We start from the raw sequence: 72089 nt of genomic DNA, 5'->3' as shown, positions 1-72089 counted from the left end.
TTGCACAACTTTATTAGTTAAGTATTTTTATCTATGTTTATATATTAATTTTGTTTTTGAATATAGTAAAAATTACTGTTGCAGATTTGACTTGAAATATTACGTAGTGTTTTTAGCAACTACTGATGTAAAGAATAGTTAGGATTAATCAAAAAATTGAGTTACTAGTTTGCTCAGAAAAAATATTTTTTACTAATGACAAAAAATGTATTTAGGTATATTTCATATAAAATTCGACCTACTATAATTTGTCTAAATTATAAATTTTTCTAGCAAAAGAAAAGTTAAAAGTTCAAATCATTGTAGATTAAGAGCTGAACAATATTCTATACTTGTTTGGAACTTTTTTATGATTTTTTTTAAAATAGCTCAATAGACATTTACTTCCAACAAAAAAAAGATGTAACACTTCCTTTATATAATAAAAATATACAAAAAAGAAACATTAAAAAACAAACTTGGAAAGACGTCAGGTCACCAAGACTAGACTCCAAATCAGCAATGTCTCCGACTTGTAGGTTATCAGATACCAAACTATCTAAAAAACTACCTTGACCACTGGAAAATCGTCCTTGTTGGTTGCATTCTAGTTAATAAACATTTATTTTGTGTGGTTTTTTCTTATTTTCATTAAAAACGTACAATTGTAGTTTTGGTTGTAAACGGTAATTAAAAAAGCTATTTTCGTGGTTTTGTTTTGTAATTCCCGCTGCTTAGAACTAGAAACATAATAACGTAGTTCTACAGCACAAAAATCCTAACATTTTTTTTTGATTATTTTATTCACAGTAATTAGATTACTTTTGTTACCGTCAAAAATTTGTTGTTGATTGTTAGATTGATTGTAATAAGATTGCAATTGATTTGAATTTTGCATCATGTTGTGTTGCTGAACTTCTGAACTACTTTGTTGATAAGGCTTCGTAAATTGATTTGGTTGGAAGTGGCTAATTTTAAATAATATAATTACATATTTATGTTATTATCAATAGTTCATTAGTTTATATATATACTTATTTTTTATTCAAAAAACTATATTATAAAATTATAGTTCTAATTAGTAAAAATTACCTAGAAACACAACATAAAAACATTATTTCAAACTTAACAGTTTAAAATTTTAAATAGTATTTTGAAAATAATAATAAAATATTTTAAGAAAAGGTTTTTTTTCAAACTTACTAAAAAATACTTAGTAACATTAAACTTCACTTATATGTAAAAGTTTTAAAGTAAAGAATCTTTCTGATTACTTCAATAAAACTTAAGACATTTTAATAAACAACTTAGAATTTATATTAAAATAGTAAAAGTATACACTTATTTTTACTTTTACTATTAAAGAAAACCAAATGTTTAATTATATTTCAAATACCGAAATAACCTAGTAAACAAATTTTTGTTACTAACTTGATATGTAGCGTAAATGTAAACAACTCGTTTTATTTAAAAGTAACGTTTCAATACTACAAAGCCTAAAATGAAGATATAAGAAACTGCTTCAAGTCTAAAACTAAACTTATAAATTTCATTGCTAGAAAACAACAGTATACTGATATCAACAGCACATTGAAACGTGAAACAAATATATATTTAAAATTCCAAATCAGCAATCTAGAACTCTCTACAAACTTTATATGATTCTGATGGTAACTGCAGTTGCTTTGATGGTGCAAATGATACTGTTGTTGATTGTACCTGTTTCCATGGTGATTTATCATGGGCAATCCCCTGTTTGCTAAGCCAATCAATCTCCGACGAGCGGCTTCCTCATCAGCACGTCGAAGCTCCTCCAACTCCCTGTCGAACGCCTCTGAAAATAAAAATACTCTGAGTTAAGGCAACGAAATAGTTTGATTTGAAAAAAAAAAGAAAAACTAACAAAGTGTTTAACGAAAAAAAAAACAATCTGTATGCTAAATTTAGTTAAGGTAAAAGGAGTAATTAGTTTGCACTACTTTTTTTTTCAAATATAAATTAATTGTTTTTTAAATAACTGTTCTGTATTAAATCAAAAAATATTTCAGGCCTATTTTGTTTACATAAAGTAAAGTTGCATTAAGATAGTTTAAAAACAATTAAACTAAAAACGTAAAATATTTTTGAGCTAAAATAAAACTCTGATACACTTGCTTAAAATTTTTCCAGCTAAATTTTAAACTAAAATTTATTTACAAACTAATTTAATTAGAATTGCTATCTAACTACTACGATAAAAAAAAAGTAAACTTTTTACGGTAAAAAATACTTTTATATACTTTATTAAAAAGAAAAAATTATAAGCAAATGTAGGAAAGTAATTCGTTAGCTTAACGCTAAAATTTATAGGCAATAGAAATAGTTTCTAAAAACAAATACACAAGCATATATGTGTTCAATTAGTAATATAAAAAAAGTATCTACTGTATTTTTGTAGTTTTATTCAGCTTTAAAGTGTTTTAAAGTATTATTAACACAATCTGCATCTAGCAAATTTATAAAAAGTTTATCGCTGTTTTATCGTTTTTAAATTATTAAAAAATAGCTTCTAAATTTTTGATAAGACTAAAGACTAAAACACAGTTTTCAATGCAGTTTTTTATCATTCAACAAAATTTATGTGCACAGTGAATTTATTTCTGTGCAAGTTTTAAGAAACGATTGTTTATTCTAAGATAAAGTTTTGTCTTATTTATTAGTTTAAAACTAGTTTTTAGACATTTAGACTTAGTTAACACTGTTATAGACCTGGATTCGACATGCTTTTTCTTATCGATTCTGGATCTTTTCTCTTCCACTTTTGAATCTCTTCCTCCATTTTCGTTATTTTAGCTGGATTCATTGCCCAAAGACAGCCCTTTCGTTGAGAGCCATTTGGCTTTTCGACCTTAAGAGATTTTTTTAAATGATGGTTTTTATAACTTATGAAAAAGTTCTTATAGTTTGTAAAGTCTGAGAATTGATAACATTTATTTGCATGGTATTAATGTATTGTTTTAACGAACTAAATTCATTAACTTATTCGAAAAATAAAGTCGAATAATGCAATGGGAATTTTATTATTTTTTAAGTTAATTAAACACAAGTTAGTTATTTTGTTCTTTGATAACATTTCTAAGATTTACCAATTATCTATCATTTATTTTTACAGTTTATTATCAACAAAACAATGTTTCACTCCTATATTAGGATATAGGAGATCATCAGTTGTTATAAACAAATCTTATTCAAATAGAAAATGATATATATAATATCCCAATTTAGGAGTGAATCATTGTTTTGTTGATAATAAACTATAAAAATTAGTAATAGATAAAATCTCTTTAAGGCTAACTAAGCCGAGAAATTTGAACTGTTTGATTTAAAACAAATTACAATATTATATAATTATGACATACTTTACCTAAAGTATTACAATCTTTTAAATTATTATTCATGAACCATCTAGGGTGCACGACTATTGAAATTCCGACAATTCAAATCCTTTTCTTTTTCAAAGGGTCACAACTCAAAAAGTAATATATGGTTGAATAAAATTAAAAAAAAAACACGTATGTAAGTATAATTAATACTAACAGATATTTTTTTTTGAAAATTTTAAAATAATTTCTGAGATATGGCTAAAATAAGTTTTAAATTAAAGTAATTTTTTATAGTTTTAAAAATTCATATTTAACAATTTTTTTTTTCAAAATCAAAATATATGTTTGTAGATATCAGTTAGACCTACATAACCATTTATAATTTTTTACATATATATATTGTTTTTTGAGTTGTGGCCCTTTAAACATTTTTATAGGAATTTTAATTTTCAGAACTTGAATTATCATGTAACTAATCATCTATATTATGATAACTAATACTATCCATATATAAAGCAAATAAGTCTATTTAAACCTTTTCAAAGCATTTGTTTAATGATAAATTGTGACGCACAGAGTTCTTCCATCCATCGGGAGCAGTTTTGAAGTAAGGAAAATTTTCCATCATGAAACTGTATATGTCAGATACTGGTAGGGCACCTGTTTTGCTTTTTTGAAGTGACATTGCTATGAGACAACTGTAAACACAAATCGTTGGTTAATTCAACTATTTAATTTAAGTGAAAAGAGCATGTATGGTATGATTTTAAAAGTTTGAAATATTTTGTTGTGTAAATAATAAACGACGTATTGTTAATATTTAAACATTAAGTTGATTAGTTAAAGATAAAATCTTGGTGATTAAAAAATAAACTAAATGTGGTATACCAAAATTATCAATTAGAATTTTAAACAAACTCTAATTTAAGCATTAGCCTAGACTTTTATCACGGATTAAAAATACACTTTTATATAAATTACATTACATTTTTTAATCGAATAGTTTTTTACGAAATCAGCGGTTGTTTTAGATGTTAATTAGATTATGTTTTTTTATAGCTTGTTCATTTGAAAACAGTTCATTCGGTAAAATGTGTGATTGGTTGTTATAAACTTAAAAAAAAAGTTATTTAACTTTTGGAAAAGTACAAGTTTAAAATACATTTTAGTGTTTATCGAAGACTGGAAAGCGCTGTAAAATTAGTAATATAAAATGAATAAAGTTTTAAAAACTATACACATGCTTGATAATTTTTTTTCATTGTTTTGTTTAATTTAAATATGTTATTGTTTACTCAAGTATTTATGAGATTTGTAAAAAACTATACTTGATTCAGTAATGAATTTGGTTTATTAAAGGTTTACCACAAAATAACTTGTTTGTTATCTTAATCAAGTTAGTTTACCACACCAAAATCTTTACAAACTTTTATTATGATTTAAAATAAGTTTATTTTTTAACTTAGTTTGAATAAAATAAACAATACTGCATAAACTAAAGTAGACATAAGTATGTAAATATGCATATGCTTTTCAGAACTTTGATTGCTAAATTTTATTTTATTTATTAGCATTTTACTAATATTTCATCAAACAAAACTTATATTTTGTATAGATCCACTAGATCTACAAATTCGTATCCGGCCATTTTAAAAAAATCAAGATTAGATAAAAGTTTTTAGTTTTATGACTTTGAAATCAATTATCTTAGTTACAGTAAATTAAATAAAGTATACAAAGCTTAATCAAACTAGAAAATAAAAATCTTCATTTAAATTTAAATAGTACAAAAAAGAAACAAAAACAAGTTTGGGGTGGCAATAAAACATAGAATTAATGTTAATTAATCACCAAACTTTATCGATTTAATTTATAATTTAAGTCATTTATTTATTACGATAAAACATCACCTTTAAAACAACTATAATTAAAAATGAATAAATTTATCAGAACTTTACATAGTTTTTCTAAGATTTAAATTTTAAAGATTTAAGTTGCCATTATTTAAATTATCGTAGCTTAAACTTTCTGTAGTCATATATAGCAATAAAAAAAGTCATCTGGACTTTTTAATACGAATAAAATAGTTTAGACTAACATGATTATAGTACTAGTGAAACTAATAAAATATAGTTTTAAAATTGTAATATAGATGGCTTAATAGGGTTGAAGCTATGCAAGTTAATAAGCTTGAACTTAAAAATCTACCTTAAAATAAGACTATGTAAATATCAAAAATTTTCTGTTAAAAAATTTATTAAGAAAAACTACCTGTAAGAGTAGACGGGTTTCGGAAAAACTTTTTGCGAGGTTCTGCCTGCTAGATGGTTTCTTCTATCGAAACCATAGCCCCCTTGAACTTGTGGGTACGGGTGGTATTGAACTTGGTTGTACCTGTGATTGCTCACTACAGATCTCTGATGACCGTATCCAAACTGCTGTTGGTTGCCACCCCATGAATTAGACCGGTTGGCATAATAACTGCCTGATGTCGACGGCTGGTTTGATTGGTTGCCTGAAGTTGAAAGTGGCTTTTTATATACTCGAGACAGCATTTCAGATTTCAACATTAAACTTTTATTTATTTAGTTGCTGTTCTACATGTATTTGATATAGATTAAAGATAAAACTTATAAAATATCAAAACAGCTTATATAATTTGAAATAAATCTTTTAATTCTAAAGTGTGTTAACAAGGCTTTTAATTAAACTATGAAACGTTATTTAAGAAAGAATAATCAATTGCCTTCTATTTTTAAGTTGTTTAAATTTTAATTACTATTTTTTAGTTTCTGTTACAGATTACTAACTTCAAAAACAATTCTTAGTCGTAAATTATTTAAAATATAATATCAAGCTATTATATTCTTTAAAATTTGTCAATACTATCTTTGTAACTTTATGTATAACTATCTTTAAGGGAGCTAAATGTTCATCGGTAAATGTTTAAAATGTAACAAAAAAATAGTTTGTACTGATCTACTACGTACTATTTAAAATAGATTGTTCTTTAACGTATTTGAATATTTACATTAAAAGCCTGAAATATCTCAACAGACAACTAAAGATTGAAATTTATAAAAAACAACAAATTTCAAAAAATTCGCTAAATAAAAACATTTTCTTATAAAGTTAACATAAGAAAAAATTACACTTTTAGCAATAACATATCCCGTAAATAAGTAATTTTTTATATAGTAAGACAGAAAAATTTAATATACAAATTGATTTAAATAAGCATATATTGTCTAAAAGAGACTTACATTTTACTAAGATAAAAATTAACTAAAAAAATAAGTTAGTTTAAAAACGATCATGACTTTACTGATTTGTGTATAAGTATACTTAGTTAACTAGTGTTGTATTAACTAATACAACAGTGTTTTTTTTCAAACTAACTTAAAAAATACAATATTATACTGTTATACTAAGTTACAGCATTAGATGAAGCATATTTAAATACTATACATGATCGTAAATGCCCACAATTTTTAAATCTAAACAAATAAAAAATAGTTGTTTTTTAAAAATTTTAAATCACATTCTTAAAGAAAATTCTGAAAAACGACACTGGTAGTAAGTTTTAAAAACGTTTTTTAACACTTTACTTTTAACGAAATTGATTTTTAGTGCCTTTGTCTAATTCTAAAACAAAAATTAGTTAAATACATAACATATATGTTTATCGATAACGATATAAACTTTTTGTTTGCGACAAAGTTTAGTAAAATGGAACTGATTTTAACTAAGTTTAATAAAAAAACTAGTGTGTTAACTGTCAAGTGTTTACATTAATAAACAATATTTACCTTATACAGCCAGTCTCAGCTTAGTTAATAATCTCTAAACAGTGTTTATGTTAGAGGTTTAATGGAGTGTAAAAGTAAAGTCTTTATATAATTATTTACTATTTAAGTTTTTAAGTAAACAGTTTATAAAGGTAAACACTGTTACTATACATGTGTTCCTTTAAAAACTATATGGTAATCTTTTTAATCAGTTTTTAATATTTATATGAACGTTTAAAATTTTTTTTAAATGGCTTTACTAACAAATTAACGAATAAAAAATTCATTAAAAAAATTGAAAAAATAAAAATAATATTTATAACTGAAAAAAGAAATAACTAAAAATCCTTTAAACCACTTGGTTTCTATATTAACTTTTTAAATACTTATAGGAAATTTATTTAACATTCAGATTTAATTATTTAACATTCAAAAAATTCTTTGTTTTATCTGTCATACAACAAAATCTTAGCATTAATATTTTCAAGTTAAATTTATTAAAAAAGCGCGTTAGTAAATAAGATAGTCAAAAATATTATTAGTGTGTATAATTCTTTTAAAGTAATAGTTTCCTATTATAAATGTATAATTTTTCTAAAAACATTATAATTTAAACCAATTGCCAAACTTAAAATAAACTAATAACTAAAACATAAAAATGTTTAAGCACTTACTCTGATCATTTAAAATCAAACACAAGTATAGGCTGTTATTAAAGTAATTAAAAAAAAAAAAAAAAAGAAAAATTCTTTTCTACAAAAGATATTTTTAAGCGTTCTTACAATATTTTAATTGAATTTTAATTCAATGTAAGACTGAATAGTTAATACTTTTTAATATACATGTATCAACGGCTTTTTTGCTTATATATAAGCACAAATTGAAATATTTTAAAGCATAAAATTAAACCTTAAATAGGCGTATGGAGTGTTAAAATAGCTATTTAACCAAATAGCTGAATTAGGCTTAAAGTGTATTAATCGCCTAACTAAAAGTCAACCCGGTAGATTGTAATGGTAACAAAAGGTACAAAAGAAAGTAGAGTATATAGCACACACATGTGTGCTGTGTTAAGTACTTCTTTGTTTTAATCTACACTTTTGCACTGATATATACCCACTTGAAACAAAAAAACTACCAACGTATATTTCCAACTGGCGGGATAAAAATGCAGATGCCTGTCTGAATCTTTGTGTTTGTTTTTAATACTGGTAGCTTTAAATACAATATTATATGTATGCCTTGTTTTGTTCATACTAAGTGATTTATTCCTGGTATCTGGACTGTTACTTTTAAAATAGAACAATTAAAAAACATATATAACTATAAATCATAACTTAGATATATAAGAAACACAAGTTCAATTTTAAATGAGGAAACAAAACTTTGTTAAGGGTAAAATACCATTACATGTGCCTAATTGTAAATAATAAAATTACAAGTCTTTTACATGTACAAGTTGTTCTAAATAAACGTAAATGACTAATATTATTATTATACACTAATCTAAGTTTATCATTAACTTTCCTTTAACTGTTTAGTTTTTTTAAGTTGAATACAAAAAATTTTATTTCTCAATAAATATAATGGTATCCTTCATGGTACTTTTGAATACACTTAACTTAACAATATTTGTAGCTATCAAAAAAATTTAGACCGTTAATTTTTTTCGTTATACTTTTGATCATTTCAGGGTGGTGTTGTTTTTTGAAAGAACAATAATCTAATAGATTAAAAATGTGTTAAGAATGGTTTATGATATTAAGAATTAAACTGTTTTAACATTATTTAAATAAAAATATTTGTTAAGTTTAAAAACTTACTTTGAAATATTTTATATAATTTTTTAATTAAAAAAGATATTCTGGACAAGACATTAAATTGTATCTGTGAAGTATGACTTTCTAACCAAATTTTTTTTTATTCATCAGTTCTTAAGAACAAAATTTTTAGTGCTTTTTTGTCGTTCAACAAACAATTATAATTCTACAATTATTTTTTACAAAAAAATACTAATTAATGGATAACGCTCAGGTATAGAAATTTATACAACTAGATATAGTTAGTTAAAAAAAAAGTTTCAAAGTTAAAGTAAATTATATTTTAAACTTAATTGATACTAAAGTTTTCGTGCGAATAAGTTAGAATACCTCAACTAATGCAGTTTATAGCGTATTTTATGTGAAAATTAAGTATGACAACTGACCGTATACATTTGGTTGTATTGGAGTGTAACGTGACGACTGTTGTCCACTAAAACTTTTGTGTTGACCTGAATGCTTGTAAACAGTATGTTGTTGAGTTTCATGAAAATCTTGCTCTAATGTAATTGATATAGTGTTAAAGCGTTAAAAAAGTAAAATCATGATTAGGTAGAAGAAACTTAATACCGTTGAATAAATTATAGCAGGCATAAACTAACAATTCAAACTAAGATATATATATTTTTTTTTTATATACCCTTACTAAGTTAATAAATCAGCTTTCTTATTTAGAAACCTTCAAAATTACAAGTTTATAAATTTACGATTTTTTTCATCAAAATATGTATCAATATAGTCAATAAGATTATAGAGATCCTCAGTTACATCAAACTTTTGAGCATCAATTTAAAACAATAGTACAGACATTAAGGTTTAGCTTCAGTTTACAAACTATATTTAAACACTGTATAACAATAGTTGAGAACTTTGATTGTTACTATTAAAATAAACTAAAATTTAACAACTATTATATTATTTATAACTTAAATTACACAAACTTTTTATCACTAAATAAATTTTTATTTTTAGAATATCTACTTTTGCAACCAAGCCCTAAACTAAAACTTTTGCACCATCAAAGTAAGAATAAACCCTTTATTTATTTATATTTATATAAAAACAACGGTTTTAATAAGTAAGAATTATTATTCAATATTAGTATGCTTGTGCCAATATGTATATGTTAGTTTGTATTAGTAAAGGTTACTTACTGTTACTGCCTTCTTCCTTTTGATAACTTAACTTTTCTTCATTTTGCTTTTGCTGTAATTTTTTCCGTAAATAAACAATTATACGAAAAATTTAGTAAATTATAACACTTTGGTATTTATAAGACAATCATTAAAAAAAAAAACAATTAAATATGTTGTATTGTCTGGTGTAACAAAAACTTTAAAAACTTAGTTTCACAGATATATTTTTTACACACTCAAATTTAGTAACTTACAGTTTCTATTATTATATTTTACAGTGTTCTCAAAAACATTATGGCATTTACAAAAGATTAACTTGAGTGTTTCTTGAGTTTTACTTAAAAAACTTAATTGATAACCTAATTTCGAATACGTTATTTTTATTGAGGTTGTTATAACATAAAGTACAACCTGAATGTCAACAGATGATAACCAGGCTAAACTTGACAGGTCATTACTAGAAGATGTGGATTGATATGGTTGATTACAAAGATCGTTATTAGACGAGTTTGGTTGGTATTGTTGGTAGTTCTGCATTTGCTGTTTAGAGTTAGCTTCATATTCGTTAAACTTTTTATTGGTTGTCACGTTATTTTGCCTGTATATTTTTGACATAAGAATTCTTTTAAATATTGAAATACTTCAGCAATATATATCAAAAGGTTTAAGTATACCTTGTGTTACTGACTACACTGACTACGGTTTCAGCTACCATTATTTTAGCCGGAATGTTTTGTATTTTCCCGTTGTTTTCGTTTGCACTGAGGCTTATGTTTGATTGTGGTTTCATATCTGAAACTGTATAACAATGCTGATCAGTTTAAATTTAATAAACATATGCTTTTAAATAGACGTAAGCTTTTGCGTATTTTAAAATTTAGTTTAAGCAATCTAGTAGTCAACTTGGTTGAATTTATTATTGTAATAAAACTTAAAAAAAAAGATTATTTAACTGTGCTATTTAAATTTTACAACATGTAATTTATAATTAACTGTCATTATACTTCGTTATCAGTTTTATCAAAACACTTTTAAATTTAAATTAGTATGTGAATCAAAATAACAAAAAAAAAGTTACTTTGTGACTTTAAAAAGACCCTCATTCAAATCGGACAATAAAAAAAAATGGAACTGAAAAATTTAACACCATATATTTTTGAGTTGTAAGTCTTAACTTAGTTTCATTACTTATAAATTACATATAGTATTTTTCTAATTGTTTTCTAAGAACAGAAATTAGTGAGAGGAGACTTGCATACAAAAATAATTTTGAACGTTTTTAACTGTTTGAAATATTGTAGTCGGCAATATCTATGTGTTAAGGATTGAAAATTATTCATTTATACTTTAGAATTTAAAACTAAAGTGTTTATATAGATGCATTACACTTAAGTATTTGAAGGTTTTTCAAAAAGTTTTCTAATGGCTAACTTTGCTCAGTAAAGTTTTGGTTAGTCGAAGCAATTTGTCTAGTTGTATCGCTCGATTGCTGAAGTATTTTGTTCATCTCGTTGTTAAGATCACTCTGTATTAGTTCATCAATGCTTGGTTCTTCGTAATTCATCTTAACTTTGTTTTTTTAGTTTAAGTTTTAAATTTTATGTGGCATTTTCTTGTTTTTAAATGTTTTTCTTTTTCTGTAAAGTTTTAAAAAGTTCAAACAGATAAACAAACATTAAAAAAAAAGTGTGATTAACTTGATAAACAAAACACTGAAGCTTATTTTTTAGGCATTTTTTGTATTTATTTTATCATTTTTATTTTAATCATACATTATTGTATAAATTTCTAAATATTTTTTCTTTTTTATTAATTTAATAGTAAGAGAATACTTTAAATTTTATATTTTTAAAAAGTGTAACATTTGCTGAGAATGTTGGAAAGTTTTTGAGCTCCGTAAACGTATCTCAGGAAGCTTGAGATTAAAAATGTTAGTTTACATATAGGTAACAAAGTGTTTTAATGGTTCAGGTTTCTAATCTTTTTTAAATTTTAGTACAAGATTTTTGTTAGTTAAGCATTTATAAAAATCATATACCAAAAATTTTATTTCATTTATATTATTGTTAATTGAAGATTAAGACAGAAAATTAACATTAGTTAGTAAACACGAAGATTTATAGTAACTGATAAGCTTGAAAATTATTTTTGTGAATAAAAGTAAAACGCAATTTACTATTACTTAACTAAACTAATTATTACTATTAGATTTAAACTTGTACTAGTTTATGAATTCTGTTCAAAATTTAATTTATACACTTATCATTTCTTTTCTGTATGTTTATTGCAAATAAGATTATATGCTTTTATAGTTTGTTATAAAATTCAAAAAATATAAATTAAAAGACTACTTAATATATCAGATGTGTTGTAAAAATTTAAACTAAGCTCTAAAACACTGTTTAATAATTTTCTGTAAAAAAATTAAAGTATAAAATGTATTTGAAAAGTTTTCAAAAAATTTCATACATAAAACTTTATGACTTAACAATTTAACAAAGGGGTTTTAATAAAATTAAAAAAGCATAAAAAATCGGAGAGGCTAAAGGTTAGAATATTAAAACCTACACGCGACCCATGTACAATAAAAAAGAAAATAATCTTTATAGAACACCTATTTTTTCTTTATTTAAAAATTGGTTTTGAAAATATACAGTAGTTTTTATATACTTTTTAAGTAGATTTTAGTATATAGATAAGAGATCCTACAATCATAAATTAGTTAGTAGCAAATAATTTTTTTTCTAACAAATTAAAAATTAGATATTGAACTGAAACCAAATAGTATATTGGTAAAATATTTATGCTTAAAACACTGTTTTTTAAATACATTAAACACATAATTTTAAATAGATAAAAGACCCTCAGGTAAGAGTAAAATATTTATATTAAACCCTCTTTAACATAAACCTCAAATTAATCATAACATATAAAATTAATTTTTACTTTATTTAAATTTACTGAAATTTATGTGATTATACTTCATACGAGAAATTTTTTATAAATGTATAAACAAAACATCTATTTGATAAATAAAATTTCTAATTAATTTCTTACAGAACTATATAAATACAATAATGTTTTATATCTTAAAAGCATTGTTTTGTTAAACTTATTGTTTGTACATTTTATGTCTAAAACAAAGTATCTACAAAAAAGTAAAAAATTTTAGTCAAGTGTTTTTTGACCTGTATGAAAAAGCAGTAAACTTTGTTTTAAACAGGTTACTAGATTTATTAAAAATTTTACAAATAGTTTAAATAAAAATGTAAAAAATAAAACTTTTGAAAAGTTAAAAAAAAAAGTTATTATGTATTTCAATATATTTATTTAAAAATAGTTAAAATTATCATTAAAAGTTGTTTATCTTAAGTAGTTTATCCTTTTAAACAAAAAGTAAAAACTGTAATACGTAAAAGCTAAGTTTTATAAACAATGTTGTTCACACCTAAAGCTTACAATAAAGAAATAAAAGTAAAATTTAAAACATCAACAACAACTTCAAATTGCAGTTTAAAAGTAGCGTTCGAAATTTCCGGGCAACGGATCACATGACTAAAAGTTGAGCTGTTATTGGATAAATCGAATTTTTTACTACAACGAGCTAAAGTTATGCTGTTATGCTAAACGTTTAAACGCCATAATAGTAATTTAAACAAATAAGTGAGGTATGTAACTACATCACTAATATTCAATAAAAAGACCATAAATAAAGATAATGTTATATACATTTTTAGATTTTTAGTTTTAAAATTCTGTTATTTTAAGGTAAGTTAATAATTAAGATTTATTTCAAAAATAGAACGATTTTATTTCACCCTTGACTGACTAAACAATTTTTTATAAGTTTGGTAACAATACTCTTTTATGATGCATTTACTAATTTTCTTAGAATTAACGTTTTTCGTTTTTATTATGCTAAATATTAAACAAAACTGATTTTAAACAGTTTGCTAGAATGAATACCATAACAGACACCGTTTAAATTTATAATAAAGTGTTAAAACTTGAATTTCTGCTTGAGCTTAGTAAATTTCTAACTTTAGAAAATCAAACTACAACTTCATTCCCCACTTAAGTATATTGTATATAGTGCTAGATTAAAAATTAAAGAAAGTAAATGTTTCGAATATTTTTATTGTTTTTTTGAAAAATAGCACCAACTTTGTTTATTACAATTCAAAGATGCAGTGTTAATGAAAAGCAATGTTTTTTTTATAAAATAAAACGATTAAAAATAGTCAAAGAAAAAAATATACAAAGGTGTTCAAACTAAAGGTTAGCATGATAAAATATTTATAGAATAAAATAAATAACTCACTATTACAAGAATTAAATTAAATTTTAATTCTAAAAAATTATATAAATTTAAAAAGTTATTAAAAATTGTATAAAGAAATATTTAGTAACTTTATTTACCAACAAGAAACTCAAAAAAGTCAAAAAAGGTGTTTAATTTATATTATATAGTAATTTTTCACCATATTATTTTAAAGCGACAAGTTGATAACTATGAAAAAACAAAAAATCAGACCACTTTAGAACCAGATAAAAATTGTATATGAATTAAAACTACTATACAAGAGAGTTTCAGCATTTATGCACCGTAGTATATTATTGTTATTATTTATTGAACGACAAAAAGCGCACAAAATATTTTGTCCTAGGACCTAGTGCACCAACGTCTTGTCAAGGACATTATATCTCTTTATTTATAACTTAAAGGTAAAATAACCTAAAGTAAGCAAATAGCTTAAATACATAAAATAAATATTAGTATTAAAAAGGAATAAATATTGTCTATTGAAAAACAAAAAAAGACGCTCAAAATGTTTGGTCTTTGGAACTTTTTACGAAAAAACCTTTAGGTTATCGAGTCGCACACCACGGATACATTTTAACGTTTTATCCAGGACATAAGATAAAAATAATATAGATACAAAACTAATAGTTGAGGAAATTAGTTAGTAAAACGAACTTAATATGGGTGCACAGTATAATTAAAAAAAATAGTTACTTATCATAAGTACACTGCATCAATTTTTCCTAACAAAACAGATAATTGTATTTGTAATTTATTATTTTTTAATATTTTAGATTTAAGTAAAATTTTGTTTAAATTAAAATTCAGTAAGCGGACAACAACAAAAGTACTTGATAAAGTTATCCAACACAAATAGTTTTGGTTATGGTTTTGTGTAGCCATAAATGCTAGCACGATTATGGTTTAATATTTTATTGCACAAAAATTCTGATGAAGTTAGATTCTTTTAACGACAGAAAAATTGCTCAAAAAATTTGATTCAAGGAATTGATGTACAAAAAAAAATCGGTTACCGAGTCAAACACAACAGAAGTAGTTTAATTTATTGTTCAGGATGAGAAGTTAAATTATTTCTAAAGTATATGTGTAGTACAACTTTTTTGTTTTAAAACATAGTTTTGATGACTTTTAGTGAAATAAATACTTTATATAAATATACAAGTACTTAAGAAATTTATCTCTACGATTCTATCGGAAACATTTGAAAAAAGTTCACTATTACATATTTCTGTTATAGTTTAATTTTATGTAAGACATTACTATGCAGAAAAAGAAAGGAGCTTTTACTGTAACTAATACCTATGTTTCTTTCAAATGTCTTTTTGTCTTCATCGTAATTACTTAACTGCAAAAAATTTATAGTTATTGTATTTTAATGTGCAAAAGTTTTCAAAACTTTTAGAATTAGTAGTTTGTATGTTTGTTGGTATAAAAACCTTATTTTATTCTTATCAGCTATTTCCCTACTAGCGAAGTTTAGTCAATAATTAAATTTACTTAGATCTATCTGCTATTTCTAGTTAGTATCGGAAGTTTTAGCTTTATTCAGTTTAATGAAGACTACAAAGACCTATTGTCTAATAAACAACTTTTTGCATACATTTTATTAGTTTTTTAAGTATAAACATATGTTATTTCTAACTTTTATTTTCAAAGTTAATAATTAAAAAAAGTTTGTAATTATACTGTAGCAGCTAAAACAATTGAAGATGGTACTACATATTTTATGTCTATATTTAGAATCAAGAAAACCAGAATCAAACATTTCATAAAATACTTGTCGGAATAACGATGGCAGAAAACTATTTTATTACCTATATTATTTTGTTAAACATTAAAATTTCAATCAAAAATCTCTACAAAAATATTTTAAATTTGGTCAAAAAATATTTTAATAAGTTGTTATTTTTTAAATTAAGAACATCTTAATAAAAATGGTTAAGTGTTTATTAGTTGTAGTTAGAATCTGATAGCTCTTCAACTATTTTGCTTTGTAACAGAAATTAGTAAGGCCTTCAAGAAAACGTAAAGAGTTTTGTTTAACTATAAATACTTGCTTTTAATAAAAAAATGAAAATAGCTCATTTTATCATTAGAGTTCTAACATATTAAGACATAGTAGTTGTAAAACTTCAGGAACATGTTAGTTTACATATACATATTAGATTTTACTTTAGTTTAATAATAATTTTGATAAAAATTTTGATAAGTGCAAACTTTGTTTCCACTCTTTATCGCTGCAGAGCTAAAATTTAGAGGCACATTGTTTATATGTTCCATGTATTTACTCTTCTGTGCTTGTTATTTTATTTAAATCAATTCGTTGGTTTTAACACTGTTTTTAATTTTATTATTTTTTTGTATATAAGAAATATTTTTGTAGTAAAGTAAATTTTTAATTTATATTTTTTAAATGAACTAACCGTTTTATCAATTTCTAATAAAGTGTTTTGGTTGAATATATGTATTTTTTCAGTTTTTGAAACAATATTGTGTTTTAGTGTACAAGTTTATTTTAAAGTAATGAATTTTCAATGATTTTTAGATTAGCAATTTTTTTTTGTGAAATTAGTCTTTTTTCGCTTAAAAAAATGGGTTTTGAATAAGATTGTTTAAAAATATTTATCATATTAGATAGCACAGCATGAATTTATTTTTATAGGTTTCTTGTTAACAAACAAATTTTATATTGAAATTTTAAGAATTTTGTAAGGACTTATTATATAATATATCAGTTTTTTTAGAAACTAGAATAGGGTAGGGCAACATGCTGCCTGTTTATCAAGAAAATTTGTCCGGTCTGCGATTTATGATTTAGTTTTAAAACTTTTATATAAAAAAATTAGTTACAATAATAAAGTAAAAATAATTTTCAATGGCCTTTGGTATCATTTTTGCCTTATTACGTTCTAATTAAAAATAAAAAAAACAATCTTTTTTTAGTACAAGTTTATAAAAGTGCAGTAGTCCTCTAAAGGCTAGAGTATATATCGAATATATCTTGTCAGCAGTAATCATAAGGTTGCAACATGTGGTCTACTGACTAGAAAAATATAATTAGAAAGTGTTAGATTAACAATGTATATATATAAATATCCATTCATCATTTTAACCAACTTTTAGAATAAGTGAATAATAAATAGAAACAAAATTTTTAGACGTTAAGAAAACCAGACATAGTTAAACAAACAAATATAGGCATCGAACTCATAATCAAATTCTTATCTTGTTCATTTTTCAAATGTGTTTGAAATTATAAAAGATCTCAACTAAAATCTAACATTTTTTAGATGGTAATTAACCTAATTACGGAAAACTTTGAACGTAATAACTCATTTTCTTATACATTTTATACTAGCTTTATTTAGTTTTATAATAAATAAGCTCTAAAGTTTAGAAGTGTTAGTATAATCTAAATCTATTCATGAAAAATTTATGGACATGAGAACAGTTTATCAGAAAAAGGTAACAAAGTTACCCCTTTCACATGTTGCTGTTGTGAACGGATGCTATGACAGTCCTAAATCTAGAAAAACAAGTATAGAATATGGAAATGAAAGTTCGACCCTTCCAATTGAAGACAAAAAAATGACTCAACAATGCATACAAAGCAAAGATGCTCAAGAATTGAACGGTATGAGCAATAACAAATTTAAAAGTACAATTTTTAGTTCTCATCAAAGTTTGCTGGCTCAAAAAAGGGAGCAAATTTGTTTTCTCAAAACTCTAAATCAAAACACACAGGTTTATTTTTAAATGTTGAATAAGTGAAACTCTTGTGTAAAAGTAAGAGTACAACAAAAGTAAAAGTTTAACATAAGTATTGTTTCAAAATAATTTTTTTCAAAAGGTAATATATGTTAGTAAATGAATCTACTAAATTATTTACAATGTATAGTCAACAATTTTGTAATAATAGATATTTTTATTTATTTATTTTGTAATATTTTTATATACTTGACTAATATTAGACTAATAGTTTTATTTCTACAAAAAAAGAAGAATATTTAAATCTATGTAAGTTAAAATTTATTTTATTTTGTCATACGTATATAGTGTAAGCAAAAGATGTATAAAATTAATAATACTTATATAAGTTTGAATATTGATCGAACGTAATGTTGAAATAGTGGACATTAATACATTAAATTTTTGAATAAAAGCTTTTTAAGTATGAAGCTTTTCTATACTAAAACAATTATTGATCTGTTAAAAAATGTTAAGTTTAAACTTTAAACACTGCATAATGTAGCTTTAAAAGGTTTAAATAAGAGATACTGTTTACTGTGATACTAGATTCTAAAATCTAATAACAAAAAAAATATCAATTTACGATTTAACCTTAAACTTTAAAAATAAAATAAATAAGTTTTATATATGATCTGTGAAAGTGCTTCTAGTTGTGTCACAGTTATAGTTTTTTAAAACATATTAAGAATAAAATTCAAAGTGAAAGTGAATTTTGTAAAACTTATAATGGATAACGTTTAATAATTTTAGAGTTAATTATCGCTATTAAACTCTTTTAATTCCAAGACTAAGCTAAAAAATTATTTACTAATAAGTTATTGTATTTACCTTTAGAAACATAAAACTTTAGTCAGCACGTTTTAAGACAGAAGAGTGTCGTATATAATTATAGTTAATTAATTAAAACAACTGATATACGAAATACGTCTTGTAAAATCTGAGGAAAATGCTATTGATTTTTATATTACTTTGAGTTCTTTTTAATATGACGTTGTTGTTGAGGTAAATTATAAAATATTATTAGCACTTGCAAAAGTTAAAATCTTGAAATAAAATTTTTATTTTAATAATGATTCAAAAGAACTTTTCTACAGTATGTTCAACATCAGTAGTGCATTTAAGCCAAGTAAGTTTATTTCTAGAAATACTATCTAGTCAAATCATTACAGTTTACGTTAATAAATTGAATTCAAATTATCAGAGTAGGCTTTTGTTTTCTTTAAGCTCGTTTTCTAGTATTAATTTATGTTTTAGTTATATATATATATATATGTAGTTCTGTTACGATGTTAAACGTAAAACATCTTTAGAAATAATTGATTAAAAAAATTATTAACATATCTTAAAAACTAAATGTTTTCTTTATGTCTATATAAAAACTTTGAACTCAACTTATGAATTTAACTACTTTAAGTGTTCAGAACTAACTTTTTTTCGAAAAATTTTAGTTTGTTTACTATCAAAAAAAATTCAACATTTAAACAGGACCCCTTAAACGAAACGTCGTTTTCTGAACTGAACTACAAATTACTTACTGTGGTTCTTGTTGCTTTTTTGTGCATAACAGTTGCTATAGTTTTCATTTTCATTCATTTGAACCACGAGGACTGAACACTTTTTGGTGTTATGTCAACCTTTTGATGCTTTATTTTTATTTAAAAAATTAGATGTATTTTGATAGTAAGAGTAGAAGCAACATATTTAAAAATTTATTTTTAATTTCTTAAAATAAAACAGTAGAAAAACAAGTCTTTTATTTAACTCCATTATTTTTTTAATGGACCTATGATCTATATAAAACGTTTTAAAGTGTTATTTTATTTTGTTTTTTCTAAGTCCATATTTTGTTAGTTAATTTTTAAATGTATGTATACAAAACTAAACCTTTCTTCATTAAAAATTAAAAAAAAATCAAAATGGCATTGAAGTTGTTTGTTATAATTGTTCTGAACGTTTTTATACTTTATGTTACTAGTTTAAAACCGAATATTTTGTTAAGTTTAAAATACTTAAAATTGCTATTGGTAAACAAAATTGCTGGTCCTAAACTGAAATAAAAATATTATAACTATTTTGACCATTTCTAATTTTAGTTATAAACAATAGAACCTCAGTGTTCTCTAAATAAAGTACTTTAAAATATAACAAATGCTTACTTTTTTTGAATCAAAAGATATTTTAATGAAATTGTAAAGATTTGTATTTAAAAAGGTCAAACTATACTTAATGACTCAAATAATATTTCATATAAAACCAGAAAAAATCAAGAATTTAAAACTATGATTAATTCTACTTACTTTTTGAAAATCAAAGTTTTGAAAAATATTAAAAATTACTTTCTATTATCGTTAAAAGTCTAAATAACTTGAAAGCTAAAGAAACACATCAAAGTATGTTAAGTTAGTTAAATTTTAATAACTACTTTTTTGTTCAATGGACATTCTAATTAATTTTACAAAAAAAAAATTCTAGATACAATATAAAAACAAACAATTACTTAACTATCTATAATTTTTTTGTTCGGTTGAATGCTTTATTTTTATTTAATTTTAGTGACATGTAACATGAGTGTATAATAGTATTAAAAGTTTTTAGTGACTAATTGAATTTCTTACAAATTAAATTAATAATTTTAGGAAGCATGCGTATGTTTATTAGATTTTTAAATTTTAAATCAGTTATAAACGCTCATTTTACAAAGATTAGAAAAAATTACTTTTGTCGTCATGCTTTTTAAAAGCTAATTTAACTAATTTAGCAAAAACATAAAATTTTGAAGGAAATTAAAGAACTCCAGACGCTAAAACTTTTTTAACCCGATTTCATCATTTCTTTTCTTATCAGCTTTAAAACTTTGTATAATTAAATCAGAAAGTTTAAATTTGAAATCTAATGTTTAATAATTTTTATATTTCTATTAAGAACTTTGTAAATAAAATTAAAATATAATTTTAATCGTAATTGTTATTTTTATTATTTCTTGTCTGATTTAGAATTTAGATTGATCTACTTTTGTTAATTAACAATTATAACAAATATTATTGATACAGAATGAATTTTTTTAGGAACTTAAGAGGTCTCTACAATTAGGAGACTAATGATAACTATTAGATAATTTACAAATAAATTTAAGTTTTACATTGGAACAATAAATAACTTGTTAATTTAAAGTGTATATTTTCTTCGAAAACTTAAAAGCACATATTAAGCAGTAAAACATTTTTACTAAAATAAGCTAAAACATGAACTTTTTTGGTATCGTAGATATATAAAATAACTTACACAAAGCTTTAATAAATTAGAATTGAATTACACTTACTAGTGTTTTTATTTCCAAAGCATTAAAAATAAACTTACACGTGTAAATGTTAACGAAACGTAAGGTAGCGATTTATGTCTAGCAGGGGCGTCGTGTGGGGTGTTGCACTGTCGCAACTGCACCACCTTGAAGTTTTGTAAGAAAAAAAAAGGTATCTATAACGTTTTCGTTATTATATCTCTTTTTAAACTCCAATTTTGAAAACGACCATTTTGCCCACTTCACTGACGCAAACTCTCAGCTGACTGCGGCAAATGAACTCAAAAAAGCAAAATTTCTTCAAGAATTGTACAGCAAAATCAATATCTTGCGGTAAGTAAGCTAAGTTGAAAATTCCCTAAAACAGGACATGTTTAAGTATCATCTACAAGCTATTGTAAACTAAAAATAAAAACAAAGCTAAGCTACTGCAAAGGATTAAACTTAAGTTTATGTACCCTCATGATTTTTTAAATTTAAGAGATTACTTCTATTAAAACGGGACAATAAAAGAACAAAAATTTTCATAAAATACATATTTTGAAAAAAATAGATAAAAAACCTAAATCATCAAAGTCTTAAAAATTTGATTTTTTATTTTAATCTGCATAGATAAACTTAACTATAACTGATGATAGTTATCATAAAGTTAATAAAATATTTAATTAAATTATATTTAAATGTAAAATTTGAGTTCTGAAAAAAAAATGTTAAGAAGTTTATTATAAACTTCTAGTTTACTCTTACAGAAAAATAATTTAAATTTGTATTAAATAAAAACTATTATTATTGAAACAGTCACATATTTAAATAAATTAAATAGCCTTAACTTAAAATATTGGTTGACCCCAAAGAAACTTTGATTACTTAGAGTAGTTTAGCATTTTAGGAAAATTTAGTCTACTTTATACGACTTTTGGTTTAATTTGTCATAAACAAAGCAAAAATTTTAGATAAAATTGTTGAAACATGGTTGTCTTGCTTCATAATCAGGACACACATTGTCCAGTATTTTAGTTAATTTAAAAACTAAAAACTTCGTGTTTTTTAAAGTTATATTTCTAAAGATAGTAAAAATTTTCAAAAAAATGTTGGTTTATATATACACTTTCTAAATTTTGTTATAAAAAGGTTTTATTTATATGAGCTTTAAAATTTGTTTAATTTTTGTGGTTTAACAAACACTTGTTAGTCATAATGTAACTTTACAAACTTTCAAAAAACTTAAACTAATAACTTTAAACTCTTCTAACAGCTAAACAATTTTTTATCAGTTTCATAATAGTCTAGTAGTATATATTACTGTAAAATTAATGTTTAGTTTTGATTTCATTGCTTCGGCCAATAAGAACGGTTTAGATAAGCTTAAAATTATCCTTTGCTTAAATGATGTTGAAATTTTTTCCGTGAGCTTAATAAAAAACTTAAAAAAATCTAAAAATACCAAGGTATGCTAGCTAAATAAAATGTAAGGGTTGTGATGAGACAATGGTTTGAAACTAATTAAAAAAAAAATTATAAGTTTTCAAGAGACTTAAAACCCCTTAGTAAATTTTGGGCATGTTTAGTATTTTTTTGGTTGCAAACACTAGCAACGATATGTAGGGCTAAAAAGTAAATACTACTCTGTAATAAAGTAAGCTAATGAAATTAAAAAACCTTGTTCTATAGCAAATTTTTAATACCCAGTATGTTTTTAAATAAAGTTTGTTAGTTTTATGTCGGTAATAAAAATTTCACGCCGTTCCCGCGCGAATTCACATACGTCATCACCAATATACTGGGAAATTTTGACGTCAGAGGAGACGCGGTGAGTTGCGCCGAGCATTGCTAAAACGGATGTACGAACAGCAGTGCGTTGTCCGAGGTACGGTGAACATGGTAAGGGATTAAACGCCCTACAAAAACCGCAAGTTTATTGAAGAAAATGTTGGAAAGAAAACTACCATATACGAGTGCAGCAAAAGGTGCAAAAGTCCGAGTAGTTGTGGCAATATAGTCGTTCAGACAGAACAGTTCCGAGTACGATTTTTACCTCCTAGACCGAAAATAAAGAAAGGAGGATTAAAACTGTGAAAAACAATCCGAAAAGCGCGTTTGTGATTGAGTATGTCGGAGAAACTTGTTCGGACAAAGAAATTCAAGGAGACTGTAGTCAAAAGTATACGGATGGCACGACCTACCTCTACAGTATTCTAGTTCAAAATGAAGAACACCCGAAGGCGATTGATGCCACTTGTTATGAGAATGTTTCTAGTTTTATCTGTTTAGCTATTGTAAGCCCGATTTCGGACCGGCCAAAGTCCTTATTGACAGCCAGAATCTGTCTTTGCAGAACCTTGCTTTGTTTGCAATCGAACCGTTTGCATCAGGTGAAGAATTAGCATTTAATTGTAATGTCAGAATTCATGGCAAAGGCAGTCCGAAAAAGAGGACCGTTTGCATGTGTGTTGTTTGTATGGAAAAGAGAAGACAGGCAAATCAAGATTATAAAGTTTAATTTTAAAACTTATCTTTTGCTTAAATCTTGTTTGGTTTTATTAGTTGTTGATATAGTGGTAAATCAGTACAGGCTGACAATTGTAAAGCTTATTAAAACTCATCTTTTTTATATAAATTATCTAGTTGTGTTTATATAGAAAAACACAACTTAATAATATATAACAATAAATAAATTAAATTAACTGTGTTTGAAATCTTGATTTTATATTGCATTTCTGATTAGTTATTACGAATTGAATTATATGTTGTATATTTAGAACAATAAATAATGCAAACACACGGTAAAATTGAAATTATATATTATTGTTAAAATATCATATAAAATTCTACTATCTTTTAAAAGATGTCTGACAACTAACTAGATTTAAGGACTAGATGTTCAACATGCTCGAATTCTTAAAATCAGAGTTAAAAAAACAACTGTTTATTAAAAATTAATGTATACAATTCAAACTGAACGGTTTAGCCTGAATAAATTAATTATGTGTATAAAAAAGTATAGTCTGATAAATTTTCAATTGCTTAAAGTATAAACAGTTAAACAGTACTGTAAATAAATTTAAATCGCACCATTTTTCAAGTTGAAAAGTTTATAACTTTTGTATTACATTTTAAAATGAAGTTAATATTTTTAAATTTGTTTTAGACACTGTTATTCATGTTTATGATTTTTTAAATGGTGAAGTAAATTATCTGTTAAGTTAAAATAAACTGTTAACATGAGTACAACAACAAATTTTTTTTGAACACTAAGCACTTAAATCTGTTACTTTTCTTGTTCGTTAACTAAGTTTGTAAATAGATAAAACTAGTTAATACTTTTCATTAGCGTAATTAGATTAATTTTATTAATTGTTTAAAAAATGACCGACTAAAAAAATTAAAAGCTATAAATTTCGATGCATAATTTTAAAAAGTTGAGTTAAAAGTTGTGTGTTTTGATTTTTTTAAATACAGCATTAAACATATCAAATAACGAAAAAAATAGAATATCAAAGATGTTCAAAAACTACTTACGGGAATTTGAAATACATGAAAAACTTAAAATATTGTGTATTAACAATGAAGTAAAGTAATTTTTGAATTTCCTTCAGTTATACAAAAAAAAAAAGATTTTACATAAGAGTGAGACTATACTCAAACAAAAAAATCGAAATAAATGAAAATATAATTTTAAAGGTAATTACTGTACTATGAGTTAAGTATTTATAACACAAGCTAAATGTTTAAGCAAAACTTCAACAAAAAAATTAAAAAAGTTGTGGTTTTGTTGTTGATTTTAACTAACTAAACTCCGTCATAAAAAACGTTACTAAAAGTCAGATATTAAGTTCAGTGTTTATTAACTTACTACCTTACAATCATTTAACTTTTTTCTTTTTAACTGTAAAAAAATACCTTTTAAAGACTTATATAAAATAGCTTTAAATGGAAAATGTTATCTATATCATTTTCATAACTGTACTATATTATATATATTTAGCTCTGTACAATAACTTAACTAGCAATTTTATAGTATTCAAAAGTATACATTATTTTTTTCTGCATTAAATTTACTTGACTACATTTTTACCAACTTTTGCATATTAAGTCATTTTTTATATTGCAGAATCACAGTAATGAAATACTTTTAACGATGAAACTGAGTAACTATAAATTTCGTAATAAAAATAGTTTTCAATATATAAGTATTTAACTTGAATTGATTCCTGTGTTAAATTGGTTTTAACCATTTATTTTATTTTTTGATTTAGTAATGTTGTTGTTTTTTTAATTCACTTAAACTAACCTCAACTTTGTAAAAAGAAGAGTTTGATTATAACATCGCATTGTTTAGTTAAGTTATTTTGTCTTAATTTAACTTTTTATTTGTTTATTTAGCTTGTTAAATACTAAGTATATATGTGATTTTAAATGAATATAAATAGCGTTTATGTATTTTGCATCACCTTTTTAACAAAACATAATTTTTTAGTGTTTGATTTAGTTTACATATTTCGTTACTAAATATATATTACAAAAACTCAAAATGCTTAGAAGTTTTAACTTTCTAAGTTTAGTATTTATAAGAGTAAAAAAAGTTATAAACAATCATAGAAAGTTACTAGTTTTTGTCATCTTTTTCTTACAGACTTATAGAAATTAAACTTTTGAGAAAATGCCTCGATTTGGTACTTTATTGATAAGTTTAAAGCTTATGAACTATTTTTGTTTGCAAAAAAACTAAACAAGTACAAGACCATTTTTATTTATATGTGTAACCTAAAAATAAGCAAAATTGTACAAAATGGATTAGTGTAATTTTATTATTAAAGTTCACTATATACTTTTCTCATTTCATCTACATCAATATTTTAAGAGTTATCTAAGTTTAAAAGAACTTTGGTTTAATATCTGAAAACATGGGACACGTTCAAAATCCACCCGCGATCAAAATCCACCCAGTAAAAACCGAGAACCACTTACTAATCGAGGGTTAGGGGTAACAGTGATAGTGAAAAAAAATATATTTTAAAAAATGCAAAAAATATACAAAATAAATTAATAAATAAAGAAAATCATAAAAAATCGGGTGGATTTTGAACGTGGGTGGATTTTGATAGTATACCAAAAATATATATAGCTAAAGACAACTTACAGCTTAACAAAAATTTAGCAAAACGCGTATAAAATTTGTTTAAATGAAAAAAAGTAAACTTAATTAAATATTTTGTGATTACCGGACTCACTTATTCATTAAATTTCTTCCTAATAAGAAACGCCAAATATTCTGATTATCACTTAGCTTTCCTATTCATCAACTCCTACATTTAGTGTGTTTAGGTCGTGCTAGCAAAACCTTTTTTATAACGTAGTTTTATGCGACCAATGTTACTTTTGCTAATGACTAAATCACATTTTTTAATTAAGAAAAGTTAATTGCCGAAAAAATCTAAAATTATACATTCAAAAAGATTGATAAAATTTGTTTTTATAGTAAAGCACTGCTAACTATGTAACTTTTTTGATATGTTTATTTACTATTACTTTGTTTAGGTGAATGTTTTTTAATACTTCAATCATATAATTAAAATGCTGTTTTTAATTGAAAATTTGTCAATAGAAACTGTATTTAATCAAAATTTAAAATTTTTTTAATTTAATTTATTATTATTTTCATTAAAGAAAAATAACAAAAATCTTTTATTTATGTTTTTAGAAATCAATTACAGTGCAAATTTTACAGATAATTTTTTTCCAAATAATTTGACTTTAGCTTATAAGCATATGTACAACTTGTACATATTTTGCATTAACAAAGTTTGGTAAGTTAATGTTTAAACAATAAATGAAAAATAAGGTAAATAGTTATTTTTGAAACTAAAAAAAGAGTTGCTACTCTGTTCAAAAAATTCTAGTTAAGTCACAGTAGTTATTACTACTTGCTTAAGTTTAAACATAAAAATATGATCTTCGGTTACATGAAAGTTCAAGTTTTATAAAAAAAAAATTGAGGGGTAGTATCTCGCAAAAAAATCTGACTAGAATACTAAATTAGTAAATATTAGAAGAATAAATGAAAAAGTATTAGAAGCGATAATTCATATTTGCAAAAACTAGCCTTAGTTAAGTAGGTAAACTTTTTTTTGGTAGCATTTAAAAACAAAACTTGATATTGAAAAAAAATACAAAAACGGACCAGCAGGAGCAATTAAAAACTTAATTTTTGAATATAGAGTATACATACATAAAACTTATTTTAGAACAGTTCAGAATTTTAAGCTTTATTTTTCCTGCATAATTTCATACTACAAAGTTTTATCATTAGACTTAGTATAAAACTTTAAGGTTGCTGTCAAATTTGCACGAGGGCACTTTTGTACGGGTGGAATTTATTGTTTATCAAATTAACTTATTTTTTTGTTAAGTTTATTTTACTATCACTATTTTACCTAAGGCCCTAACCCTCAGGCGATAACCTATTTATATATATTAATTTGTAATATAGTTTTCTCTTTTTAATTAATCAATTTTTCTTTTTAATAATAAATTTTATTGGTTATTTTTACTATCACTGTTACCCCTAACCCTCACTCAGTAACTTTTTTTTTTTAATTTATATTTTAGTTTTTTTTACTCTCTTGCAAAATTGACCCTTGGCGCAAAATTGTCTTCGTGCAATTTTGACCCGTTCCCAAAACTTTAAGAGCAGCAATATTCCCGAACAAGATTGCTAATGTTTTTATGTCAAATGAACACTAAATAACGCAGTTTTTGTTTTATAAAAATTTTAAGCTTTAATAATTTTTGTAATAGTTGTAAAATTGGCAATCTGAAGGTTATAAAGCTGCTTCAAGTACAATCATATTAGTAAAAAAATATTTTTTTGTTTTAATTTTACAACTTATTTTTTAGATTTAATTAGTATAACCATTATTTTTAAATATACTATGATAAAACACCTAACAAATACTAGGTAGTTTATATATTTTTAAGTATTCTTTTTATAAGTGATTTATTTTTATTGATTAGAGATCTTCCGGATATCCAATCAATTGAAATGAATATAAACCAATTTTTTGTAAACAAAAAACGTCAATTAAAAAAAAAAAAACACTAAATTCAAAAACGTTCCTAAATATACACAAGGAAACTATCAAGCATAAACATATCAATAGTGTTAGATGTATACTGTAAAAGTTAACATATGTATACTGTTGCTATGTAACTAACTAAAACTTCTAATGAAAAAAGATAAATTTTTAACTTATTTACTTTCAGGATGTATAAAGTTAATTTTTTCTAATGTTTTAATTTTATTAAAATTTTTCTTTTTAATTAAAACTAATAACTTTACAGTTTTATGATTTTTTAAAGAATTAAGTAAATTCTTTAGTTGGTGCTAAGAGTAGTGGCATCTTTTCGTACATGACGATTTTAATTCATTAGACATAGACTTTCGGAGGAAGCGCTACTTTAGCAAAATTATATTTAAAATAGTTGGTGTTAACAGCGAATAACAACAATATTAGTATAAAATTAAAATTGATAATGAAATTTACTATCAGTTTAATTAGAAATAATTTTTAAGTCTATTTGTTTTTTACTAATTTATACAACTTTAAAATTAGTCGCGAGTCTGATCCTACTCGCAGGCTGTACTTTGTCCACCCTTATTCTATGACAAAATTGATTGAATCGAAAACTAATTAACTTAAAATTTTTCATATATCTACTTTATTTAAAACTATAATACAATTAAACACAATAAACGAATTGAAAAAATATGTTCGAAATGTAAAAATACAACTAATTTTTAATAAAAAAAAAGGTCAATTATGAAATGAGTTTTAGAAGTCTTTAGATAGTAGAATTCATCTTTCGGTATTTTGAGCGAATCGTAATATCAGTCATTTTAGGTTGCCAATTTTTTTTAGAAATTTCTTCTGGTTTGAAATGAAAAAAATTGGTTCATAAAACTGTCTTAAATAGTAAACAAATATTAAAAAGATACTGTAAAGCTTTTCAAAATATGTTTTTTAAGGAAAAAAATTTAAAGATACAATTTTTTCAACTTTATGATAGATTTTTCGTATCTAATCGAAATTTTGTTACTTTACATGTAAAAATAGTTTTAAGTTCCAAGTTTTTCCGAAATTTTATGTTTTTTTGCAACCCTGCTCTTTATAGACGTTTAATGTTTAATGATAATCTTTATACAAAACCTAAGAAAAAGGATTGAAAAAATTATAAATTATGTAGGTTAACACTTTTATGACAGAAATAAATATTTCTTACATTTCATAACCAAATTACTTCATACATAAAAATAATTGTTTTTACAATGAAAAACGTACCATCCTTTTTCCCCCAATAAGGCTACTTAAATAATCTAGACATCTGACGTGAAACTTAGTCTTTGGTATTAGACTAACTTAGCATGACTTTGTACAACTGTCCAAATAATAAGTTATCGAAAGTTAACTTTAATCAAGTAGTACTTAAATATAGGAATGTTCGATCACATTTGATAAACTAGAAACTGAAAATTTTCAACCCTGTATGTTTTAGAAATATATATATATATATATATCACAGATGTTCTTGTGCTAAAACTTTATTTCAACTAACGGCGTTTCACTGCTCTCAAATAAATTTAAGAACAGATCTACGGAGTCTCAAAAAGCTCTAAGAATTCTTAGATTCTTAGAGCTTTTTGAGACTCCGTAGATCTGTTCTTAAATTTATTTGAGAGCAGTGAAACGCCGTTAGTTGAAATAAAGTTTTAGCACAAGAACATCTGTGATATACATTCCGATAAGCTTAGCTAATCAGGATCTCCAGGATTTAACGCCTTATAACGTTACATCTTATATATATGTATATATATATATACTTTTTTTCAACTAAACTATATAAACAATAAATGACCCAAATCACATGCATTTAATGTAGAAAAAGAAGCAATAGAACTTAGTCTTACCGTGATAAAAAATTAGCGAAATCTAAAAGTATATTGCACAAAAGAAAATTTGTATATATAATTCACTCAACCATATTAGTAGAAAAATAAACTTATTTAAGTTTATCATTAACCATTTCCAAAATCTTTGATTTGAATGAGAAAGCTTTTTTTAATTTAGAAAACAAATCTAAAAATTATTATATGTAAGAGTTTAAAAAATGGATGTTTAAAGTTAAATATTTTCAGTAAATGCTAGTATAAAGTAGCTAGACTAAAAAATCGTGATCAATCAATTAATAACTTAAATGATGATAATAATAGTAAAATTTTATGTCAAAAGATGTACTTTTTTGTTTCACAAACAGACGCACTCATAATCAATAGGTTTTATGAAGTCATAATATCTGATTAGAAAATAGTGAGGAAATTATCAATCTTACTGCGATGTTGCTGTGAAATACACTCAGATATCCAGATGATGTTTCTACTCTCTTGTTCTCGCAGCTTTATTAGCGAGTAGAAAGTTCCGTATTGAAATTGCTGCATGAAACTATACTTGTTCAAATATACCTGTGATTTTATAAGAAATAAATAAAATATACCAATGAAGTAAGAAGTTTCGAAAACATATTTTTTGATTGATTAATTAGATCAGGGGTCGGCAAGCAGTTGGTGCTCGCGGGCCAAATTTTAAGTTTCCAAAATCTTCGTGGGCCGCAGTTTTAGTTTTAGTGACACTAATAAAATACTTTTATTTTTATTCAGTTTTTTATCTTTAATGACTTTTAGGTACACATAGATTACCCATTTAAATTATACATATTTAGTGGAATAAAATTTACATAGACTAATATACTCAAGACTTAATAAACTATATACTATCTTTAAAAGTTGATAAGAAAATCTTAATATATTTTTTGTTTTACTTAGAACCTAATTCTCTAAAAAACTAAGCTTGAAAACCATCTATAAGTCACTTTTATATATTTTCTGTATTGTCAACCACTTTTTTTATAATTTAAAAAATGTTAAGTGCTGAAAATAGTTTTTACGTTTTAAATAATTTGTACTTTAAAAAAAAATCAGTAGCTGGTTAACTAAATAAATAATTAATGCTTGAATACTTTAATAAAATACCCTATTAAAAATTGATTAGTGTTTTAAATGGTTGCCACTTTAAAAGCAGAAATGTCTGAATATCATAAAACCAGCCTGAGTTTATTAAAAATTAAAAAAGCCAAAAACTTCCTTTGAAAAACAAAAGGTTTAATACTTAACAAAAGTATCATCATAAAAAAATACAAAATATTTAAAACGAAAAGTAAAAAATAATAATTAATAAACTTCAATGCAGTCATAAAAACTATTCTGAGAATCCAAAGATTTATTCAAAGTGTTTTAAATAAAAATTTCACACGTACACCTAAATTTTCTAAAATCTCTTAAATAGGTTTAACCAAGTGTGAGCTTTTCAACTACTTGACTTTTTTGGCCACCCTGCTTTAGATAAAACTCACGAAATAAAGAAATAACGAGTTTTTTGACAGTGAAATAAATATATACAGAAAAAAAAATTATTGTAAGCCAGCTTGAATGGACAGTTAAGTTACTTAAATAGTGTTAACGATAGTATTAAAATTTGTTAAGCCATAAATGAAGTAGAAAAACTTTTTTTATTGATAATTGTAGCAATTATTTATTGCTTTATCTGCAATGAAATATTGCTTATAAAAAAGAGTAAACTAAAAATATAAGACGATTTATAAGAATCACAAAACGTTTATTAGGAGTTGTTGCGAGAAACTAAAAAAACAAATCGCTTAAGTCAGTTTTAACAAAGCACATGATTATCTTCAGTAACTACAAACTTTACAGGAAAATTTGTCGAGGCGTCAACGTTTAGATTTGAAAACTTTGTTAAAGAACTTGTGTTAGTGGTAGTAAAAGTTATTTGTTAATCTCTTCAGTGACAACAAAAAGTCCCTTTAAGCAATTTCTGATATTTCAAAGTCAAATAAATCAATTTAGGACTTTAAACGATCTATTAAGATATAAACAACAAAAAATGCTGCTCATCTGAGAATATTTGTTTGAGGTGTTTTTAATAACTTAAGTATTGTTTAAGATTTGGTTAAAAATGAGCATCTCTGTACATTGGTGTGCGTAGAAATAAATTTAAGATACACAAAAAACTTCTAAAAAATCAAAATGAGTCAAAACCAAAATTAAATAAACACTATTTCTTATTATTGTGTTATTTAAAAAAATTTGTACACTCAAATATAACATGTAGTGATAAAAAATTTATAAGAGAAACTTAGGTATAATTAACGTGTCAAACAAAGTACCTAAGTTGTAAAAAAATTATATTTAAATTAATATTTGTGATTGAAACTATAACTATGATAATTTCTGTATAAGGTTTTACATGCATTTATTAAGAAGGTTAAGAACATTTTACTGCGAAATCATATGAATCTGATTACCTACAAGGGGTGTTAAAGATAAGAAAATTAATACAGTTGGTCATTATACTTAAAATTACCATTTTTATTTATTTTCTAAAATAAAATTCCTATGTTGTATATAAATAACATATGTCAAACAAAAAATACTTGTGCTATTTTTAACTCTTAGAAAGAATGTAAACAGTTTTAGGGTTGCTATAGGTTTTTAAGAAATTTTTCCAGGTTTTCTCAATTATTAAAAGTGCAAGTTTTTAGTCTATTTTTAGTATAAAATTAAGTTTACAGTAAAAAAAAACTGTCTAAAATAGTATAGCAACATTTAAAAGATACTGTTAGGCTACTTTTAATGTGTTTTTAAATGAATAAAATTCTTGAGAACAAAAAATACATTTGTTTGATAGATCTTTTGTGTAAAGTCAAAGTTTCATTACTTTACGTGTAAAAATTGTTTAAAACTCAAGGTCTTTTTCGAAATTTCTCAAGTTCCAGATTTTTTTAGCCTAAATTGTAAATTTCAAGTTTTTTCAAAATTCAAGGGTTTTTGGCAACAATGTTTGATTACATTTGTATGTAAACAATAATAAAAGTAATATTTCCAATTTTAGCAGCTGCAAGACTTAAAACTTAACATATATCATAATTAAAACTAAAACTGTGAAGTGAACAAAACATACATCATAAGTTTAATTTGCCACTCTTTAAAGTTGTTTATTTGCTTAAATTTAAACAATTTTGATTGGTAATACACAGACTCAACAAATTTATCATCCCTAAATCTAGTTTGTATTTAATAGGTTTTTCCAAAAAAGAGCACCTGTGTATATAAGTGTACAATGCAAAGAAATTAACTTAAGTTGCCAAAAAATTTTGTTTGTAAAATAAAACTGTATACTGAACAAAAACTAATTTAATTATGTCATATTTATTGTTTTAAATGTGTCTGTAGACTCTTAGATATTGTATGTAAAAACAGTTATAATCGAAAATTATGCTTAAATTGAACTTAATCTAACTTAGATAAAGTTTTAAAAATATTTTAAAAATGAACATCTCTGTACATTGATGTGCATAGGAGTTAACTTAAAGTACACAGAAAACTTATACAACATTCAAAATGTGTTAAAATCTAAATAAAATAAACTTATTTCTTTTTATTATGTTATTTTTAATTATTTTGTGTACACTTTAATATAGTGATAAAATATCTTAGGTATAAATTACGGGTGGCTGTCACTTTTGCACGAGCGTCACTTTTGCACGAGCGTCACTTTTGCACGAAGGGACACTTTTGCACGACTGTCACTTTTGCACGAAGGGTCACTTTTGCACGAGGGGACACTTTTGCACGGCGACTCTTTTGCACGAGCGTCACTTTAGCACGAGGGGACACTTTTGCACGGCGTCACATTTGCACGCAGGGTCACTTTTGCACGAGGGGACACTTTTGCACGGCGTCACTTTTGCACGAGCGTCACTTTATCACGAGGGGACACTTTTGCACGGAGGGTCACTTTTGCACGAGGGGACACTTTTGCACGGAGGGTCACTTTTGCACGGAGGGTCATTTTTGCACGGCGTAATTTTTGCACGAGGAGACACTTCTGCACGGCGACATTTGTTACGGCAGCATTGTTGCACAACGGTACTTTTGCACAACGTCACATTTTTACGATGAAGATTTTGCCCAGCGACATTTTAGCACAATGATTTTTTCGCACGGAACATCAGTTTTTCATTTTGGTAAAAACTTCTTTAGCTAGTACCAAATTTATAACATACTTATATTAAAGGCAAAAAATGAAAGATTTAAAATCTTAAACAGTAAAAGTTAATGTTAGAAACAAACTAAGGAAAGATAAAATATAATTATTTATAAAAAATTCATACCAGGGACAAAAAAAAATAATTAATTTAGAAACTAGGATAAAAAATACTCTGAGTGTAAGTAAGTTGTTCTAGTTTATTTTGAACTTTAATATATTAGTCAACAACTATGTCATATTATATATTTTACTACACAGTTACAAGTTTATTGTCCATATGATGGACCTAGGCATCAAAACCTAGACCACTTAAACTGAAAGAAACATAATAAAAAAATAAAGTTAATACAAGAAGTTTATTTGTTAAAACAAAGATAAAAGCATAGTTTGATATAAAACTTATAGGTTAACATAAAAAGCAAAATGTTAAGCACAAACTTATACTTATTTACGCTTTGATGTAGAACGATGAACGTCAAAAATTTAAACGCATTGATTAACAACAAAAATAAAAACCTAACGCTCAAAGGACATTAAAAATAGACTGGCTATTTGAGTAATCATTAAATACATTGAAAAAGGACTCATTATTAATAGAATAAAGGTGCTGCTAATATAATAAATTGAATTATAAACTAAGCTTAATCTTAAAATTAAATCAACGGTTGGTAAAAATTACTTATTAATTTTACTAACACAAATATAATTTTGATAAAAAATTTTTAACTTTAATCGAAATTCTTTAAAATTTTTGCAAGAAACTAATTCATTTGTAAGTTTGTTCCATATTTCAACTGTCCGATAAAAAAAAAATTCTGCCAAGCCTCATTATTGAAATGTTGCAGCGGTTGAAGACTAATGTGGTATATTTTCTTTTAACATAAGTTCAAACTTCCAAATGTTACTTTCTCTCTGTCTTATCATGATCATGCAAAGTTATAATGCTGAAATAATCCAAGTTCAACTAATTTTATTGCTCTTTTTATTCTCACGCTAAATTAAAAAATAGACTGAAAAATAAACGTCAAGTAAAATCTGAAATACCTTTACAATTCAAAAATTAACTAAATCTTTTGTTTTATTTTAACAACCGTTTAAAATTAAAATAAATTTTAACCATTTGTTTAACAACTATATATTGCTAATTTTAACATCAAGAGAATATAAATAAAAAATAATACTCAAGATTCGTGTTTCAAAGCCTTACTAAATTAAGGTTATCTTTCTCTTTAAAATTTAACGAGATTCAGATAATTTTTATTTAAATTGTTCAAAATTGTTTGTTATTCATCTAGTTTATTTTGATTAAGATTATAAATATGAATAAATGAATTGTGGTACGTAATTATATTGTTTTCCGTAAAACTTAAGATAAAAACTTTTATTTAAGAAATTTATTTAAGCACTGACGAAGTATTAGACCGAAACTTAATTTGTAAAATAAATTTTTGCAACAATAGTTTCATAAAAACTTTACATTAAAATTTCATTAAAAAACTACAACATTTTATTGATTCAAAATAACTTGCGTTTAAAAGCGAATATTATTTAAATTGACAAAAAAAAAATTATTTATATTTCTATTTGAGAAAATAAAAATTAGAAGCGTGCAAAAGTGAAATTCTGTTCAAAATTGACTGATTATTTAAAATTTTGCAGTTCATAAGTATACATAATAAGTACATAATAAGTATACATAATAAGTATACATAATAAGTATAAAATCATGCAGTTCATAAGTATATGAAATCCGTTCAAAATTGACTGATTATTTAAAATTTTGCAGTTCATAAGTATACCCGTGAAATTATAACGCCGTGCGAAAGTGACGCTTTGCAAAAATGTCGTCATGCAAATGTAACGTCGTGCAAAAGTTTTGACGTGTAAAAATGTCGCCGTGCAAAAGTGATGACCGTGCAAAAGTGACGCCGTGCAAAAGTGTCCTTCGTGCAAAAGTGACCCACCGTGCAAAAGAGTCGCCGTGCAAAAGTGTCACCTCGTGCAAAAGTGACCCTCCGTGCAAAAGTGACGCCGTGCAAAAGTGTCACCTCGTGCTAAAGTGACGCTCGTGCAAAAGAGTCGCCGTGCAAAAGTGTCCCCTCGTGCAAAAGTGACCCTGCGTGCAAAAGTGACGCCGTGCAAAAGTGTCCCCTCGTGCTAAAGTGTCGCTCGTGCAAAAGAGTCGCCGTGCAAAAGTGTCCCCTCGTGCAAAAGTGACGCTCGTGCAAAAGTGTCCCCTCGTGCAAAAGTGACGCTCGTGCAAAAGTGACCCGTTCCCATAAATTACATATTAAAGAAAGTATATAAACTGTAAAGAAATGACGTTTTCCTTAATTACTGTCCATTTTGTACACAAGGGAAAACATTTGCATTTTGTTCATTTACTTAAGATATTTATATAGATAACTTACTTAATACAAGTATTTTTAGTCCAATTTATAATAAAACTGAGAAAAAAAAAACACGGCTCGAATGCTAATCTGTCTTTTTTACAATTTTAACCCAAAGCAGTGAAGCCTTTTAATTGTTTCAGAATATTAAACAGGGACTTCAAATGAAACTAATCAAATTTAAACAAACTACAGCACTTTTACCATAAAAAATTAAACTTAGAATATATTTTTGCTCAGCGGGCCACATTTACATGCTCGCGGGCCGCAGAACTTTCTTTCGAGGGCCGCATTCCATTCAAAAATAAAACGTGCTCGCGGGCCGCAGATTTATCCTTAAAGGGCCGCAATTGGCCCGCGGACCGCAGTTTGCCGACCCCTGAATTAGATTAACAAGTCCTTGACGCCGCAAAAAAAATTACTAGTTAGAAAATTCAAAAATTATATTTTGTAACAAGTTAATATTTTAGTCCCAATAGTAGGGACAGTCTTTGTGGGGTTTTTAACAAATCTAATATGTTTTAAAACTTAATTTCTTAGTATTTTACCTGGTGTAAGTACCTTAGACAGGGTTGCCAAATATTTTTAGCAAATTTTCTCCAGGTTTTCAAATTACACGTTTTAGGGTCTATTTTTAGTTTTAAATTAAGTTAAAGGTTTAAAACTATGTTATATAGTATAACGACATGTAAAACATATTTTAAAGCTTCTTCAAATGTGTTTTTTAATATAAAAATTTTTTGATGATGACAAAAAAATTTATCTTTACGATAGATTTTTTGTGTCAAATCGAAATTTTACTACTTAACATGTAAAAGTTGTTTAAAAGTCCAACTTTTTTTTCGAAATTTCTCAAATTCCAGGTTTTTCCAGGATTCAAGGTCTTTTGGCAACCTTAGATGGCTCAATTGTCATTTTAATTACCTAAATTGTGCAAGGTATTAGTGAAAAATTTAGGACAAAAGTAAAAATATAGTTAAAGATCATAAACATCAAATATGGTTATAAATTTAAAATAACTTACTATTTAAAAAAAAAAAACTTAATAATTGAACTCATAATATCCATCGTAAATTATACAACATAATGTAATAGTTTTAACAAGTTCTAATTATATCTAACGTATTTTTTTGTGTATTTCAGATGCAAAACGTTTTTAGTCAAAATGATATCAAACCAAAGTAAGCTTTTCAATATACAAAAAACAAACTTTGTTTTCTTCCAAAGATCATATCTCTCGTACATTACTATTTTTATACTATTTAATCATTTTTATCAACTTACTAATAAAAATTTAAAAAAACTTTACACTTAAAATAGATATATTCTATTTTAGTTTTTGCTTAGCTTTAAAATCGCCTCCACACCAAGTCTAAATATTAAAAAAAAACTATGCTGTTAATTGTAAGAATTTTACATGCAGCATTTTAAAAGAAATTAATTTTATTTGCGCAATTAGTTTCTACTTATAATTCTTAAATATTTTTTACGGCAAACAATATTTTATTAGCTAAAAACTTAATAAACTTCATCAACACAATTAAAATATTCTTAAAACTTTATCTAAATTTTTTAACTAACCTCGTATTCGTAAAACTTTTCTTCCAAAGTCTTTTCTCCAACTCCACTTCCAACTCCATCGAATAGCTTTTTGTATTCCTTTTATACATATAATTTTTTATTAGTATATTAATTTAAATGTATAAATACTCATCTTCTTAAGTATATAGTAACAGTATAATATATAAGTTATAACTTGCTTCTTTAAAACTAAATATGTTTCCGATTTAACCAAACGACTTCAATTTTCTGTAACATTTTCGAACAGTTTGAACTTTACTCAGTATTAATGAAAAAAGGTTATTAGCGGAATTAATTTTAGTATTTTTATTAGATTTTTCGATAAATATTTATTTCTGTACAACACTTATAAAGTTAATTCTACTAGTAAATATTCATATTTTTCAAACTAAAATATACTTTTAGTGTAAATCTACTTACTTCCTTAAATTTAAATTTATTATAAGTAATAAAAAAAAACATTTATTAAAATTGTCTGAGTATATTAAGTCAATTTAGCATGTATGGTGTAATGTGTTTTTTTCACATAAAAAATGATCAAACTTTAAGTGTAAGTAAAAACAAAATTAATTAATCAAGGACTAAAACAAATAGGCATAAAAGCATCAGCTTGCTAAAAATAAAGTAGAGTATTTAACTAAAATAAAAATACAGCGATAACAAACTGGATAATAATCTGCAACTCTCTTAACAGATTCGTAATCATTTGCGTTTTCCAGTTCTTTTAAACCATCTGGATAGAGCTTACCCCTTCTTGGATACAACTTTACTCTATCATCTTTGCTAAGTTCAGTTCCAAACGAGTTTATTGTTATTATGAACGACCTTCGATCGCATTCAAACTAAAAATATATTTTATACACAAATTTACAATTCAAGTACATATTTGTAAAAATTAGGAAAACATATACAGTTGCTATGAAAAACTCAAGTTACCTGTTAATGTTCTAATAATTAATAAATGTATATAAACTAAATAAGCATGTTAGTCCTGATAATATACAAATATATAATCAAGAGTTACACTTATCACATTCATAGAATCCATTTAGTTGCTAACAATCGTTAAATTTTAGCATTACTTTTGAATAATATTAGCTGAATTTGAAAATTAGCTGAAATATGTTAGATGTAATAATAAATTTATATAATGAATAAAGCAGTGTGAATTGAAATGAATTAACATAAATGTAAAAATGAACGATTGATTTAAACCAGGGTTACCAAACTTTTTTTCATAGACCCCTTTAAAGAAATAAAAAAAGCTATGACCCCTTTGACAAGACTTCTCAAAAAACTATCTTTAATTACACCCGAGACCTTTTTTTTGATCTTCACCATCAATTCCAGAATATCTAGTGTAAGTTTCAAAACTATAGCCTCATGGTCCCCCTTTGCTGCTTATGGCCCATAAACTTATTTTTTTGAACTTAATTTTTGAATTTAAAAAAGTAAAACCTTAAGTAGAAAACTTAAGGGAAGTAAATAAAAATCAACTTAAGTATTGTCAAAGTTTTCAGATACTACTTAAAATACTATTAGAAAAGAAAATAATAAATATTGAAGTTTTCTATTCACATCAAGAAAAACAAAATGCTACAAGCTACAAGTAGATTGTTTATATGGTGCTGATTTGGAAACATTTACAAAATATTCAAAGATTGCAAAAAAACTGGTAACTATTTACTAAATATAACTTCCACTTTGATTTTCTTATCGGCATTATTAACTAGATATCAACTTCAATTCCTTATATATTAAAAAAAATCTTCTTAAAACAATAAAGGCTTTCGGTGTTATAATTAATAACTATTGTAAAAATTAAAAGAATGATACACTTCAAATTAAAGAAGGACAAAAAAATAGAACAACATGTTAGAATAATTTTTAATACTTCTTTAATAAGATCCAATGAAGTTAAATAATACAAATACTTGTTAAAAATTAAACATTTGAAACTGCCAACATTACTGAAATTCAAGCTGATTAAGCAATTTATTATTGCAGTCGCTTCAAAGCTATGTTATTAGTGTAATGTTATCTTTAAAAAGTATCTATAACTTGAAACACTTTAAAGTTTTATTGCAATTCAAAGAACAGAAAAATATTTTGAACTACGTTTATAAAAATATTAATTCGAACAAATAATTAAATATTGTATATATTTTTATACTTTTAAGTAATGTTGAAGAGATTACTTTCTTATTTTAAGTAAAGCGAAAACTATCTATTATGTATAACATATAACAACGAAATTTATTCCAAGTTTTCTGATTTTCTTCCAGATTTTTTAAGTATAAAAACTATTATTTCTTTTTATTAAAAATTAAACTGAAGAACAAAAAGAGGTATTCAATAGCCTTATATTTCTGAAAATATACTGTAGTGCCACTTTAAATGCGTTTATTTAACTGTAAAATGTATAATCTCATTACAATCGTGTACTTCCAAGTCCTTTTTGAAAGATTGTTTTAATGCAGAAAAATTTTGGTTCTTTTAGGGGCAATAAAAAGTAAGGGAAAAAGTTAAATTGCTAATTAAATATTAAAGTGACGATATTTGATGGGGGATATTTTTTAGATTTCTGCTAAGTTGGTTATTCCAAAAATGAGTTTGGGAGTGCTAAGGCCTGCTTTAGAGCCTTAGCACTGATATAACAACTATTTATTTCGACTATCATCAACAAAGCTAGGGTGTTTTATTACGCCATCATTCAACAAACACTAGAATGCACTGCACGAGCATCAACAGTGCATGTGACAGTATGTGACCTGGGTTTGTCCTTGGAATCATCAGGCATAAAAGTCATACATAATCTTAATAAATGTTGCATCAGACAAAACAAAAAAATATTAAATAATTTCGAACTGAAGGTAGGTACAGTCAATAAACTGATACAACTAAATTGTTCACAAGTCGAGGTCTAAGACATTGTCAGTTTCAATGTGATATTATAGTTTCTAAACAATAATTATCAAAAAGATAAGAACAAATAAAAAAAGTGTTATGCCCTTAATCAAAAGTTTAACTTTTTGTAGGACTTGCTACATTTTCGTATACATTATATGTTGGTAACAATCATTTTTGTTTAATGATATTATACATTATTAAAACTATTTTTTATAATAATCTTTATTTCCTGTAATAAAAATAATAATTCAAAACAGTATATTTAGCTTACTTTAAAATTTCAATTAAAAAAAATTTAAATTATTTTGTAAAAGCACATTATAAAAAGTGTTTCTTTATGTTTACAAATACTCGTTTAGTGTGAAATCATTAGTCTAATGAAGTATTTGAGTATAACAATTGAAAATTATTTTTTTTAGTGAAAGATCATAAAGTTATTTTCCTGTATTTTATTTAGAAAATATTACTAGCTTCAATTTCCAAGTTAATGAGTTTAAAAATATTCAAAAATATTTTTTTCCTGCTGAACTACTATTGAATAGTATTTTAATTATTTCATACTATTTCGTTCATATATCACATTTTACTTACATTAAAGTGAAGCTTAAAAATTTACTATTATATTTTCGAATTATATAGCTTAAACAGTTTTAGTAAATGAGAGGTGTACAACTCGATGACCGAATTTACAAAAGGTCCATTGACCATAATTATTCCGGATTTTTTAGGAATTCAGGTTCATGGCAAACTGATATAAACAAAATATATGCAAGTCAAAGACATTTTCATTTAAAACTCTATACTGTTTTTTTTTATAACTTAAAATTATTTATGTCAACTTTATTAATATTGAAACAAATGTTATAAATAATTAAGAGACAAATATTGAGCAATAACGAAAAAAATAAACAAAACACAGGACTTTTTAAAATAAAATACCTACAAGTACTTTGGTAAAAAAATGGATAAGTTTTTTATCTATATTTTAAAGTCCGTAATCATTACAATACATTAATTTGTTCTAATAAAATATATTTGAACTTCACAAACTTCGTATTTATAACATATTTATTTAATCTATAAAATTATTGATTCTTAAAAAAATAATACTAGTTTTTGGCACACAACATACAAGGCATATCTTAGATAAGCGTTAATGATAAGTTAATGCTTTATAAAAATCCAGATTATCTAAGGATATATACAGTACATAAAGAAACTTCATATAATTATATATTGAAGTAAACAAATCATATGCGAGTATAAGAAGCATGAAAAACAAATAAATTTAGACAACACTTAAGATAACATATTTGCTTCAAAAAAACTTATAATAAACAAACCGCTAATATTTCACACATTACTTCAGCTGTAGCTCCACCACAAGCTTTACAAAAATCATAAAATTGTTCTAAATAAGACTTGTACAAAGTGTTTCTAATAACTTCAATGTTCAACTCATTAAAGTCTTCTTCAGAAATACAATCCTTAAAGAAGCGAGCTATAAAATAAAGTTATTTAATCTCATACTAAATACTTGAATCTATATATTCAAAAGTGTTGTTGAATAGTAATATTTATGATAGTATGACTAATAATAATAATAAATAACAACTCGTAGATATATTAAATATAATATTTTTGATTATGTTTCATTAAAATATTTATAAAAAAAGAAAATATAAAATTTTATTCAAGTTGGACAATTCTACAAAAAGACTAGTTGAATCCCCTATGGCTTTAAAATATCATGCTTTTTTTGGAATAAATCAAGTTCAAAATGAGGATGATAAGTGATAGATGATCTTGTTTTAAGCTTTATACATACAGACTTTAATGAAGCATTTTTTTAAGCTTCTGGGAAAATAACAGGGTCGGAATGTTATTCTCTATTGAATTTTTATTTAAGAAATCATTATAATTTTACAATGAGAAAATTAATTAAAATAATTTGTTACCTAATAAAATATTTATTTTAAATTAAGATATAAAAGTTTCTCAGTATAAAAATAAATAAATTTCAATAAATCTATCTAAGTAGTATAAATATTACAAAAAAAAATATTTTATAGCTACACAAATAGTATAAAAATTAGAAAACTTGTTAGTCTGACAACATTAAGCTCATATAGCTTATACATAATATTAATTGAAAAAAAAAACTAAAACTAAGAGAAAAATAAATATAAAAACATTTAACAAACATATATAAAGTAATACATCATAAAACAAACAAACCAAGTGGGGTATCAATAAGTACGGAATTGTACAGTTCAGCTGTGTTGTTAGAAATTTTTGCTACTTCCATGTCTTCAAAATGGCCAATTGGGTGACACTTTGGCAGCAAATCTGATATTTGACGTTGGCGCAAGGAACCAGTTATCAGCAAAATCAAATTGTCAATCATATAGCTGTATCTGTAAAAGATGAAGCTTTTATAACAAACAGTTTTACTTTATTTTTACTTCTTTAAGACTCTACTTAAGGTAAATGATTAACCCTATAGACCTGTAAAGTCATTAATTTTTAAATATACATACTTTTTGCAAGCTTGGTCTCATCTTTAATGCGAGTTATGTCTGATTAGAGATATGAAGATAGCTTAGTATAAATGATATATAAACTTTAAGAAAAATTTTTATATTATATAAAACAATACTTCGACAGAAAGTCTTAAAAAAAAAAGCTACTTAAAACATAAACTCCAGAAAATAAACTTTATATACTTAAATTTTCTTGAGAATGAAAACTTTATTTTTATACGATTAATAAATATTTAATTATTTAAATGACAATTGACAACAAAGATAACTTCTAAGTAAGTAATTAATATAAACACACTTCTTATAACTTATTTGAAAACTTTTTAAGTTTGATATAAAAATTGCTAAACAGCTACTAGGACAAACCACAAAATTACTTTATAATAAAAATAACAAAATTGAGCATATTCAAAAAATTCAACCTTGTCTAGCTTATGCAACCAATTATTATGAAGTTTTAACTTTTTTATTGTTAAAGTGATTAAAAAAATAAAGACGCTTGTTTTATTAAAGAACAACTTTACCATTGCTATAAAATCAAAATTTTTAAATATTAGTACATAGTAATAATATATACATATGTATTTTTTCGTTCCTTTTAATTATAATGCTTTAATTTACTTTATAATATAAACAATTAACTAACGTTACAAAGTCTAAGAATGTTGCAAGTTCTTTGTAAGCATGGTTTCTAACATATCTGAATTCATCAACTAGTTTTTCACGCATCTTACTGTCTATTGTTGTAACTGCAAGGGGAGATGGCTCGTTTGACAGGAAGTTCCCATAACTTGTACTTTGAAGATGCAACTTCAAGTCTATAAAAACAGTAAAATATTTTTGTTTTTAACTTAGTTAATCTTTTTAAATGTATATTATTATATTTTATTATATAGGAAAATGATGCACCAGAAGAGCATTTAAAAGGAACCATACTTTTATTACTTTTAACCATACTGCAGGATTGCTACTTATTGAGGAAAAAAAGCTAGCTTACTTTAAATTAGCCTTATTCAAAACTACTTGAGTTAATAAATAGAAAGTAGTTACAGTCAAACAATGAAAAAGTTACCGTTAATCAAACCGGTAAACTTAAAATCACTATAATAATTGCTGTCGAAATTTTAAAACTAAAATTCTTTACAACCATAGTTACAACTTGACCTTTTTTACTCTTTATTACAAACCAAAGATTATTTAGTATAAGTTTCAAATATTTTACTAATTATCTCTCAAACTCTTTTATTTTTAATTTTTTATTGCAAACCCAAGATAATTTAGTGTAAGTATGTTTGATTAAAAAATCTAAAAAAATTTACAGAACTTTAAAACTACTTCCACTTGTCCCTGACTTACTAAAATTTCCTAAAAAAGGCAATAAGAACCACTTTTTAAAACCCTGATGTAGAAAATAATATCATTTTTCAGAAATAAGGTTGATAGTCACAAAAAATAGCTGAGTTTTTCAAACCAACTTTAAAAAATTCAAATTAGCCTGAATTTTCAATCTTAACAGGGTAATTTAGTTTGACTTAAGTTGTCTAAACAGGACATTTTAGGGGATAAAAACAGGGTGCTGTCTGAGTTGATTATAGGTGTGATTTTTTTAAGTAAATATCTTATACATTAAAATTGAATCATTTAGGCCATGAAAGTAATTTACTTTTTTACTTATTAATCTTATCTTAACGATCTTTAACTTAGCTATCAGCTGCTTTTAATCATTTATAAAATTAATTTTTGAGATATAAAACTACAAAATGGGGAGTTTAATAGGTTGCTTATGGAAGGACCAGGTTAAACACAAGAAAAAACTATTTTAGGTTTGCGCCTCCCATAAGAAACTTATTGTAGTCTCAAACTTTGACCAACTATATCTGAAAAATTATTTTGAATTTTAAAAATATGTTAAAAAATACTTGTAGCTTAGTTAAAACTCAACTTGATAAAATCAACTTGTAAAAAATGTGATTTCAGACTTTTAGCATACACAAAAGCGGTAGCTTCTTTTACACAGTCTACACACTAAGCTATATATGTATATATCAAAATGCTAACCATCCAAAGTTTCACATTGAGTAAGATGCCTGTAGTCTTCTTCTTTCAAAATTCCATTTTTGAATCCACGAATTAAACCTTCAAGGAATCCATTGTCAACGTTAAAACCAGTCTCAATAAAATCAAATAAACCCATTATTTATTATAATTTGATCTAAAATATAAATAACTTAGATATAACTAATCAGAAATATTTTTATATACTATTTTTGATAGTTAATTTTACCAAGTTTATTACGTTTGATAGTTTTACAGAGCATTTCTGTAATGTTAAATATTTTTTGTATATTTCATACACAAAATTCAAGCTTTTAAACAAAAATTAAATTACAAAATATACCAAGTTTGTAAAGAAATAGATGTTATCTTCTCTAAAAATAGTTTTTGAATATCTTAAAAATTTAATTGGGAACTAAAAAGTTTTTTACTTTGTTTCTCTAGTAATCTTAGTACTATAAATATTATTTGAAAGTTATTTTAACAAATTATAAAAACTCAAATAATTGAAGAGTTTAAAAAATGTATATGTCAACAGGGTAGCCACCCAAAATTTTGTAAATTTAGCCCAGTTTTTCAATATTTTGACTGACTTTTACTTTCCTCTTAGGTACACGTTTTAAGAACGCATTTCAAGTTAAATAAGCATTCTAAATGAGATATGTGAGTATTTTGAGTATACATATTTTGACAAGTATTTTAGTACGCACTTCTTATTCACTACACATTTTTGAACCAAAATAATAACTTCTGTCAGATTTCTTTTTTATTTAGACTAGTAATTCTTAGCTACAAACATTCTATTGAGTAGCTGCTGTGTTCAGAATGTGTACTTCAGCAAAATATAACTGTAATAATAAGTTATTGGAATGTAAAAATAAACAATATAAACTTAATTATAAAAAAGTTTGCACTGAACTAGGTATACTTTTTTCTAACTGCTCACCTCTAAGTGTCACAAAAATGAAGTAAACTACTGGTAAAGAACTTTTAATTAAAATACTCAAACTATCATAACTAATTCTGCAAGTGCAAAACTAAAAATTGTATTAAAATTAAAAAAATTATAATTAACTTCTTTAAAAATTAAAAAAAAATTATATCATGATGTATACTAAAAAAAATTAGCCAGCTACTTAAACAAAAAACAGTCTGGTTCTAAAATTTTGCAAAATAGACTTTTAGTATATATCAAAGTTTCAATATGGAGTCCTTGCCACAGATCATCAATACTAAAAACATTACATACAACAACCAATTGTTCAAATAGGGAAATGGTTCAAAATGTTTCTAGGAAAATATTGCAATCTTAGTCTGACTTAATAAAGGACTTTTTGTTTAACTTTACCATTTGAAGGCTTTGGAATTTAACTATTATAATTTATGTTTAACTATTCAAAAGTATAAATTTAAGTGTTTGTTAACAAAAGATCTTAGCAAAACGAGTTCAGTGGAATATATAATAGTAACAAATTATACAGTATTCTTTCTTTATTACACTAACACATGTTTATTTGTATTAACCCTGTTAACACACAGAAACATGTGTTAGTGTAATAAAGAAAGAATACTGTACAATTTGTTACTATTATATATAATAACGAAAGGATACTGTATAATTTGTTACAGGGTTGCCACTCTTTGAGCCAAAAAATCTTCCCTGAGTGACCGAAAATTTCCCTGAGTAACCTTAAATTTCCCTGAGTTTCCCCGAGTATTTTTCAAATCTTAAAAAAAAAATTTTCTCTTCTAACACAAATTATTAATACCTCATTCTCATTTTTCTTCTTTAATAATAAAAGGAAGGTTGTATGTGTATGCTTCTGCATTAAATTTATGAAAAAAACTGTTTTCAAAAACTCAATCTTAAAAGGTTTTAACCAATTAAAAATTAAAAACTAAATTTTTGCACAACTTTGTATAAACTTGTTAGTTAACTTTCTACATAAAAGAATAAAGTTTAATTTGTTTGACATTTTAATTGACAAAATTTAATTATACTATAATAATAATTTCACATGAAGAACTCACTTAAATGCATACATAATAACTTAATTATGACTTGTAAGTCTTTCCTAGCAACTGTTCTGAATGCAGTAAATAAAACTTAAAAGCTTAATATTAATGTAAAAAAACCTGCAAAAAGAAAGTTTAAAGAAATAGCTAAAGAAGTGTTATTATTCCTGACCAGTTTTCTTTGGTACAATTGAGAGCCCAATAAATTTCAGCAGCTGTTGAAGAAGTTGCAGCTGATATACTAGTTAAACTATTAGCCCCACCAAAATAAGAAGTTATTGCATTATTTTTACTCTTAGAGGCTTTCAATTTAAGATATTTTTTCGACATACTGTGCAATTTCAATGCCCTAATACCCATGTTGGATAACGCCATTGGTGTATCATCACCACACCACTTACATTTAAACTTCTCTTTGTCTACATCCTGAAGTAACCAATCTTTGAAGTCTTCATGGTTAAGCCAACTTTTTTTAAACAAGGTTTTAAACTGTATTTTACTCATAATACTTAAAAAAGCTTTTAAATTAAATCTGCAAAAAAGTTGTAAAGTATATTAAAACATTCACACTAAAAAATTAATTACCATTACTGTTACTACTTTTGAAATTATTATTTATTAACAAAAATTTAACCTCTATTTTTTAACAAAGTAATACAACACTAATCTGTATTCATTTTAATTTTTTTTACTGAAAACAAGTAGTTGTAAACAAATAACAAATAACTTTATTATTTAAAAAATAAGAACTAATAGTACAACATAGTGTTTTATAAACTACATAAGTAACTAAAAATAAAAAGTTTATTAGAACTTTTCAATGAATAGTTAACAACATCTTTCATTTCTCTAAACCGTTTGATTTTACTTAAGTAAATATAAATTTAAAACTTAAAAAAACTACAAAGTTAATACTAAGAATATTGAAGAACTAGCCGCAAGGCTAAAAAAATTCTAAATAACCACTTAAATAATAAAAATTACTACTTTTGAACAAAATATTGAAACTGGATTAACTAAATCTCATTCTAGTTCTAGAAAAAAATTTCCCTGAGATTTTCAAAAACTTCCCTGAAATTTAGAGAAAAAATCAAAACTTCCCTGAGTTTCCCTGAGTTAAAAGAAAAATGCCAAATTTCCCTGAGTTTCCCTGAGATTTTCTACAGTTTGAAAATTCCCTGAGATTCCCTGAGTTCCCTGAGTGTGTGGCAACCCTGTTGTTATTACTATATTTACTTTTATACATGTCACTTTTCATTCTCCAGCATGGTTTTTTTCTCTTACTTAACTATATAATTTTCATGTGCCTTTATGCGTTAACTCCAAGTTTAATTGAAAACCTGTATTCAAATCACAGATAATCCATGTTTTTTATCTACTAGACCAAATAGAAAGGCAAGAGGATTTTTACTGTAGGTTTATACTTAGCACAACCACCTTGTTGTTTTGTTTTACATTTATATTATACACAAATTGGTAATTTATAATATATTTAAAACACCTGTATAAGATCATTTTATTTTAACACCCAACTGCTCTTTTTTAAAGCAATAATTATTTATCTTACTTAATATGTAATGTATATGCACTATGCAGCTAAGTTGTGGTGTTTTTATGTACGGCGCTGTAACTTAATTATTTGTCAGGGCTTAGAATGCTTAATAACAATTTTAGTTTTTGTGCTTTATTTTTCTTAAAATTAAATTCTAATTTGTTATTTTAAGTATTAACTAACCTTACGTATGTTATAATTCAGATTTTATCATTATAAACATTTTATAAATATATATTATCTAAAGTTTCTATAGCTTTAATAACCTTAAAACTATTAATTATTTTATTAATTCAGAAATTAATGTTTGTTGTTTTACTAATTTAGTTTAAGTGCTTTACTACTTTTTTCCATACAAAATGAATAAATTATCTAGTTTGCAATGCAAGATAAATGACTTATTTTAATGTTAATGTATAAGAGCATAATAAAGAGTTTCCAAATGTTTTTGGCAAATTTTCTCCAGGTTTTTAAAATTACACATTTATGGGTCTATTTTTAGTTTAAAGTTAAGTTTAAGGTAAAAAACTTTGTTAAATAGTATAAAAACATTGAAAATATACTCGGGGTTTCCACTAAAATTTCAAAAAAAAAAATTATAGGGAAATCCATAAAATATAGCAAATTAATAGAGAAATTATCAAAAAAAAACAATGAATTTTAAATGTTACGAACATATTTTTAAGGTAAATAAAGTAAAATATGTGATTAACCTTTTATAAGCACAGTCTTATTTCAAATAAGGAGTTACGAAAGTTTGAGGGTTTTTGAGCTCTAATTTTGTTTAGATAAGCAAACTTTAGAAAAATTGTGTTTAGTATGAAAAAAGAAAAAAAAATTCTGCTTGATTTTAAAATTATATTATGATCTTTAAAAAATATTAAGGTTATTTTATGTGTTTTTTTACCATGCAGTGTCTCACCAAGCAAAAAACATAACTTGTAGGGATTTTTACATATTTTTTAATTTTTTATAGGGATTTAAAGGGATTTTTCAGATTATTACAAATTTATAGGGATTTATAGGGAAGTGGGAACCCTGTATACTGTAAAGCTATTTCAAATGTGTTTTTAATAAAAACATTTTTGATAATGAGAAATTTATTTATCAATATCAGGGTTTGTGCGCAAAATTTTTTACATTTAGCCTGACTGAGACCAATTTAGCCTGACATTTGACAAGGAAAATCCTCTTTAGAAGTCATTTTAGGTATTGGGGGGGGGGGGGTATTTATTAGTACTATTGTAGTCTCCGACTTCAATCAGCTTTATCTTAACAATATTTTGAGCTTTAAAAATCTGCAAAAAGCAAATCATAGCTTATTTACAACTCTATAAAATAAGATTAAATTGTGAAAAAGGTAATTGACCCCCTCAATGCCTGTAACATAACAAATTCAGTGATAAGTTTTAATATAAGTGTTATATCTAATCTAATACTAGTGGAAAAATTTAATATATATTACTAAACGCAATTGTTAAAGTAAATTAAGCACTAAGTAAAAACATTATAACCAGAAGATTTATAATAAAACAACGTGGATTGTGTTTTATTAAAATTTAAAATGAAATGCTTAAACAAGTATTAAAATAAGTAAAAAGTGTTTATTATAGTATTTTGACTAATACTTAAAATTGATACATAATTATAAACTGTAAAATCTAAATAAATACAGTGATGTTGACGTCATATCAGATTTAAAAAGCTTACACTTAAGTTAAAAAAAAACCTTTAATGTTTTGTTCTTGTAAAGAAAAAAGAATTGTACTTAAAATTTGTACTCCCACAAAACTTTGTATACATATCTAAGTATAGCTAATATAGTATATAGCTAAGTTTTAGTGTTGTGAATATCTCTAATAACTTTAAACAAACAGTAAAATACATGAACAAACTGCTAAGAGTTTTAATCTAAAAAGTATTTGGTATAAAACCTTTAAATTAGAAACTAAAACAGTTCAACCAACTAAGCTCTGAAAAACATAGCTGATGTAAACAAATTCAAACAAACAGCTAAGTTGTTGAGCTAAACTGTAATGTTTAAACTGTACTTGTTTTATGAATTTTCTTAATTATGAAGTAAAGAATCTACTCAAAAGAAAATAATGAAGATTCTTAAAATCTTTTTAGAGATTCAACAAAAGGTGTTAAGCATTTATTTTTAGAAATACTGACTTGTCTTTAATTACTAAATACTAGATCTTTATTTAGAAATAAATTCACATTTTAATTTGATTTTAAAAAGATTTCTCAATTTTTTTATCAAAAATTTTCAAGCATTTGAACTGAGAAAAACTGAGATTCTCAAATTTTTAAATAAAAAAACTGATTTAGCCTGACGTTTTTCAACTTTTTTCAAAAAAACTGATTTAGCCTGACATGCACAAACCCTGAATATGGTAGATTTTTTGTGTCAAATCAAAAATTTCCACTTGTAAAAACTGTTTAAAGTTTAAGGTTTTCCCAGTAAGCTTTTTGACAACCCTGATAATATTTTGATGTAATAATTGGATGTTTTTTAACGTTTAACAACGATTAAGTATTTTGAATTAGTATTTCTTGAACTTCATGTGAGTGCTATGTAAAACTTCTCCCAGTGCAAAACAAAAAAGTTCAAAATTTACTGTCAAAGTTACTCATTCAATCGAACCCAAATTTCGTATACGTAATCAGTATGACGTAACGATTCTAGCAAATTTAAAATCAAAAAAAAAATATTCGTTTATGACTTCACAATAAAAAAAAACTGTGCTTTCCGTAATGTTTACGCCAAAGTTACTAGTTCAATCGAACCCAAATTTTGTATAAGTAATCAGTATGACGTAACGATTCTAGCAAATTTAAAATCAAAAAAAAATATTCGTTTATGACTTCACAATAAAAAAAAACTGTGCTTTCCGTAATGTTTACGCCAAAGTTACTAGTTCAATCGAACCCAAATTTCGTATAAGTAATCAGTATGACGTAACGATTCTAGCAAATTTAAAATTAAAAAAAAATATTCATTTATGACGTCACAATAAAAAAAACTGTGCTTTCCGTAATGTTTACGTCAAAGTTACTAGTTTAATCGAACCCAAATTTCGTATACGTAATCAGTATGACGTAACGATTCTAGCAAATTTAAAGTTAACAAAAACATTTGTTTTTAACGTCACCATAAATAAATAGCTTAACAATATCACAATAGTAAACATAATAATATCACAATAACTAAACGCTTTTTTTATTAAACGAAATATTATATTAATGCAAAATGAATGATATATGAACGAGTTTTTTCAATTTGGAATTAAAAAAGAATAACAATTAACTGCTCTTCATTATATAATGAATTACGAACAAACAATTAATGAACTATTTAAACTAAAAATGGTATTTATGTATATGAAAAATGTTGAGAAAATGAAAAATGTTTAAACAAAACTTGAAAATAACTGCACGACAAAATAAGTGTCAAAATGATGCAATATTGAATGAAGTAATGTGAGTGCTTCATATTATGATTTGTTACTTTACTTGGTATTTTACTTTACTTTACCTAATTTAGATAAAGTATTAACCAATATTATATAGTTGTATAACAGTGATTTATCATTATGTATTATATCTATTATTAACCATTAATCTACAAAAATCTACAGTACTTATTTTTATTTTTTTATAAACACATATTTATAACCTTTATTACTACTACCTACTTTAGCATTGATTCTTTCCTTACAGTATTTATTTTTACAGATCTCTGTTGAAGTGTGTTAACTTGTTAACACACAGAAACATTGTTAGTGTTATAAAGAAAGAGTTTAAGTTTGTTAAAATTTGTTATTATTCAATATGAATATAAAGATAACTATATAATTTCAGCTCAATATTGACGTGACATCATGATCAGTAATTATCCTTTTTTTTACTGGGAAATATATTTAAAAGTTAACTTCATTTCTTTGAAATGTCAAAAATAAAAAAGCTATAATCATTATAAAGTAGCATCATTATGATTCTACATTCAATAAACAATATTCCTGCAAAATTTAAGTAGATTTTTTTTTGTATATCTGTTAACCACTGAGTTTTTATTTTGCAACTTTATTTTTAAGAGTTTTTAATGTCATCATTAGCACCCCTAAACCATCAAACCACACAGTTTATACAAAGAGTTGTTTATACTAAATGACAAATGGTACTTGCTCATTTTAGCTTATTTATCTTTTTGGGCTCAGCAAATGGAGTTCATAGATAGTCTAATCTGGCTATGAGCATAGACTTTTGTTTTTTTAGTAAGTTCTGCCAAATAATGGACATCCAACATACTTTAAAACTTTTCACGGATAAAAACAGGCAGTTAATTATACTCATAATGAATATTTACTTACTCTACTTTTGTATAAAGTGTTTTTAGTCACTGATTTTATTATTAAAATATACTTGTAAATATTCAGAGCTGTTATTTTGAGAATGTATTGTTTATTTACTTTTCTGTAGTTCTTAAACGCTCAATGTTCTTAATAAAGTACTATTATTAAATTTGTAAGGACGTCTTTAGATATTATGAATAATCATTTATTTTAGTCTATACGCAACATAATGTTTTTTTATATAAAAAATTACTGCATGCACTTTTATTCAAACTATTATAAAACTAAAATAAAAGATTTTATAGTTATTAAGAAAAAACAAACTTTGTTGTAAAATATAAATCTTTTGTCTTCAAAAAGTGGTTAAAAAATTATTCTACTTTTTTATCATATAGATTAAATTCTTAAAATATATTAAAAAATATTCTGTTAGGATTTTAAACATATTTGTTTAGGAAAAACTTATTTTAATCTAGTTGTCATGTATCACTAAAGCTTGATTTTTAGATATATATTTCATAAAACCTTAATTTTCCCTTTTAGCAGACAAATTTGTTTCTTGTGGTTTTGTTATGTTTTAAAAAGTATATAATATATATCTTTTAGATAAACTAAAACCTTCTACTAAATTTAGTAAAAAAAATAGTTTTTAAATCTATAACTTAATTAAAAGTTTACCCGTATTCGTATATAACAAATAGACTGGAACTGGACGCTGTTTGTAAAAAAGTAGTAAATACAATATAACTTTCTCAAGTAATTTCACAAAAGAAACAAAAAGTTATAAAGTATTTATTATGTAAAAGCTAAAGTAAACAATTGAATCTTAGAACTAAAATAAAATGTTAACAAAGATAGTATGTTACTTTGCTTTTCAGTTGCACTTACTTATACTTTTAGATATTTCTAAATTGTACAAAATTGTATTTTTAAAACTTATTGGGGAAAATATGTTTACAAACGAAAAAAAATGTGCTATTTATTATTTAGAAAAAGTCATGGAGAAAAAAAAAGAGTTATGTTTGTCCTGGTCAAGACGTTAAAAGGTATGAAGTGGTGGTGCTTTCGAGCACCAGGTTCTAGGACCAAATGTTTTGAGCACTTTATCTAAGGATCTTTAAATTAAAGAAGAATGTTTATTAAACATCCGAAAAATTTCAAAAAAATATCAAACTGACAAAAGTATCATTTTATCCAAGAAACTAACATTTAAATAATACTATATTTTTATTAATTTTAAAAAATGTTCTACAGTTATTTTTTATGAGTTTCAAAGAAAAGCAAAAACTTTAAACCGAACTTATGGCAAATATAAAAACAGTTTTAAATTTAGAAAAGTGATTCGGTAGCTTAGCTAGTGTAATAAAAAATATTTATACAGTACTATTAGTTTATTGAACACGATAGAAAAATCAACGCTTAAAAACTTTGGTCGAATGGTATAATGTATAAAAAGACCTTAAAGACCTCTTGAGCTACATACTAACTACATAACTTATCCATTTTGTGTTATAAGATTAACGAAAATTACAACTTTTAGCATTAAGAATTCGTAGTTTTACAAAAATAGATATATAAAAGAGCAAAAGACATATTAAATGACTACTAAAAACAATATGACATTTTACTCAGAATAATTCATCATGAAGTAATATAAATAAATGATATTTTAGTTGTAGAATAAATGTTTCTTAGAAGAATAACTTAGGCTTATTGATTTGTTTTAAATTGTTGTATACTAGACTATATTTAAAAAAACTACGAAAGAAAACAGCAAAACAACATACTAAATCTGTTTACTACAATAAAATTTTAAAATAAGAAAATAAATAGAAAGCTAGCAAACGTATTTAATTTTTAACGATGAAGTAGTTGACAATTTAAATGTTTTAAGTTTTTACAGCAATCATATTGAAGACTTTGTGAATGTATATATATATAAAATAAATTTTGTTAAACTGTATATAGCTAAAGTATATTAGTTTTTGCCACAGTCTAGACTGGATTAATGTCATAAAAACTTATTTTATATAGTTAGCAAAGACTATGCCTACATGTAGTAATTATCGTTATAATCCTAAAACTTAAGGTAGTAGTATCTCATTTTAACCTATCTAAAGTTTAATCATTCAAATATTCTTTTAGTAAAAACTAGTTCAGATCGACTTGGTACCTTACAAAACTAGCCTGATCTTTTCAGTCATATAGCATATTAGTCGTCATTTTACTACCCTGATACACTAAAGACTTATGTCCATAAGATTTTTTTTTTAAATCTTGTCGAATGGTTATGTACTTTATCTATGTTTTTAAATCAACAGTTGAATAGTTTTGTGCAGGTTTACACATAAAAACACCTAGCTCATATTTAAACAGGTTTTCAACATCAAATACATTTTTTGTTATTTTCAAAACTTTTACGCTTTCATCATTATTTTTAAAATTAATAAACTTAATAGCTTTTTTTATAAATTCATTGAATTCATTGAGTCTAGTTTTATTTGCTATGCCTTAGCATAAAAGACCGTATCTTGACTCAAAAAAAAAGAGTTGAATATCAAATACTTTCATTTAAAATTTATTTCGTTTTATAAACAACACCAACTGTATTTCTTTTTTTTAATGTTTTCATATATTCCGTCCATTTAATATAATTATCTATTAAAATGTAGTAGTATATGTTTTCCTTTTTTTTAATTGTTTTACCTATTTCTATTATAATATTTTTTTTTTTCTTTTTGAATTAAAACCAAGCATCTTATTTTGTCAACATTTAACTTGAGACTGTTACAATAAGTCAGTATGAAATTTGAAAAAGTTTCAATTTAAGTTTGCAGAAATTCCCGTACTTGTGGGTTTTGTTTAAAATTCGTATATAGTAGTAAGTCATCTGAATGAAATTACAATTTTTGAGCTTGTGTTGTTAAAGTCATTGATATTTATTAGAAATAACAGAGGTCCTAAAACTGAGCCTTGTGGCACACCAACATCAATGTCTTCACAAGTTAAAACAAATCCTCCAAAACTCACAAACTGATTTCTTTCAGTTAAATATGATTTTAACAACAAACTTATGTTTTTTCCTTGTATCATAGCATTCTAGTTTTTTTTTTTAAGTATCTCTATCCACACTATAAAATGTTTTACTTACATCTTGTAAAACTGCACAAACAGCTTCATCCTTATCAAATGAAAGTAGAAAGAGATATTTATTTTTTTGTTTATTATTTCAAATTGAGAACACCATTAAAAAATAAACTTATTCAATAGAATTGTAACTAAGAATTTAAAATATCTATATGTACTTAAAGTATAAACGACAGAAAACCGCTCAAAAAGTTTCGTCTAAGGACCTGGTGTACCGAAAATTTTTTTGGTTACCGAGTCATACTCTACAGATACAATTTAATGTCTTTTCCAGGACATAAGTTTCTTTATGACATTGGTGCAAAATTTATACCCTAAACCTACTTTGAAAAGAATAGCGTAAGAACAAACACTAAATAAATTTTTATAACTGCGTTTGCATTACAATACATAGAAATTAATAAGTCTACCGATTAAAAGTCTTCGGGTATTCTAAACCAAATAAAGAAACGAATTGACGAGACAATTGGGTGGATCGGCGCATCTGAAAAATCCAATAAACAGATAGAACTTCTTATGGAGGCACATGTAGATCGCAAAAAGCTGATACTTAATTTCACTGTGAACAACTTTGAAGCTGTAATTTTAGACCTCGTAAACAAAGAGAAGCATAGAAAAGTTTGAGAGAAGGTGCAAGTGGAAGGTTGTGCTCCATTCAGCTTTTAAAAGTTAAGTCTCATGATATTGTGACTGTTATGGACAACATTTGCCGTGGTCGAAGGCAAGCGTTGAGAAAATGCGAAATATGAAGAAATGGGAGCATGGGTGACGCATTATTGCAGGCCGGATTACAGATGGTCAAGGCGAAGCAGAGAAGTTTTCTTTAAAACGCGGAACTTTTCAAGTTGCACCACGCAACTTAATATAAAAAAAAAACTAGTTTAAACCTTTAAACGACGAATAACATTATTAACTTTTAACTCATTATGCATTTTCAAACTGACTCAGATACTTAAAGTTTTATCTCTAACAGGTTAATATAAAACAATGTTGTTTTTTATAACAATAATATGTTGAAACATAATGTTGTAATTTGAATAAGGTTCTGTATAATTTAAGAACATTTTTTTTTTAAAGAGAACAATCCGTACCAAAAAATTTCAGACTAATCTTACAAATCCAAACTCTAAACTATTTACATATAGTTTACACGCGTTAACGAAAGTTTAAAAGTAGTTGTGTACATCTCGATATAAACTTTTAAAAAAATTTGTACAAAAAGTAACATTTTTTATATATGTCCCCATAACATAAAAAGCATCTTTGAAAATCTTTTAATAAACCATTTACTTTATTATTTTTAGTTTCACGCAATTTTTTCAGTACTTTATTAAAAAATTTAAGTTTATTAATTTTAAAAAGTGTATTAAACTTTAAACTAAAACTTCTGAATATTTTATTTACTGTAGTGTTCGACTCAATAACCGAAAAAATCTTTTGTATACAAATTCCTTAGAACAAACCTTTTGAGTGGTTTTCTTTAATCGTTCAATTACAAATACTCAGACTGTAAATTTTATATTATTCATGTCCGAACCTAAAAATATTCCTTCATGATACTCTTATTTTATAATAATAATTTTGTATAAATACAAGTGTTTTAAGTTTCTTTCTATTTTATGTGATACTAACCTAAGAATAAACAATAATTATTATTATCATTATAACTTAAACATTAACAATAATGTATTTGTTTAGAATTGGGTTTATTTAGACAAAAACAATTCAATAAAGTAGATGATTGAGTAGTTTTAGAACCATCAAATTTAGTTATATTTATGATTTTTAATTATAAAGAATACTTTAAAGTAATCTAAACTGTAAAAGTAGTTGATCAATTTTTTGTTTGTTTGTGGATTCAAAATAATCAAACCAGCTGTAGTTTATGTTGTTAGTTATAAGGTATATGAAAATTCGATGACACCGTGTGATTCAGTGTAGTTACGGGTTATAAATTTCTTAAGTAAATGTTACAACAACTACTTATCCTTTCAGGCTAATCTTACTATACTTTTCTAAGAATATATGAATTAATGTAAGTATGTTATTTTAATAACTCAAAACTATAAAACAATCATTAAAACTTTGTCGATGTACATCATTAATATAAGCTCGACAAGTGTTGTTAGATACATAAAATAAATAAATTAGTTTAGTATTGTTGTTAATATATTCCAGGAAACTTGCTTTGTTCGAACTTTTTGTTTTAAAATATTGTTAACAAACAATACCTTAAGCAAGGTAATTAAATGTTTTATGAATTAAAGTAAACAAAAATCTTTTGGTCAGAACAAGCTTAGCAACTTATGCTTGGTTCCATTAAGTTAGTAGCTTATTTTAAGTAGCAAGGTGTCAAAAATATCTTGAATTTCGTTTGCTATTATTGATCTTGTATTATGTTTTCATAATTTTAAGCATTTAAGTTTTATAAAACATTTTTAGATTTATATACTTCATTACAATAGGAACAGAAAACATTCAGTTCTATTTACAAAATAAACTTTTTAACTAAGCTATAATGAGTTTATTAAAAACTTTAAGTTTAATCTGAAAATTGTAATTCTACTTGTTTTGTAGGGGTAAGTATAGAAAGCTAAAATATTCAACTTTAAATTTTACTTAATTCTTGAAAAAAAAAATTTAATTAAGATTGAAAAACTAAACTGAAAACAGTCTTTAATTGAGTGTAAATATACTACAAACTATTAAAAAAATCGGAAAACAATTTTTTCATTATTTTGCATCTTTTTTTGGTAAAATACGCTTTTCACATGGCTGTGTGCAAAAAAAAAAGTCACATATGCAAAAAAAATTATTTTTTTAATTTATCTTACATAAATTTTTCAGTATTATTAGAACTAAGATGTTATCAACTGTTCTAAGAGTTTTCTAATAAATTTAAGACAGTCAATAAACATCAAAAAGTTTAGATTTTAAAATGTTAGCTTATTGAATTTTCTTTGTAAACATAAAAACGTTATTACCGATAGCTTTTTTTTTTGCAAAAATGCAACTTAAATATTTAAAACAGACTTGTTTTGTTTAGAAGGGAAAATAATTTATCTACTGAATATGATAAAATAACAACTAAAATATTTATTAACATTATAAGACAAGCCCTGGACAAGACAGTTAAAAGGTATCCGTGGTGTGCGACTCGATAACCGAAAGGTGTTTCCGTCCACCAGGTCCTACGACCAAATACTTTCTTATGTCGTTCAATAAACTAGATGAGACAGATAAATGTTACATGTTTATCTGAAGAAAATATTTTAAATACTTTTTTTAAATTGTTTGCTTGTTTTGTATATTTTATAAATCATATACTCAGGAATTTATTTGATTAGACAAAGCTTTGAGAATGTTGAGCAGAAACAAATTATTTAAATATATACTAAAAAAATTCTAGTTTAGGCATTCAGAAACAGCGCAGTAAAATCAAAATCCGATTACAACTTTTTAATTATATAACTTCGTCATAAAAATGATTTGCGACCTGTTTATAGTGAAGTATAAGTTCACAAACTTATTTAGGAGTTATGCAGAAAGCGGCGTAAAAACACGATACAATATTTTTTAAAATTCTTTTACACTTCGTGTCATTTTGATTTGATAGACATGGTTTTTTATGAAACTCTAACAACTTTAATTTACATTTGCAAAAAGCGTTTCCGGATTAAATTGTAGTGGGCGTAAAGCTACTGGCAGTCTCAAAACTAACAGCTTAAATTATTAAAAAAAAATACTTTTGCCCTTATACTTTAATATAAAAAATAGCTATGAAATTTAAGTATAATATTTAGTAAGAATACTGCTAAGCTACGAAATTTAAGAAGTACTCAATCTTAAAAACCAATAGAATTAAAACATTTTGATGAAGAAAAATTTCATAACATTTTATAAAACGAATTAATTAAATGGACAACATAAGTTCTTTATATGATCAATGAATATATAAATATAAACTTTTTTTTCTTTACCTACTAACTCTAAAATAAACTTGAATAGGTTGTATTTTTATTACAAATATTAACTACTATTTGGTATTAAAAGGGTAAAATTTAACTTAGAAGTGAAGTTAAACACTTTATGTAAGGTACGCACTATTGCCTAGGTTCAACCTGTGTATCATTTTGTTGCACCTAATGTAGTTGTTTAAAACAAATAAAAAACTTTAAAAAAATAGAATAATAACAATTTATAACGCTATAAATTTTCTTCAGCTGCCAGTAAATTTTCAAAACTTTGTCCGCTTATATTAAGGAAATTTTTGCCCAAATTCAAAATAAATTCGATGCTTTGATTATAAATTTACAAATCTAATGAATTAAAAATATGTACGCACAAAACTTGTAATACCATTTTTGATGCTTTAAATAGTTATTTGTTTTATAAATACTATTTTGTTTAAAATAAGTCAATTACAGTTTTAAAATAAGTTATTTAAAAGGTTTTATATAACAATGAAATATTTTAAATATGAGCGAATTTATTAAGTAAATGAGTAAAATAGTTTTTATAAAATAGTTCGAAGATTACTACAACAATTTGAAAAAGATTGTTTAAAACGTTTTGAATGAATTACAAAACATATACCTATAAATAGCAGTACTTTTATTAACAACTGTCTATTTCATGGGAAACATTGTTTTGAATTCATAAAAGTGAACTTAAACATCATTTGTAGCAGGTTTTAATTGTGTAGTAATACAATTATACATTCGCAAAATAAAAATTTCGGAAGTATTGGTAATAATATGGTTTTCTTAACGTACAACTTGAAAATTATATTATAAAGGCATTAACACAAAAATCTACTTTTAGTTATAAAATACTTTTTGCCTGAAAAACAGCTACACTCGTTAAAACTTATTTCTAGTTGTAAACAGTTTAATATTTTACAAAAAATTTAAAAAACATACTATACTAATTTTTGATGTGTATTTAAACAGTAATTATAATTAAGAAATGAAAATTAGTTATAAAGTTATCTATATTCTCTTTTATAATATTACCTTTATTCAAAAAAATCAACATTTGTTAGAGTTCAATCATTTATTCTGTATAAAAATGCAAATGTCATTGACTAAATTATGTAAAAATTTTCAAAATAGGTAAATTATCAAAAAAAGACACCAATATGTACTGAAACATACATCAAGTATTTTGATTATTTGTATATAAACTATTTTAGCTTCATCTTGTTTACAGTGTAACATTAGCACCAAATATTTCACACAAAATTCAAATAATCACTATCAATATAATATTTGATAAGTTTCAAAGCATATAACAAATTTAAGACCCTGGTAATTTTAAAGTTACTTAATAGTTTGAGAAATTTAATTTAATTCAGTATGAAGAATTTATCTTTTTTACTTTTAAATACACATTATTGTTATATCTCTTTAGTAATAACTTTTTGTTTTAATCAAGACATAGAATTCATTAAACTTAACATTAAAAACAACTTAAGTCATAGTGTTTTAATTCATATAAAAGGTTTTACTTTCTGTTACAAATAAACATACATGTTAACTAAAAAGCATTAAGCAATAATGTCCACATCAATAAACTTTTATGTTATACATTCGCTGTAGCAACACTTTACATAAAAAACAAACAAATTGCCTACATGCAACTAAAATTAAATTGTCTAACTTATTAATAAATTTGTTCATTTGTTGCAAAACTTGCACCTGGTATTTTGATATTCAGTAGTCAGAACTTTAGCCAGGTACACAGGTCTGATAATTTCGTCATTCCTCACAACAATCTCGTCTGCAAATAATGAAGTATCTAGGGATTCCACAGTTCTTGGCTTCAAGGCAGATGAGATAGGGATTCCCTCAGGACTTATGATGTCAGCCTCTGTATCAAAAGTAAGTTTTCCATGATAGTGGTTTATCGAGGAGTAAAGTTGATCTACCCGCAACTTTTGTGGCTTAGAAATATGTTTGAACTTTCTGATCTCGCAAACGAAAATATACTGGACAGATGTAAAAGTTCCACCCGCTCTTGAAGCACTTGCAGCGTAGTAAGCAGCAGTTGAAGAGCTAGGAGTAAAGTAGCAGCCATTTCCAAACCTCCTACCCGAAGCAGCGGTTGGAAGAATTCGAAACCCTGTCGTCAAGATATTTATTGCACTATCTACTGATGTACCGTGGAAAAACAATCTACTGCTTGATGGATTATCAAAAATTCCTTGATAATCTTCTGATACCTTAAAAACTTTTTCTAACTTTGAAATTACATGTACATTTTTAAGAGAAGTTCCTACAAAGGCTTTATGTATTAACTTAAATTCACCTTCGGTAGCTTGATGGAGTTTGTATTTTGGTAGTATGTTGTATCTGTTGTTCTCCAATCTACAAACAGAACATAAACAATCAGCCCTGTGGATACAAGATGGACAAATAAACTTACAACGGATGTTTGGTTGAACTTTATGATAAAACACCAACAATAATTCGCTGACATATTCTGTATAGCCCTCAGGATATACTAACAAAAGATGATATTTGTTTCTGTAGCTTGTAGCTGTTTCATCTTTTTCTACTAAATGGAATGAGTAAGATACCTTGTAAATATTTCTCATTCTTCTAACTCGGTCGATTTCTTCCTGTACAAACAGCTCTACTCCATCCTTGTTTTTCATTATTCCTAGTACAACTCTATCTTGCTGTTGAGTATTTAAAGGAACATTTCTTGACTGTTGGATAAACTGTGTGTTTAAAAACTGTAAGGCAGGTTGGTTTTGAGTAAAAGTTTGTTGTTTAAACTTTCTTGGATAATTTTGTTGCACAATACTTCCTGGTGGATTATGCTGGTGTAAGTTTCCTAGTTGTTGTGTTTGGGCGAAATTTCCTTGTAAATTTTGCCCTGGCATAGCTCCTGGTAAATTATGATTAGCAACCATTCTTTGGTTATTTTGTATAGGATGGCTTATTACTTTACTCGGTTGAAAAAAGTTTACAGGTTTATTCAAATTAGAGTTTAGTGCTACATTTTGGGACATCCTTGTAGGTTTGTTATGATGAACTGGTTGCAAATTATGTTGAATATTGACATTCTGAATGCCTTTCTGCAGCTGACTCTTTGGTACTTGCAACTTTCGAAGACTTCTCTTCGCAATAGTTCTACTTCTAGTGGTGTGTAAACTTTGCTTTCCTCTTTGAGAAAAAGGAACTTGACCAGATAGTTTTCTGGTGCTTACACTCATTTGTGATAGATTAAAAATGTTAGCTCTGCTTGAAATAGAATGGAGTGTATTCATATTTTGGAATGGATGGACTAGAATTTGTTTCCTTTGGTGACCTTGGTTCACAATATGTGGAATAGAGTGTTGCACTTGTTTATTAGGAATTAGTTGTGGCTGTACATTAGGCTTTCTGATTGAATTATCTTTAAATCCATTGAAGTTAGTTGTGTTTTGGATCAATTGCTGTTGAGTAGTATTAATTTGCCGATGGTTAGTTGTTTGCTGAAATATATTTTTAGAAACATTCTGTGATTGTATCTGATGTGGATAGACATTTTGAATTCCAACTAGTGGTGGAGTCACATTTTGTGATCTAACTGGCTGACGAGAAACTTTGTTTTTTTTCATTAGTTTAGGTTTTTTAAACCTCAACTGCTGCATGGAAGTGTTTGTTTGCTGTTGCACGTTTAAGCTTTGATAGCTTAACTGCTGCAAAGTGTTTTGTCTCTGTAAAATATTTAGTTGAGTCTGGTTATGAAAACTAGGGCCAAAACTATGTTGCGGTTGAATGCTAGAATTCAAAACAGAAGTTGGTTGGAGATTGTTTTTAATGCTGAACACTGGAGAGCATTGTGGTGGAGAAGAAAGATGAATTGATGTATCATTTGGGATTGGAGATTGATTGTTGCATGCTGACTCCTGTGAGGAGACACTACTGGTGCTTAGAGGCGACACATACATTTCAATCAAACTATTATTCTATTTCTGAAGTAAAACAAGGTTATTCTAATAAATTTTCAATTTAAATTCGTTATCGAAAAACTACTTTATCTAAAGATAATTGGTAGACATCATCTATGCTAGTTAAAAAATATTTTAGGTGATTAATTTTTTGGTATAAGTATTAATAATAAAAATAATGTACTGATACGTTTTTATAGGTGTTTATAGGTAAATCAGACTAAAATAAACGTTAAGGTTTAACAAATAAAACTTTACTAACAGAAATACATTTGATAGATACAAAAAGATCTAATTACTTGTAAATCAGCTAAATAAATTTCCATTTTTTAAATAATTAAAAAAATTAAAATTAGTGAAAATTTCATTAATAACAGTCTGTTTCAAAAGATAATGTATTAGGTTTTTTTACTTATTAAAAAAACTAGGTTATATGCAGTTAAATAAAACAGTTTAAATATTTTGACAACTCAATTTTTTAAAAGTATGTTGTATACAATAGTTAACTTAAATATACACAAATAAACTTTGCCCAGTCAGTAACAATATCAAACATTAACTACTGTGGGCTGGCAAGCGGAAGCTGGCTTTTTTGACAAATAGTAGACAAACTTAGAATTATACGCTGTTGAAAAGCACTGGTTTTATCCTTTTTAAAACTGGTCATATTTCTTTTCTGCTTTAGTATTCCAGAAGTTATTTAACTTTGCATACGGCCAATTTTTGTTAAATTTCTATTTGAAACATACCCGAAATATTTCTTAATTTTACATCAAATAGTTTGCGCCACCTTAACAAAAACACCTGTGATACTTTTTTATCATTTTGTTAGCCTTTTCTTATCTAACATGATTTGTTTCCCTTCAAAAATTTTGAAAAACATAGTAGTTGAACTTTTTTTAAACTTTTTTTTTGGAAACTCAGGGATGTTTTATGGGCAATCTTATAGTAGATTTAGGGTCGTATAAATCTTTTTGCCTGAAGTAAACCACCCTTTTTGATTTTTCAATCTAGAAGACATGTAATAGATAGAGACCAGAAAAATCTGAAAAATTGGTTGTTAGGTATAAAACAATTTTTTTAGTATTAAAAATGTTTGATAACTCACTTCATTTTTTGAAGAAATACTAAGTTAAAGAAACAAAATTTTAAGTACAAAAATTTTTAGTTTTAAAATGACTTATATTATTTTTTGATATACTTAATACTACTTTTAAGAAGAATAGTAAAAATAATTTTATAATTAAGTAAATTAAGTATATAGTTTTCTGCAAGCCATTTTTGACGAAAATAAGAAAGAATTTTGATTAGGCATTTTACTGAAAAAGGCAAAAAACTTGTTGGAATTAAGTTTACATAACATCTGAATTATTTTAAGCAGATTTGACAGGTCAGTTTTGAAAGGAAGAAATCAAGTTTCATATAACTATGTTCCACACTTAATTAATTTTCTGTTCAGCAAAATTATCTATTTTTAGACAATTGCAGTTTGATCTCCACCCCTCCTTTTTAGCCCACTGTGCATAGGGCACAATATAATACAATATATATAATACAATATAATACAATATAATACAATAATATATTACAATCACTAACATTTTTACTTGTTGAATATTGACTCTTAAATTCTATAGAACATACTAACGTTAACTAAATTTTGAAATACAGTGAATTAAAAAAAAAAGTTTCTAGTATATTTTATAAAATTTTTAAATGTATGGAACTTTATTATTTCTAATTTTCCTACAATTTAATAAGAATTTAATTATCTTCTAGAATAAACTTATTTAAATTTTAAAATTTATGAATTTATTTTTTCAAGAATTTTATTTCGGTCAAAGACCTCGTCAGTGCTTATATAAATCTAAAAAGATATGTGACAGTCATGGAAATTATAAAAATTATCAAAAAAGTTTTAAGGTACCATTGTATACTATTTTGTAAATATTTTACTGACAACATTTTAAAAGTATGTATAATATATGCTTAAGATAGGTATAATTAAAATAGTTTATTTTACAGTTTTAGTATGCTCCTTATATGTACTTATTAGCTTTGATCCAATGTATCTCATAAGTTAATTAAAATAAAAAAATAAAATAAAAAGTATTAAGTATCTGGCATCTTTAAACAAACATTAAAAAATTGTTTTATACCCTACTACAGTATTAAAACATAGTTTAAAAAAGAGTATATTTAAAACAAGTGGTGGCTTACAAGTTTAATAATTTAATTTTATTGTTACTAAATTAAAATATTTCAAGTAGATATAAGTTTGAAAAAAAAGCTTATAATAAGTCAATTAGTAATCAGATAAGCCTGGTAATTTAACTACCTAATAGAAAAATATAGAAGTTAAGTTTAATGCTTTAAAACAAAGTGTTTTTAAACAACAACTTACAGTAAGATTTTAAACATTATCTAGTAAAAATATTATCTTTAATTAAAATTGAGTTAAACAAATATAATTAAGAAAAGTTGTTTAAAAATTACTTATAAGCACAGCTTATGGTCTAATCTTATAAAAAATAAAAATTAACACCTTAGGAACAAAGAGAGAAAATTATTTCTTACTGTATTACAATACTACAACAAAAAAATTTTATAGTTAATTTTAGCCGAGTTGTACAGGTTGTCAAAAAAGTAGCTAAATGTCAACCAACAAACTTATTTTAAAACTTAAACTATCGATAATTTAGTGAAAATCTATTTAAAAAATTTGAAAACAAATTTAATTTAAGTCGAATCTTGTATTTCGTTGAAACCATCATTTAATTTTTTTGCAGATAGTGATCACTTTAACTTAAATTAGAAATTATAAAACAATACATTTACCTAAAACTAAAATTTGTCAATGTGCTAAATAAAACTATATGCAAATGGTAAAATTTGTTTATCTCAATCACCAACAAATTTTTTAAACTTCTGCTTATGAGTAGTGTTAACTTTTAGAATAAGAAAGATATGATGTACTATTTGTACTAACACAATATAAACTATATATAACTAAATAAATATATCAACTTTATTAACTAAATAACTTTATTGTTTAAAAGTGAGAAACAATGAAAATTAAAAAAAAGAATTATTATCCTTTAAAAAGCTCAATTAACTGTTTGACAATACAAACATAGCTTCCTTGTCTAATAACTTTGTAGAGTTTATTTTTTACACAGAAAAGTAAAATATTTTTTTTACAAAAATAAAATCTAACAAAATCGCTATTTTAAGATCACAACTTTATTTTAATTGTTGTTTTTTTTTTATAAATCTAAACTTTTTCAAGATATAGGTCCTATATTATAGAATTTAAAAAACATTATTGAACTAACAAAACATATCAATTCTTTTATACAAAAATTTACTTTTTTTTACAATCTAATTAGATTATTTTTTTAATAAGTATAACATGTTCAGTGCCTTTTTATTTTTGGTTTTTTAACTACTTACAAAAACTTTTAATTAAGATAACTAAAAATAATTTATCATACAAAACTATCTAAGCTTAAATAAACAAAACATAATTAAACACTACTTAGTTGTCTTTATTTGTAGTTACAATACTAGCCTTATTAGAAATTAAATGACAAACAAAAGCTAAACTTAAGTTTTAAACTTTTTAGCTTTCTGATTAGTTTTACTATGTATAACAAGAATTAAAAAGTAACAGAGCAGTATAAATTTTAAACCAATTTAAATTACTATCCATTTCTATATTTAGCTTAAAACTAATTAAATATACAAATAAATAACTTTCAAAATTTAATCTAAACAATATTAGTAAACAACCATTTAAACTAGTTTTGAAAGTTTAAGTCAATATAACATCATTACGAACTTTATTCATTAAAACATGACTTAGTTTATTCATTTAGATTAAGTACACTTAAGTTTTTAAAATTTAAAAATTTAATAGCTTAAACATTTAACTTGAAAAATTAAGTTATATCTACTAAATTTCTTTTAAACATAAGTAAATTTTATTTTACTTATAAATAAAGAAGTCATTATCAAGAATTTGTGTTTACAGTTTGGTTAACATTGTTACTTTCGAAAAAAATTGACTTAGCTGCTAAGTTATCTAGATAATCTATAGTAAACTTTACTTTTTTTAGACCATATATTTTTATTTAGTAAAAAAGCTAAAATCTATAAATATAAACAAAAAAAGCTAGGAATAATTATACTGTGTTCGTAAACTATAAATTATGTTTAGTTACATCAACTGAGCTGACTTTGGCAAGTATTTGCCAGGTTACATTCACACTAAACCGAAATTTAACTTTTATCCTATTAGGTTGAACTCAAAATTATTAGAAATTTAGTAGATTTTTATAATCAAACTGACTTTTTTATACATTTCATTAAATAAAAAACTACAAAATCATAGTAATTCAACTTCATTTTAAAGCTGGGAAAAGAAAAATGTAAGCCCAGATGTATTAACAAGTTTTTTAAGTGAATATGTTATTGAGTTAAAAGATATAAAATAAAATCTGTAACTGTCACTTGCTATACGCAGGTATTTGAATATGTTACATTAAGAAAAAAAAAATTACTATCCATGTATTTTCAACCAATAAATAAGTTAATGGTTTCTAAAATACATATAAAAAAAAAAAGTTAAGCTTTTGTCTCAAAAAATTTAAAATAAGATTTTAAAGTTTAAAACTTTATAAATTTGAAATAAGTAATTAATGTTTTATTGGTTATTTAAGTTATTTTTGAAGTAATAGAATATATATATTTACAAAATATAACTATTTTGAAACTTAAAAATTTTTAGAAAATGGCAAAACTATTTTATTAGTTTTATTAAAAAATATTTAGTAATTAAAAAAAAAATTGAAATAAAATTCTCAATTGGTTGTTTATAAGTTTAGTTACACTATTGTAAATGTTAAACATCAAAATAAACTCATTGTTCTAATTAGTACATAACTATTTAACTAAAAGTCTACATTAAATACTATAAAAAATATATAATACTTCAGATGTCAAATTTTTTAAACTTTAGTTCAACTAGAATAAAGTCTTCTCTTATTGTTCTTTTGCTGATAATCTTATTTTACTTCTTAGGTCAAAAAAAAGACTACACACATAATCTCTATTTTTTTAATTATTTTATTAAACATTTGTATAAAAGCTAAATAAAAAAATTAAAAGAAAACCATTTAAAAGGATGTTGAACAAATATTAAAAACCTTATTTTTTCTATACTGCTTATATTTTCCATATATAAAATGAAACTTAATTTTATTTTCAAATTAAACTAAATGTATTTAAGTCTAATATTACTTTAAAACATAAATGAGCATAAATCATAACAATTTTAATCTCTAAATTAAATATTTTAAAGATTTAATTTATTAAACCATGTTTCAACCTTTAAATGCTCTTTAAAAATAATTAAAATTTTACTCAAAAATATATTAGTGTTTACTATTTCAGTAGAAACTTAATTATAAGAAAAAGCCTAAACTATAGGGCAAAGTATTGTTTCATAAAAGTACTTTTTGAAATATTCAGTTTACATTTATTTCCATGGACTCAAGTTGAGTACTCTAATTGTTTCTCTTAAACTAAACAAAAATATACATAGACTTAAAAGTGTTAAAAAAATGAAATAAAAACTAATCATTTGTCAGATATTAATATAAGCAATGTTTTTAAACATATTTGAGGAATCATATTGCTTTATAACACTTATGTAAAAAAAGTATGTATTTTTTTTTTTTTTGTTACATTGAATACTACTAGTTCACTTAAGTTTAGCACAAAACTCAATTGAGTAGTTTTGTTTAGAATTTAGATACTAACCTTTTTTACCAATTTTACTTTTTCTTTGTCATCGTTATTTAATAACTGCTCTATAAATTGGTTTAGTACTTAAAATGCTCACTTAATTAAATAAAAAGTTTATAGAAACTTGAACTTAATAAGAAGACATAAAAATTGGTAGTAAAATATTCAACTTAAATACTTAGTTTTTAAACACCAATCAGTATTTATACTCAAAAGAAATAAAAAGTTGAACACAAAGATAAGTAAGAAAAATATAGTGTAAAATTTACCTTCTAGATTGTTAATCTTTAACTTTAGTTGTAAAATGAAAAGCAGTTACCATATATCACATAAAAGATAAAATAAATTAGCCAGTTTATTTTCTGAAAAAATGAACAGAAATAAAATAAAATAAATGTAGTGTTTTTCTAGAAATTTTGCAAATTGTAAGATTAGTTTTTAAATCAGGACCTTCTAAACCCCTAGGCATAAAGTTTAAAAATAATCACCCCTATCAAATGAAAGGCTGTTAAATCTCAGAATATCTAGTTTAAGTTTCAAATCACTCATCAACTACCTCTCTTACCTTGTTTTCTCTTCATTACAAATCTAGGTTTATCTAGTGTAATTTTTGAATCTATTTCAATACCTCAGGCCATTTTTTTACTACTTTTTATTACAAAACCGAGGGTATCTAGTGTGAGTTAGATGTTGTCTCTTTACTAGTTATCGCTCCCTTACTTTACAAAACTTTTTAATTGCATCCATTCGCCTCTTTAATACTAATTGCTCTCTACTCGTTAAAATTATCCATAAGGAGCATCACCACCTTTTGGAAACCCTGCTTTAAATTTTTAAGAGAGGTAGTTTAAATTATTTGACTAATTAACTTTGATAATAAAAAAATAATCAAAACCTGAATATTTTTTTGTATGTTGCTTTTTTCAGCTTGTACTTGTTTAAAACCAATGTCTTAAAATATAAACAAAAGTAAGAAAGTTTTCATAAAAACTTAAGTAAGAAAAAAGTTGAATTTCACAGAAAATTAAAATAAGAGGATTGCCATTCAAAAAACACTGTCTTGAGTGACTTTAAACTGTCTTAAGTCATCCTGAGTTTTTTTAAACCCTTAAAAATAAAAAAATTTAATTTCACAAAGTCAATAAAAATCAG

The 72089-nt window shown here is 24.8% G+C and overlaps 2 protein-coding genes across 2 annotated transcripts; both read right to left on the bottom strand.

Moving 5' to 3' along the window:
• Nucleotides 1-30366: 30366 nt before the first annotated feature.
• LOC145830040 (V-type proton ATPase subunit d-like) lies at nucleotides 30367-46267 on the bottom strand. The gene is made up of 7 exons (XM_082937934.1): nucleotides 46118-46267; nucleotides 44706-44877; nucleotides 43755-43933; nucleotides 42860-43017; nucleotides 39272-39448; nucleotides 38607-38684; nucleotides 30367-30974 (listed from the first exon to the last, which is right to left on the bottom strand). Exons 1-7 carry the CDS (start codon nucleotides 46251-46253, stop codon nucleotides 30813-30815), a joined length of 1062 nt encoding a protein of 353 aa, XP_082794060.1. The 5' UTR covers nucleotides 46254-46267; the 3' UTR covers nucleotides 30367-30812.
• Nucleotides 46268-62322: 16055 nt separating this feature from the next.
• LOC145829375 (uncharacterized) lies at nucleotides 62323-71002 on the bottom strand. The gene is made up of 2 exons (XM_082937144.1): nucleotides 70953-71002; nucleotides 62323-65153 (listed from the first exon to the last, which is right to left on the bottom strand). Exon 2 carries the CDS (start codon nucleotides 65127-65129, stop codon nucleotides 62865-62867), a length of 2265 nt encoding a protein of 754 aa, XP_082793270.1. The 5' UTR covers nucleotides 65130-65153; nucleotides 70953-71002; the 3' UTR covers nucleotides 62323-62864.
• Between the last annotated feature and the right edge of the window lie 1087 nt (nucleotides 71003-72089).

The sequence above is a fragment of the Thalia democratica genome, chromosome 2 (assembly GCF_965202585.1).
Source record: "Thalia democratica chromosome 2, ktThaDemo2.hap1.1, whole genome shotgun sequence".
In the NCBI taxonomy this organism is placed as follows: domain Eukaryota; kingdom Metazoa; phylum Chordata; class Thaliacea; order Salpida; family Salpidae; genus Thalia; species Thalia democratica.
The sequence above is the reverse complement of the archived record's forward strand: the minus strand, read 5'-3'. Positions and strand labels throughout refer to the sequence as shown.

Excerpts from the sequence above, each read along its gene's own strand:
- LOC145830040 (XM_082937934.1), bottom strand. The coding sequence starts at position 46,253 with ATGGGTTTATTTGATTTTATTGAGACTGGTTTTAACGTTGACAATGGA. Across the intron at positions 43,018-43,754 it reads ACTTATTGATACCCCACTTG|CTCGCTTCTTTAAGGATTGT; the intron begins GTTTGTTTGTTT and ends TTTATTTTATAG. Across the intron at positions 30,975-38,606 it reads AAAAGTTTTACGAATACGAG|GTATATTTGAACAAGTATAG; the intron begins GTTAGTTAAAAA and ends ATAAAATCACAG.
- LOC145829375 (XM_082937144.1), bottom strand. The coding sequence starts at position 65,129 with ATGTATGTGTCGCCTCTAAGCACCAGTAGTGTCTCCTCACAGGAGTCA.